Here is a 70676-nt window from a genome sequence, read left to right on the forward strand (position 1 = left end):
CCAAATATTTTGTTATTTCATGGAATATTATATTTACATTGATTTGTATAGCAGACATATTATCACACCATAAGTTTGTTGGAGATCATTTAGAATATATTAAATTCATAACAATTCACATACCGTGGAACCAAAACTTTTGTACTCCGCTTCAGCGCTAGATCTCAAAATAGCTACTTGCTTTTTTTACTCAGAATTATGTAAGAAAAATTCTATTTACAGCACAATTTCCTCAATCTACATGAAAAAGGCTCTAAATACAGGATATTATTGAAAGAATAAAAAAAGTCTATATATGATAAGACTGCCCAGTGAACAATGTTTGGCTTAATCATTATTCATTAATAAAGTTTACATTATATATCAAATCAGTAAATTTCAGATATATAAGACATTCAACTAACCGTTTATATTTCACAGGATCTTTCAACAACTTATACATTTTTTTAAGTTTAAAACCTTTAATCATAGAGTCTTTTTTGTTTTAGAACACATCAATTTTGTTTCTTTTTAATTAAAAACATATTTCTTTTGATTCCCTCTATCAGTTCTAACAATCTCAAGACCAGAGAAAAATATGTTTCTTTAAATCTTTAATTAAAATTTTATTATCAATAAAGTTTTAACATTTTCAATATCATTTAACTCATTTCCACGTATTAATATATCATCTACTTACACTAATAAGACAATCATTTCTTTAATCAGTTTGTACATTCCAAATTTTATTGTCTTGAAACTTCAAGTCATACAAACTCTTAACAAATTTATAAATATTTTTTTTCTAATGATTTATAATCATCTGGAGGGTTCATATATGTGTCAATTAAGAAAAAAAAAACATTATTGAAATGTCAATTATTTATTACTGCTAAAGCTAGTATAAGTCTAAATATTATTGTTTTAACTGGTGCAAACACATATGAATCCTCTTATTTTGACTAAACCTCTTAACAACAAATCTAGCTTAATTTGTTAAGTGAATCATTCTAATTGAGTTTAGTTTAATAAACTTATTTTGATTCAATTGTTTTTTTCTTTTGGAAGATCAACGATCACTAAAGTTTAATTTTTATCAAGTGCTTTCAATTAATCATTCATTTCAGTTTGTAAAACATGTTGTTTGCTAACTTCTACATAAGATTTAGGCTCATTAATACATATTATGTTCATAAAAATAAATCTTTTTTATTTATTTTGTATAAATGATTAATAAATAAATGGGAAAGTATCAGGAGAATAATTAAACATAAAAATATGCTTCATTTTGATTTTGTCTTAACTCTCTCACTTTTTCTAACTAAATTAAGTTCTTTAACTCTCTCACTTTTTCTAACTAAATTAAGTTCTTTATTTTTTAAATTGTCAGTAGAACTTTATGTATTAAAATCACTTCCTAAATTTGAATATTTAATTTCAGAAAAATAATTCTCAATATCATTTGTATTATGAGATATTGAGTTTCATTTTTTTATCATTGTTTTGTTTTTTAAAATTTGACAGTCTTGTTTCTTTTTGTTTTTTTTAACTCTATCATACTTTCATTTTTATGAAAATAAAACTGTGAATTATTATAAAAAGGCTTATAATTCAAATTTTAAAGTTGATTTCTATCTATTAGAAAAGAAAAACATTTTTCATAAAAAAACATCTCTTGAAACAAAAATTTTATCTTTTTCTAGATCACAAACCCTATATCTTTCTGATCATTCGGATAAGCTAAGAAAATGCATTTTATACCTCTAACATCAAACTTATATTTGTTTAGTTGATTATTTAAGCATTAACATATACATCCAAAAGTTTTAACATTATTAAGATTTGGTTTTTCACCATTAAGAATTTCTAAATGACATTTCCATTTAAGAATTATTGTGAGCAACCTGTAGGTGAGTTGCCATAAGAATGACAAGAGAAGACACACCTGAAACATAAGAAACATAAGAGACCTAGTAATTTCAAAAAGATGCCTATATTTTATCTCTACTATCCTATTTTATTGGATTGTATAGACATGTGTCTTATGAAGAATATCTAAAGATTTAAATAGTGATATTATAATAATTTTTGACCGGTCCACATAAGTCTTAAAATGTTGAATATACAAATTTTTTATTTTTTAAAAGAAATGCCCAAGTAAATCTACTAAAATTATCAACCAAAGTCTTTGTATGGACCACATACATCAGCATAAACTAATTCAAAAATAAATTTACTTTTTGTATTAGTATTGTCAACAAATAAATGATGCATCTTAGATTTATTGTAAACATCGCACGGTTTAGAATAAAGAACAATTTCAGGAAAAATATGTTTTATTACTTAATTAGATGGATGTCCCATTTTTACATTAATTATTTAGAATTACAAGTTAAATTATCAATAAAATTGTTTTTATCATCAATGATATTGTCAATTTCTAAGAAGTACAAATTGTTATGTAAAATTCACTTTCTTAGATTTTATCACATACAAGGCCATGTAACAAAGTACATTTGTTATTAAAAACATATTTTATTCTTTTTGATTTCAAAACTTGTGAAACAAAAATCAAATTATAGTTGAAGTAAGTAACATAGAAAACATTAAAAAAAAAAAAAATGTTTTCTTTTTGTTAATTCAACTACTCCAATATAATTTATCAAAATGTTTGTACCATTTGGTAAATATAAAGAAATTGATTTAACCATTTTAGTTAATCTGAAAATAAGAGTTTTATCACAATAAATATGATTGTTAACTTCTATATCAATAATTTAAAAATAGTTTTTGATTCTGTTTTGATTTAAGTTTAAAATGGTGTGATTTTCACAATTAATTTTTGTAATATAATAGGTTAAAAATAAATTTGTACTATATTGGTTAGAAAAAAAAAATTTGTACTATATTGGTTAGAAAAAGTTTCAGCTTTTGAAGATTTAATATCATTAGTTTTCTGAAATTATTTCATCAAATTAGTCAATGTTTCCACGTTCTTTGCAATTAATCAATATTCTTTAATCTCCTTGTTCTTGATTTCCTTTTTCTTTTTCTTCAAAATCAAAATGTTGTTATATTACTGAACTTTTTTTCATTTCTGATCTCCCCTGTTCCCTTTTCACCAATTAGGGAATTCAACCATTTGAAATCAACAATCTTTTAAGTGTCTATTTATTACATAGTGGGTACATTGTAGTGTGTTCTTAAATGTATGTCTTTTACTTTCCTTGAAATCATTCAATGTCTTATTTCTTGTAAAAAGACATTAGTGTCAAATATTTATTTGATTCATGATTAACATCACTCTCTGTCTTTGAACGAATAAGGTTGAATAAACTCAATTAATATAAGGTGCAAAATCAGAAACAAGAATTTGATTCCGAATATTTTTCATAGGATTCATTTAAGCCCGTAAGAAATTAAGTGAGTCTTCCTTTTGTGTTCTCCTCCTCAATTTGATCAGAAACTTGGCAACATTTGTTAACAATGATTTTACGGTCGCATATTGAAAAATGATTAATACGACCATACTCATTCCACCATCTATTCATAGTAGAAAATTATTTTTTAAGAAGAGAATCACCTTGATTTAGTGAGTTTATGTCTTTCTGTAATTGAAATGAATTTTGTTCATTCTTGAATTTTAAATTTCTCCCATAGCTCCATGGTGGTCTCAGTATGAACAAAATCTTCTTTAATGTCTGCACGTAGTGAGTTTAGAATCCAAGAGTGAACAAGTGAATGTGCTTTGTTCCATTTGTATCGATCGTTATAATTATTTGGACAAAAATCTAGTCATTAATAAACCCTTGTTTGGGCTTAGTAGTAAACGCAATTTCAACACTTCTGCTTCAACTAAAATAATTTTTCCCTGTAAAAAGTACAGTCACAATTGCCATACTTGGTTCATCGTTTTTTTAGTACGCTAGGTTCTACTTCTCTTATGGAGTGCGACTAATCCCCGTAGGTTAAGCACACAACCCGTAAACACACTTAATCATTTAACCAAACGCCGAATTTTCCGCTTAACGGGCTCGAACCAGGATCTCAGAAAGGTGGAGACATTCACCTCTTATTATCGCTAGATTAGAAGAGGGGATTACATGGTTGATCGTTGTTTCCCACGTACATAAATTATTCTTCAGCTTTTTGGCTCGATTTCTTTTATTTAGTTTTATCTCTTTAGTTTTGTTTTTTCTTTGAATCACATTTCTTTTTTTTATCGCATTTCTTTGTTATCTTCCTCTGTCTTGCCTTACAGCTTTTCTTTTGGATCTTGACTTTTGCCCGGTTGTAGTTGTTGAATGACTTCTTCTTCCGAATTCATCGTAGTATTTAAATAATTAAGAGAAGACCTTTTCAAAGAATTAGAAGAAGAAACTTCATCAAGGTCTGATACCTTTTTAATTTTCATAATCAAGTGGAGAATTTTGTAATTTAGTAATATTTTTGAATGTGAGAACAAGAATTAAAAAAACATAATTAATCATACGGGATCATCTCCTTATTAATGGATAAAATAAGATAGCTTGATAGATCTTACAAAATAATTAAATTATTGATATCATGACATAAATAAAAGTAACTTTATAATTAAAACTAGTTTACATTATATTCTTATATAAACATTTTCATATGTACAGACCCATTCAAAACATATTTATATTTATTTTAATAAATAATTCAGCTTAATTAGTTTATTTGAAAAAAAATAAGAAAAAAAAGTAAGATGTGATAAATGATCATGTCAAATCTCCGCCTCGTAGTCTCTCTCACGAGAATAAGGATGGATATATCATTTTAGATAATTTATATAATAATATTATTTACTTTTAATCCAATTAATTATAAATAAAAATTGGGTTACTACTTTATTGTTTGTTATTCAACCTCTTTGATTTAGACTTATATATTAAATAATTTTATTTGATGGTGATTAAAAGTTAAGTTCTTAGAATTCTTTTATTAAATAAGGAGGAAAAAGATATAATTATAATATTTTAATATAATATATATTTTTTAAAATTAGTTACTAAACATTATAAAATTAACTATTTGATGGATTTATTTGATAAAGTAGATTTTAGGATAAAACTAGTTTTTATTCCAGAATTAAAATATCTTATCAACAATCTAATCATCCATTTAATCATCAATTTTATCCATTTAATACCACAATTATATTATCTTTCTAAGTCACTTTATCATTTCTCTCTTTAATCCACAATTCTCTCGCGTGCTCTCAACTCAATGATAAATTTATCTTAAAATTTTAAAAATTATTTTTTTCAAAAACAAATTAAAACCCCAAAACTAATTTCCTCAAAAACAAGCCAATTGAAAAATAAGTTGTATATTTAATATATATATAAATGATGAGTGATTAGTCAAAAATGGCAGCTTGAGGCTTGAGATGGTTCTAGAAGAAGAGAAAGCTTTCATGTCTCTTCTCTCTCTACAAGTCTGGTCTTTGAAGATACGAACGCGTTCATCTCGATTGAAATGCGTTCTTGAGCCAATTACCTTCTTCTTTCATCATCTCTTTTCTTGAGCCTATTCAATTACCTCCTGATTCTCTATCTACGCTCGCTCGATTCTTTCTTCCTTCCCAAATTCCTGCTATACTATACATGTTGCTCTTAGCCGCTGAAGCTCAAGGAAGAAGAGATGATCTCATCTACTACGCGCTATCTCCAACGAAATTCGAACTGAAAGATTTCTAGGTATTCAACTTTTTTTTTAAGGTTTTTAGTGTTGTTGAAGGTATAAAGCTCAATCTATTATCGCGAATTTACGATAGTCGATTGAATCAACAAACAACAGATCATATTGTTCAATTTAGGATTTTGATTATTCGATCAATAAGTTGGTATTTTGGTGGTGGAACAGAAGAATTGATCATTTCTGCTTTCAGATTAATCTCTGATAGTTGGAATTCTGTTTGATACACGATCTAGAATCATAATCGTGGATATGAGATTCATCTTCATCTAATCATTGGTGAACATTACAATTGATTTGGACTTTCTTTTGGAGGAAAGGCATATCTTGTGCTCATATTTATGCATTGGATTTTGCCATGGATGCATCACAGACTTGTTCGAATTTACCAGCTCCTTTCCTCATAAAGACGTATGAGATGATTGAAGATTCATTAACTGACTCCATTGTTTCATGGAGTCCAAATGGACTTAGCTTCATTGTTTGGAACCCTCCAGATTTCGCTAGAGATCTACTTCCCCTGTATTTCAAGCACAATAACTTCTCCAGTTTCATAAGACAGCTCAATACATATGTACGATGTTTCCATCTTGTTCTCAATCTCTATCTCACTTTCAGTTTCCTTTGATTTTCTAAACTCAGCTGGTTTGTTCTTATTGTTTAGGGTTTTAGAAAGATTGATCCAGAACAATGGGAGTTTGCAAACGAGGAATTCATCAGAGGACATAAACATCTCCTAAAGAACATTCACAGACGGAAGCCAATCCATAGTCATTCGGGTCAAGCATCACTTCCATTCACTGATTCCGAAAGACAAGAGTTTGTAGAAGAAATCGACAAGTTGAAGCACGAGAAACTCGTGCTTGGATTGGAGTTACAGAAACTACTAGATGATAAAGAGGGACTTGAAGTTCTAGTTCAAACACTTGGACAACGGTTGAATTCCATTGAGAACAGACAAAGGCAAATGATAAACCAATTAACACAACAAGTACCCTCTTCCTCCACCGAAAAAGCCAGCAACAAGAAGAGACGGTTGTTGATCTCGAGTCTTCTATCCTTCAGGGAGGATGAGGAGGAATTGAGCATATCTCCAAGTAATAACGCATGTTTATCTGTCGACAAGTTAGACAAGCTAGAATCGTCCCTAGATTTTTGGGAGAATTTCCTGCATGATTCAAATAAAGAAAGGCATTTATCATCAACAACTGATTCAAGTGATATTCATTCATCTCCACCACCAATGGAATTCGATGTGTCTTCTAAAGATGGTGAAAAGAGCCCTGCTTTGACATTTATGCATCTCAGCATCGACTCAGAACCTAAATCTTCAGGAATTGATGTAAATGTGGAACCTGTTGGTGTTATTAGTAATGAACAACGAGGTGATGATGTGAATCCTCCACCTTTGTTAGTTGCGGGGGAAAACGATGTGTTTTGGGAACAGTTCCTGACAGAGACTCCCGGGTCTGAGACGCAGGAAGTTCAGTCTGCGAGGAGAGATGTTAACTTAACTCAGAAGGAGGGTAAGCAGCAGCAACAAGTTGATAATCAACATCGTCCATATTGGTGGAACCAACATAGTAATAATAATAATGTAAATAACATTACGGAACAAATGGGTCATCTCACTCCCACCGAAAAAACATGATTTATGTTTGAACTTTGAATAGGGTTTGATGTTAAGGTTAATGTAAACTTGGTAAACATTTTACATATATTGATTTGAGCATTTGGTTACCAACCTATCTGTTGTGAAATCGCTTGTCTTTAGCATGTAAAGTAGTTGTGGGTTTGTTTTCAAGTGTCAATTCGTCAATACCTTGGTGCTTTTATGGAGTTTAGGGTGCATAAACATGTTCTTTCTCATTGATCGCATTGATGATCATTAAAAATTATTATTATGAAGATAAAGTGAGCGTAATTGTATGTTTTAATCTGAGGGCTTAGCAGACTGTAAACATAAATTTACTTGGACTAGGATATTGAGATTCTGGACTCTTCTAGCACTATTGCCACAGACTCAATCACCTGTTGCCTCCTTACGTTATAATCAACTTTTTCGACTATTGGCAATGTCTTTTTAGAGACAGTATTGCCCAATTCAAGCCATTCTTCAATCTCTATCTCAAATCTCAAAATAATTTCAGATGTTTTTTCGCTTTAACATGTTTTTGGCACAGGTATAATAAGACTTTTGCGAGATCATCTGGGGAAGTTCCTGGCTCCATTGTTGATGAATACTGTCCACTTTGCAATGCAAGCCATATTACCTTAGGGGCTTACATGGTTTTGTTCTCGAAGTTCCGACATATCGAACCTATGTCAGTTAGATTTCCATTTTATGTTCTAATTAGAAAATATAAAGATGTTAACTTGAGCAATTTATCCTTCGTTTTCATTTCTCTTACTTTTGCTACTATGGATAGTTATCTTCCATCACACTGCTTCATTTCTCACTTTCAAAATACTTATAGAAGATTAATTGTTGATTTTTGTTTCTTTAATTTGTTTATTCAGTGTAAATCTACTACTCCAATATTTTTATTTTATTTGCATTTGCATTTAGGTACTCTATTTGATCTGTTTTATATTTTCCTTTGCCATGTTCTTGCATTATTTATTTCAATGTCAAAGTAACTATAGCAGAAGTGAGTGATGTTTACAGAGTTCATTCTTGTGTCGGTGACAAGTGCAGTTACTGTAACTATAGCAGAAGTAGTCAAGGAATCTGTTACTATGGTGGTATGCTTGAGAATCTTTTTTTTCATCACTCAGTCAAAACTGGTTGAAACAACTATTCACCATTTATGTTGCAGTTTTTATTTTCCATGATGAATTTACATGGCTGAAGGGGTATTGGTTTACTTACATTATGATTGGTGTCGGTTTATTCAACTGGGACAAGTGTAAACCGTTTTTTGCCTATTTCAGTAAGGCTGTCATGACAATTGTCAATTTTCAGTTTCAGGTACTTGAAGCTGCAAAGGGAGGGAGGAATGGGGAAGAAAAAGATCCAAATGGTGGGTCAATACAGATAAATAGTGCTTCCAAATATGTTATTTTGGAGCAGATGGATGATCTTCATAGATAGATTCATAATCAGGTCAATTTCAAACATTATTTTTAAACAAATGCAATTCTCATGGAATTTGAACAGAATTTCATTATCCAGAGCCATCCTTGCCTGATGTTTTCATGTTAATTGTTCATGTTTTGCAATGACTATTTCTCCAATCCAGAGATTTCTTTTAGTAGAAAAAATGGAACCTTATTAGAATAAACACAGCATTAAGGAAAATATTTTTTAAGTACAAATCATTTTTCTTGTTGAGATTGTTCTTGTATATTTTGGAACCTTATTTGATTAAACACAACATTAAGAAAATTATTTTTTAAGTACAAATAATTTTTCTTGTTGAGATTGTTCTTGTATAAATTAATTGATCATATGTGCTGTACTTATCATACCAATTGTGCCAAGCTTAAATATATATATATTGGGTTCTTTTTAGTTACTTCTTTTTCATGTGATTTGATAACAATATAAAGTATTCATCTTTTTTCTATTATAAACTAATTTAGCTCAAATGAATAAAATCAAAATTACATAAATTTAAGTGAAAATCTAACTTTGAAAGGTATTAATTTCTAATAGAAAAAAGAAAAAAGGAAAACAAATGATTTCATAGGAAATAAAGCATAAAATTCAGGGGTAGATATTTTTTCTGTCAAAAGCAGTAATTAGTTCTAGAGCATTGATAGGTAAAATGGACAAACATTAAAGAAATTTGATTTGAAACAAAACAGACCTTGTGAAATCATCTATATCAACTTTAAGCTATTTCGACTCTACATTTCAGTTTGAATTTCGATTTGTAAAGAATGAATAGATGATATATTCCAAATAACTTTGGAAGGATACTACACTAGGTTAAACAATAAATATTGGGCAAAAAGAATTGGATTATTCCCTATATCATCTACACATTTGTTCTTAGTGCAGCACAATATAAAATACCTACACATCTAAACTATTTCTTCCTTATCCAAATTTCATAAAATAATGGAGATACCAAGTTGTTCTTAACAATGAAGAGATATTACTCAATATATCAAGAACAAACCAAAAGAATATGTAAAAACCTTGAATCAATCTCAAAATATAAAGATGATAATAATAATACAACCTCCAAGTCTTTCAATTTCAAAAAGCAAAAACAAAATAAAGTAACTAAATCCAGACCAAGTTAACTTAACAAAATTCAGATGGAACTAAATAACCCAATTAATTCTTCAAAAAACTTAGTTACCAACATTGTGTGCCTTATTGAGGATAACACCCTCATATTTGACTTGGAACCACTTCATTGAGTCCTCCTTTGTAACCCTGTGTTGGATTCCAACACGAGCCTTGCACCTACGGCGACGTCCAACACGGTATCCAGGACGTTCCAAAACCACATAGAAATCCATACCATAAATACCAGTAGAAGGATCATACCTAGAAAACAAACAATTATTATAAATTAGAGAAACCCATGATATATCCCCTACCCAACAGCAAGAAAATCCAATACAATTACTAAATCAAAAACATTTTAAACAAGAACATGATCACTCACTTGATTCCAAGATCAATATGTTCCTGAATACCAAATCCAAAGCAACCAGTATCACTGAAATTCCTTCTTAGAAGCTCATACTCCTTCACCTTCAATCCACTCTCCAAAAGCTGCATTGCCTTCTCACCTCTAACAGTAACATAGCATGCAATCTTCTCATTACGCCTGATCCCAAAAGAACGAACAGTGTACCTAGCTGTAAACCAGAACAAAACAAATTAGATCATACTTCTAATTAAACCATTCAAGACCCATAAACAGAGGAAAACATAATCAATCAATACAACCCTAACCCTAATTAGATAGAAACTAATTACTCATAAAAACAATAAAAGTCTAAAACTTTACCCTTGGAGAAAACTGGGGTCTGTCCGCTCAATTGCTCCAAAACCTATATACACAATAAGGCGGATTCAGATATGAAATCGAATGATATAAACTGAGAAATGGAAGCGGCATTAAGAATCATTACCTTAGCGGCTCTGGTGAGACGATCTCCGCTCTCACCGACAGAGATGTTAAGAACTAACTTTTGAACCTTGATCTCCCTCATGGGGTTTGACAACTTTTTCTCGGAAGCCTGTGTTGACATAACATATACAAAACAAGATCATTACTATCGGAAACGAAGAGCATAGGATCTAGACATTGATGAATAATAGAAATTAGAAAGAAACCATGGCTGAAAGTTGAGTTCGCTGCTGCTGCGATGAAGAGACGGGCTAAGGACGGCGGCAGCGACTATAAGCAACTCTCTGTAACCTAGATTTAGGAGTTTATATAGTAAATATTAGGGTTTTAAGAATTATAAACTTAACCTCAATATGCTTTTAGTTTACAAATTGACTACTCAACTTTATTTCTATGTATATTTTTAATTTATTTATATATAATATTTAATTAACAAATATTAATTATATGGATTCTTACAATTATTGATATACTTATTAAAATAAAAATAAAATATTTAATATTATAAGAAAAAATGGCACTCAAATATATATATATATATATATATATATATATATATATATATATATATATATATATATATATATATATATATATTATATCTACTTAATGAAATATTTTATGTTTGAACTGTGAGATAAGACAGAATAATTGAACATTATTTGACTAGACTTTATGATTATTTTTGAACCAAATAAAAGCTTAAGACCTAATAATTGATTTATTTGAAAAATGGGTTTCTATGTAATTATTTTTTAATGGGCCTGATTCAGTTGGGTTATTTCATTAAGTCAAATCCAAAAACATTATTTTATTCGCTTTTTTTTTATCACTCAATTAATGAATTAAAATATTAAAATATTTTTTAATTAATATTTTTTATTTTATCATTATATATTAATATATTTTAAATATTTTATTAAAAATATTTTATAACTTTTCAAAATTATTATCAATTATTATTTTTTAAATAGTTCAAATTATTTAAAGAATTTGAGTCTAAATAATATCAAGATCATGTGAATTGTTAGTATGACTTGTCATTATTACCCTTTTAATTCAAAGGGTTCTTAGTGGACCTCTTTAATTTAGTGAGTTTTTAAGAATCATATTTTAAATATTTGGTTTATAGTAAGATTTGAAGATTATTTTTGAAGTTTTAAGGATTAATTTGATTCAACTTATACTTGTTTATTATTTTGGATCCAATAATTGAAGTTTCAAGGACAAGTACCAGATTAAGGATATGTGAAAAGATTTATTTCGGTCTTCCCTTTTCCACAGAACATTTGGAGGAGATTATTAACCTTGGGATAGAGCTTACCAGTTTGCTTATTGCAATCTTAGATCAACTACTTGGCATTAGTAAGCTAGTTTTGGTTGCTAAGCAAGCCTGGTGAGTTTCTGTTCACTTCTTTGTTTACTTCTTAATTGATCGTCTTATTATTGGTATTGTGGTAAACAACTTCTTGCTTGGTGCATGAATTTTTTTTTTGGAAAATTATGAATGAAATCGTTGGATGAATGTTATTTTTATTTTTATTTTTTAGAATTAAAATTGAAGTAATTATTTAAATTTAAAAATTAGAAAATTATGAGGTTATTTTATATTTTAGCATAAGTTTTTATTTTATTATATTTTTTTTGTGGGCTCGAATGCACTTATTCCTAAAGTAAATTCTCTCTTGTACTAGTAATAAAAAAAAAAGTGATAAGAAAGAAAAAAAAATTATATAATAAGATTAAATGATAAATGAGGAAGGAAAAAATAAAATTACATTTAAATGTGTTTAAAAACAAAAATTGCAAACATAAATAATCTTAGCTATAAGCGGAATCAAACTAAAACTAGATTTCCCAATTTCGTTTTATCAACAATGTATAAAGAGGGTCATTCGATGAATACAATATTTCTGAGTAATATGAAGTAGCAAGAACATGGTCCAAAATCTTTGTCATCTTCTTCTTCTCTTCAGCCCCCAAGTTGAATTCACATATACAATCAAGTAATAGTGACCTAAATATGAAGTCCACAACATATAATTAAAAACTAATTCAGACATATGTCAACAATATCCAGGAAGAATATGATGTCCAGTATATGTATAAGAATTATAACAGTAGTTTGAATAGAATCACATTATATCCATATGTAAGAACCAAGGAAGAAAGAAGATTAAAATAACGGAAGCCATTAAGATGTTGCAAATGGTTCTTTGACACTTGTGATTGTTTTCTATTCCTGAAGAAAAGTTCATGTTAGCTGCTGCTGCAGTTTCCATGAAACTCATCTCTCTCAATTGCACCATATATATTCTTCTCCTCTCTTCTTCAACATTAATTACACTATTTCTTATGTTCTTCGCTATCATCCCACATATTTCACACCTTCTGCAAAAACAAGAATCTTAATTAAATAAACCACATTAACCCAATAATTTGATTCATATATGAATTATGAATGATATGTATATATACATGTTGCCTTTCTGCTTAAACCAAGTCTCTGCACATTGCATATGTGAGAATCCAAGTTCATCTTTGCATCCACAACCAAGCTGGATAAGTTGTGAATCTGAATCATCAATTGATTGATTGATATCATGAGAACCCAAATGGCAAATCCTGCAAATTGTTTTCTCAATCGTATCATCATCATCATCATCAATGGCAGTTTGTTCATTTTTAATCTCAATGATGACAGATCGTGATCCATCCTCTATATCTAGAGGCTCCATCACCACAATTCTATTAATCAGTGGTGGTGTTTTGTCTTTCCTGTTTCCTTCGATCTCATTCTCATCATCAACAGCAACAGCAGCCTTCTCTTTTACATACTCATTGCCAGAACTTGTCGTCGAACTGCTAGTATCATTTTGGGCATCATCATTTGGCGATCTATCCGTCGTACCCATCAACAGAATCCTATTACTACAAATGGGTATTGAACTGGATATACTTCAATTAGGATTAAGGATAAGTAATTGATAAAAAGTAAAACCCAGATCTGAAAACTTACCAAGATTGCGTCTTGAACGAATTCAGAGGACACGGAGAAATGGAGTTAGGCAATGGTTATCATCTGTTGTTACGTTTGATCAAGGTAAGGGCGACGACTGAGTAAATGAAAGTCTTAATAAAAAAAGTATTTAAGGATAAGCTTTGAATCAGTATTCCTTCATTGGTATCGCCGAAATGATTGGCAAAGAATAACGCAAATTCCTTCATTGGAAAGTTCCACCAAATTTTGATTCCGTTTCCGCCTTCTGTCCGACGACGACCGCCAGCTATATCGAATCTCTTCCTCGATCATTTATTATTATTATTATTATTATTTTAATTTATTAATAATTATCCTTATTTTACTAGGTATAAAAATGTCCAAGTAATCCTTATTCAAACCTAGAAGTAAGAGTTAGATTTCAGCCTGCACGACGTTATGGATTAGAATCCTTCCTGCGGCCATTCAATTTTTTATTAAGTGTATTTCCGAGCTATATGTCTTCACGAGGTTCTGGATTTGAAGCGAGTAAGTTAAGTGTATTTCCGAGCTATATAATTTAACGGCGTTCTGAATTTGAATCGGCCTCTGTATGATTTTGGGTCACGAGGTTCTGGGTTTGAAGCGACTTCTTAAGGTATTAGGTTAAGTGTATTTTCGAAATATATGATTTAATGGCGTTCTGAATTTGAATCGGCCTTTTATGATTTTGGGTTAAGTTATTTTCGGGCTGTAGGTTAGGTGTAAGTAGGTTCTGATTGAGCAGAACCAGCATTATAACAAAAATAAAAATTAAATAAATATGTTCCAAGTATAAAATAAAGGTGTGGCAGGTCAGTTGCTTCATTCTATCAAAACCCTTATTCTAAAAACTGCTTTTCTTAAGTGTTAATTTTATTTTATTTTATTGAATTACCATAGAGATGAAAAATATAATAAAATAAAATGTGAATGAAAAGACATATACATTGGGAGAATCAAGCTAAAGTGTTTTAGTTAACAAGACAAACAAACTGGCAATGGCTACATAAAATTCATGTTCCTTAGAGATAACAAATAAAAATAATAACATTTTCACTTGGGATTTCTTCTACCATCAAAATAATGTACAGTAGGAGGAGTTATTGTTTTGCTTAGATAAGGATATAATAGATCACACCAACAGAGATAAGAGAAGAGAGCCCCATATGTTACAATTTACGGTACTGAGTAAAAACCTGCATTATATTTCGATTCTAATCGGCCTGATACCAGTGAAACAATACTCTAGATATTAAGTAGGCGGAAGAGGAGGAGATGGGTGAGGTAAATTGATGCCATTTAGCCGCCTTATGTGCTCAGGTATCAGCCGGTTGATTAAATCCGATGAAGCACTACCTAACTGTAACAGGAAAGAGGGATCATCGTTAAAATAAGAACAATTAAGCAGAGAATAAGATATGGGACTTACTTCCTGTTTGAAGTTGAAAAGTGGTGGCAAAGGTCGACCATTTGGGAGCCGGACATTGGGTTCGCGAAGATCATTAAAGAACGGATGAGCACATGCTTCCAACTGAAACAATAAGGGATGCAAACCAAAATAAGATGTTTATCTATGTTTCTGCTTTTGTATTCATATACAGGAATGTACCAAAAGTGTTTTCAAATGGGGGTTCACCCCTATAAACGGAACTATATATAAGGACAGCATTCTCACCGCTGTGCAACGTAGGCTTGGTGAATATTGAAGCAACCGCGATGCGAGATCAATTGCTTCAGGAGGCATACGCTTGTGAAAAACCTTTAAAACAAAACTAGTGTTAATTTTCTAACTTCTTAGAATTGCCAAGTGATGTCAGAATTCAATGGAGTACCTTATGCCAAGGATGAGCCTTAATTTGAGGAAATCTGAAATCAGAATAGTTTGGGTTCATACATCTAATTTCCTCTCGAGTGGGAGTACCAAGGACCTGACAAAGGAAATTATGTCATAGATTTAGTTATGATGATCCTCCATACATAATAAACTGACAAAAAGGAAAAAACAGTATGTACCTTGATAATCTCTACAAGTTGATCAACTGCATTTTCTCCCGGGAACAATGGCTATGCAACAGGGTTTTGACATAAGTTAGCATGAGCATCATGATTTTGAGATTTTGAGATAACGGGATCAAGACCAATCTGAAGAAATGAGACATACCTGTCCAAGGAGAAGCTCGGCCAAAACACAGCCAGCTGACCAGATATCAATTGACGTGGTGTATTCTGTTGCACCAAAGATTAGCTCTGGGGCCCTGTAGTATCGGGAGCATATGTATGATATATTTGCCTCGCCCTTGACCTGGTTATGACAAAGTAGAGAACTAAAGATCCAGAAGTTTAAATGTTCCTTCTTAATCAAAAGGTTGGAAGATATACCAGAACTTTTGCACTTCCAAAGTCACAAAGTTTAACCTGGTGAGTTAAAGCATCAACCTACAAAGGACCGAGATTGGCCAGACAACAGGTTCGTAAGCAAAGTACAGAAAAGGAAAAAGTCTAGCTATGTTTGGTTAACTATTGAATTGGAAATGGAATTGAGGGTCCAACTCTAATTTTGTTGTTAAATTATCCATGTGTCGGTATGGTATGTTAAGGCCTCGGTCCAACATGGTAACATTTTTTTTTAAGTCGATATGACCCGTTAAAGTATTTTATTAATTTTATGAATTGCATATATTAATATTGATGAAGAATAAAAGAGAACAAAATTAAATAAATTTCTTAATTATAATTGACTTTTTCCAAAAACATAGGAATTGAGTTGTAATTAATTTCCAAAACTCTTATAGAATTGGATTTTGGATTCTAAATCCAATTCAAGTTCTAACTATCCAAACATAACAACCAAATAATATGCATGGAATAAGCAATTACATACCAGAATGTTTTGGGGTTTCACATCCCTATGAGAAACACCGGGAACAGTATGAATGTAAGCCAGTCCTCTAAAAATCTGCAATTAGAGCATTCTTGTTAAGACTTTGGAAACTACACTTAAAAAAATCAAAATATTGACAACAAATTCACACCTGATACATATAGAGTTTTACATAGATGAGTGGCATCCTCTGATTCGCATCATTATAGTGGTTTAAGACACGGAACAGTGTCTCAGGCACATATTCCATGACCAAATTTAAGAAAAGCTCATCTCTATTTGTTGTAGAGAAGAAGCAATGTTTCAGAGAAATGACATTGGGATGATCCATCAATCGCATTAATTGCAGCTCGCGGTTTTTATACCGTTTGTCCTGCAAAACCTTCTTTATTGCTACACTCTCTCCTGTTTCCAGACATTTTGCCTTGCATTGAAATTACACATTATCAGCAAGTTTGGGAACAAACAGACCAGAATGTACAAGTATCAATGTCATATAAAAAAATCGTATACCTGAAAAACAATGCCAAATGAACCAGTACCCACAATGCGCTCTGCCATGTAACTGATTGTCTGCAAATAATTACTCAAATACATTAGACCTAGGTTTGGAATTCTCCCAAGCTAATCATACATTCTTCTTTCTACCAATATGAACATGCATAATAACTAATAGCAGGAAACATAAAATCATGTATTAACCTGTTTGGGTTCACCATTTTTACCACCTATTGTTGTAGATATTATGTGACCTGTGACTTGCCCATTCCCCTCCGCTGCACCTGAGGTCATTTCCTGTAATCGAATGGATAAATAAAACAAGGGTTAGAAAGAACTTAGAACAATTAACACAGGTAAATCTAGAAATGAACCACTAACAGTCTTACTAATCATGTACCATTGCAACATTAAACATCTTAAATTCAAGTAAGCATCGCATCACTGAATAAAAGGGAGTGAGGAAGAGGGTAAACAAACCATGTCCACCAAGAAAGTAACATATGCCATGAAACTTGCATTTGAAACAATAGAAAGTCCAAAAAGGCATCCAATTCCACCAATTGCATGAAGCAAACCAATACTAAAAGGACTTCAAAGGTAAGAAAAACTGAAATGTTTGAGTGGATCACGCAACCTCAGGAAGACGTTTCATAAAAAAAAAAAGCTAGTTCTGACCATCGACCTAAATATTTTACAAATTAGAAAGATCAACCAAATATAACCTAAAAATGGACGAAAATCAGAAAGATAATACCTAAATGAGCTAAAAAAAAGGCCTCCAATATCAAATTCAGAATCTAGGAGAAGTTAAAACGACTGGGGGGAAATGATCTAAAATGAAAGAAACACACTATACACCACCATTACTTGAGGAGACTAAAGTAAGGGTCTGAACAGAAGATCAGAGCTGATTAGTAACTCATCGATGAAGAATCAGATAACATTGAGCTCCGATTGACATAGAAAGTTAAAAAAGTAGTTGGGCAAGCAGGTAGAGAGATAGATCGGTCAGTAAGTACCTTGTCGGAGTCCATATCAGACCGGCGAGGAGGGACGAGGTTGAGTGTAGCCTGGTCTGTAGGATTCTCAGGCCCCATCGGTATGGCGGCCATCTCAGAGATGGGTCTTCCTTCCTTTCCTTCCTTCCTTACTTCTCTACTGTACTGCCGATCTTCTTCTTCTTCTTCCCCTTCTCTTCTCTACTGTGACTTCTCTCTCTCTCTCTCCTACCTGATTACCTAAACCAGAAAGGCAGCCAGCAGCAACACAGTAGTCGTTCATTCCGCGAGAGAAGTAAATATAGTAAAGGAGACTTACACCTACGCGCAAACTCACACCGTCAACACCACGCTCACAAAGAAACTTCAAACTTTTTATTTATTTACAATTATTATTATCTATATTATATTGTTCATGTTCGGAAAATATTGTCGCGACACCTAAGTGAGACATATGAACAAGACAATGATAGGTTTCTAAAACATATGGGATTTGTTTATGGACATGTTATCGAAAGTAGAAAAAAAATGAATGAAGGACGACTTCTTACTTGCTAACATAGAAATTATATTAGGTAGGTGTCACAACAAAACAAAGTTAGAATTAAGGTTTTGAGAAAATTTAATTTTGAATAATGTCTCGTAATAATTTTATGATTGTTTAGAGTTGTTATTAGTGGTCTCGACTTTAGATATTTAACTAAGTTATATTTGAAAAACGAAATCATACTTGCTAGCATAGAAACTTCATTGGATGTCACATTGGGACATCAGATTGAGATAATGAACAATAGACACATAATATATGAGAAAGAAAATTCAAAAATTATAATTAGTGTTTCAAAAAAACCTAATCTTGGTAGTTGAATATCTAAAGAATATGTGTCCAAAAGATGACTTCATACTATAGCATATAAACTCTAATAGATGCCACAACGGAACATCATATCGAGATAACGTTAGTAGACACAATCGAATAAGCCAACATATATCTTTGAAAGAAAAATCAAAGATGTCGATGATAGTTAAGGTTCTGAAAAATCTAATATTGTGAATAATATCTTTGATATTTCATGGCTATTTAGAGTTATTTATCCTTATCCGGAAAAACGTGTCAATTTTGAAAATAAATATATATATTATGTGTGCAATGAATTAAAAGGTATCACATTTTTGCAATATTATAACAAAATTTGTAAGTAAATGAAGAAATGATAATTTCTTCCTGAAATTATGTATACGGTAAATCCGTTATGATAAGCTTTTAAAAAAAGAAAAGAAATCATTGTTATTTAGTGTTGAGAAAGTTGGTTGAACCTAGTCACAATGGAATTTAAAGTAACACATTTAATCGAAGAAACTCTATTTGGGCAATTTCTTTATTAAGCCCATCAAAAGTAACACTTTTCTTTTACTTTATATATGGCCAAAATGTGTAAACACACCACCTCTTTTATTCATCAATTACATCTACAAAACTGACTATTTATTAATCAAATTTAGATATAAAAAGCAATCTTTTTAAACTTTCTTAACAAAACAATATCCTTTGCAACCTGAATTATGTGAGAATCTACCTGATAAAAATATTGATTAATCAATATATTAATATATAAATTATAAATATAATCAATATTTCTAAGTGTTTGAATAGTTATAGTTTTTATAGTCCCCTTAAGTTCTCCATTTTATATTTAATTATATTTTGTTATCTTATTAATTTCCACCGTATTGATTAAATAATAATATATTATTATTTATTATAATTAATTAAATATTATTAAAATTAAAGGATAATGCCTAAATTTAAAAGAATAAATTTTATCTTTAATATTAAATTAATTATATATATATATAATAATAATAATAATATGTGATACATTGGTTACTCAAATGTCAAAGTTATTTGTCATGTATTATTTAATTAAATATTCTGCTATTTGGACCATGAATCCATAATAATTATATTATAGTAGTTTAGTTATTAAATATATATTGACTTAATCATATATAAAATCTCAAGTAATCCCTCAATTTTGTTAGATATACAGAACTAGATCTGAGTTTTGAAAAAAATATTTAATTTGCTTAAAATTATTATATTTATATATTTTAGTAGAATATTAATTTTGATAACAGGCCCTATGTAATATATTTCTAAAATTTTTAAACGGATTGATTTTTTTTTAGAACTTTATGTTTTTTTTCTTCTTCCAAAATGCGATTAATTCTCGTGGATTAAGTATATAACCCGCAAACATACTTAACCATTTAACTAGACGAGCGTATGAATAACTCAACATAATACCTTAGAAAAGTATCCACCTCATATTTTAAAACACATCTATTGTTAATAAGTATCAAAATAGAAAATACAACAAAAGTAAAAGAAGCGTCTAAAAATGGCGTATATCTGATATTCGTAGGTACCCGATGATTGAGTTCGAGTATTTTAAATCAGAATCGAACATGGTGAGGGAAAAAAGTACCCGATTGGGTTCAGGAATACATAAGGTACGTACGAAACTCAAACTCGATACCTAATATTTGACTATATTAGTATTAAAATTAATACCTAATATTTGACTATATTAGTATTAAAATTAATATTTTTTTAAAGTTTAATGAACCTTTCAAATACTCATCATGACAAATATTATCATAAATACATTATTTATTTTGTTTTTATCACATTCAAATCCAAATTTCTTTTTTAATATTCTGAAAAAATTATTTATTTATTTTTTTAATATTCTTCGTCTTAAAAAAATAGTAATAAAATGTTATTTCTCTCCCCTTTTTATTTTTGTCTACAATTAACTTTTTTCCCTAAAGGTTATCACATTCTTTAACATTTATGTGGAGTAGATTTTCGACATGTATGAGTTTGCTTAAACTCTAGAACGAGGCTTATCACTAAAGAATTTGTGTTAATCAAAGCGAGATACAATGATTTTTACTCAAACGTCCTCAAATGCTTCTTTGCCACAATCATTTATCAAATCAGGAAGAAGGAAATCCAACCATCGATCAAGTCTTGAGGGATAGATCAATGATAGTAACTCACTCATTTATTTGTGGAAGTGAATCCCGTTACTCAATAAAATTAGACCATTTGTTAAAATTAAAATATTCAATATTATAAAGTCACAAAAACAATTATATTTAAATCCCGCTAATTCAATTTTGTTTATTTATTTATTTTGTGTCAATTTCATTTTAGTCAATAATTGGTTGAAGGTTATTTTTATTCATTTTATTTTGATATAAGTTTTATTTTATTTGTCTAAAGATGTGGTTAGCTTATTATGATTTTTTTAATTATAAATTTAATTAGATCTTATTAGATTGGTTTATATTATATATAATATATATTGGAACAAATTGTATCAAATATTTGGTCCATTTTACAATTCTTTTTAATATCAACTATTTACATTAAATAATTCATATTCAATAAGTTTATTAAATAACTTTAAAATTATTATTTTAAAATAATCAAATTACAAATAAAATAAAGTTCAAAATTAATGATTTATGTAACAAAATCAAAATAAAGTATATAAATACTTATTTATATGTTTAACTAATATTATACATTTTTGGTCTTTTAAGTTGATTATTTTCACCTAACTACTCCGGAGTCGGTTGGGGTGTCATACTAATTCTATTTAAATTTAAAAAAAATAATATCTAACAAATAAAAAAATTCATGGAAAAAGTCCTACTAACTCTTTCTATAAAAAAAAATTCATACATTTATCTTACCTTAATTTCGGTATATCTTAAATTCAGTATACCTTAATTTCGGTACAATATCAATATTATACATTTCATATATAAAAACATAATAATTTAACAAAAAAAACTAATTTAATATAGTTATTACATAAAACGTTACACAAAATTTAAAATATTTATTATAAAATAAAATATTATTCTTGAAATTCAATATTTTTAAAAACTAACCAATATTAAAAATTAAATTTACAAAAATTTAAATTATTAAAATTAAACATAAGTATAATTTTTAAGTTAGACTAAAGTAAATACGAGAGAAATTCAAAACGATCTTCAATACTATTTGTATATAAATTGATAATACAATTCATTAGAAAATAATAATAATAAATATTAGTTAATTTAGATTTGAATAATAAATTTTTCTCTCTTTCTAATTGAACAATTCAAATTTATCATATGTATGATTTTTTTTCTAAGTGAAATTTATCTCTTTTTAGTTAATTATTTGTGCACACTAATACTTTCACCATTTTAAGACTCAAACTATTCCTAAAAAGATTAATTATTATTTTACTTAAGCTAAAAATAGATTTATTAGCAATCGTTGAGGATGACATTTCAAAATTATTATTGACAATAATTTTGAAAGAATTTGGTACTTAGTTTACTCATTTCCACCACTTTAAGAGATTGAAAGTTTGATTAGATTTTTTTTTAATTTTATCGTCTAGTCTAGACATAGTCTAGACATATATTGAATAATATTACAGTATAATTATATTTTATTTTGATTTTAAAAAAATATATGTTTTTATAATTAAATTAATATTAAATTTATTTATTTCCTTATAAATTATATATATATATATATATATATTAATTTATAAATACTATTTCGATATTTCGGTATACCAAAAATTTGAATATCTCATATCTTTACCGTATAAATAATTTCGGTATCAGTACCATACCTTAAATTTTTTTCGATATATCCTAAAAATCGATATTTTCGATATATTGCGGTACAGTATTTTCGATATATCTATAATATCAGTAATTTTTCTCACCCTTATTAATAATATAACTAAAATTTACGTACTTCATTAGCTTTAAGTTAATTTATATATGTAATTTATTTGTTAATTCTAAAATTAATATATTTAAGATGCAATTAATTTTTAGTATAAACTAGGGTAATAACGATTGATTATTTGTCTAGGGTCTCTAAGTTGTTGATAAAATGATTTCCAGTTTAAAAATGGGCCTCTAGGCCACACTTAATTTGTTCAATGTATGATATTACAACATATAAAATATATACATTTTCATTTGAAATAAGTGTGATTGTATGATATTGTAGTGATATAAGTATAATTCAGATAGTCACAAATAAAATTATTGTTGAAAATTCTTCAAGCTAACATTAATTATTGTCTAATGATTAGATAATAAGTGATTAAATATATAAGTTGAGACTTTAATATTAAATTTGAAAAGCTGCATACTTAATTTGTTATTATTCTTTCCTCTTAATATTATAAGCAAACCTAAATAGGAAGGAATTCCTTAGATTCTTGCTTGCACTTAAATTCTAATATCTCAAGATTAATTAAATTTCTAAGAGAAAACATAAATAAAATTTATTAATATATGATTGTTTAAATTGTATTTTAAATTATTATTTAATTTAAATATAAAAATATGATAAAAAAATGTTAATAAAAAATTTGATTGTTTTATGATCCAAAATTACAACCAGCTTTTAATAAGTTTTTAAATATTCATAGTTACTTACATATTTTTTTTTTATTATTACATATGAAGAATTGATTTTAAATGTCTTATTTTATATAAATATTTGAATTTTTTGAGATATAAGTCTAACGATTTCTATGTAAATTCTCAATTTTAATTGTCTTATTTTATATAAATAATGGGAAAAAAAACATTCGATTACATCTGAAAGCGTTTTGAGTTTAAGTAGGTTCACGACTGTGGATGTCAAATGAAAAAACATGTTATATAAGAATATTTGAATAGTAAAAACATTAAATAAATTATACATTATACAAGAAATAGATTTATTTTATTTTATTGTTATATTAAAGTAATATAATTCATGGGTAGCAATGAATTGTTAATTTATTAGTGAATTATTTGTAGACACTCTCACATAAGTCACATGTCTTGTCTTGGTGGGCCTTTGCAATTTGGCTGTTACTATATTGAGCCCACGGGTATAGAGACAACCCCATAATAATTCATGATGCTATTGTTTATTAGCATTTTATTATTATTATTAAAATATATATAAATTAATAGTTGTTTTTTTAATATACATAAATAATGCCTTATATTTAACATTGAACAAAAAAAAAATTAACAAGCCTGTCTATATATTAATTTCAAATACAATCTTTTTAAATTAAGAAGGAATCATTACAATAACTTACCTAAATGCATCTCTTTATAAGTTAATATTAATAATTAATTATCTCTTCTCCAAATTAAGTTATTCTTCTTCTTATGACAATTCCATATACAATCTAAGAAAAATATTTGTCAATTAGCTCTCAGATTTTTAATAAAATATGATTTAAAAACAAGTTTGAATTAAATTTTAAAATTTTACAATTTTAAATAAAGATAACGACTTAAATTGTTATAACTTCATACACTAAATATAATTTTACAATTTTAAATTTATTAAGATTTATACTATTTACAAATAAATTTTTATTTATAAATTTAAAAACAAGTTATTACATATATATATTTATGTAATTAGTTTTATAACTATTATTTCATTTTAATGTAATATATTTTTTAAATTAATTAATTATATATATTAATGTTATATTCTTTTAAATAAACTCAAATTTATTGAGAAAACAATTTATTTGACACACAAGAAACATTGAAACTGGAAGGATAAAAAACTTACAAAATCTAGAAGTAATTACCATAAAAGCCTTCAAGGTATAGATTAATTAAACCTAAACCACCCCCCACAAAATTAAACCATATTAATAACACACACTTATAGTTATCGATTAATCAATTAATGACCCTACAATTCTTCCTGATCTCTCCATTAGTTCCTGTAAGAGGGCTTATATTCCCCATTCTCACCATTGCACCCGCAAAGTCTATAAAAAACAGAAGCTGGTTCACACTATAGAGCCGGACCAGGGCGTCCTGTGAGCCACCGTTGAACAATTCTTGGTCCGAATGGAGCAAACCACGTTGAGTGACCAAGTTTTGGTAATAGTCGTTTCCGAATCGCTGTGGTGACTGGATGTCGAGAGGAGCCAGATTTGAGTTGCCCCCGTTTACGGGACAAGTGGATTGACGTAGGGTGGCGAAGTTCGGGTTGATGTTGGTGTCGTTGTATATACGCGGCCTGAAAGTGAAACATTGGGCTAGTCCTATGGTGTGGCTACCCGAGAGAGCCGTCATGTCGCGGGGAGAAAGTCCTTTATTTGAAAACGAGGTTATGAGTGATGACAAGTTGGCAAAAGGGGAAGGAAGATCGGTGTTGGCCGTGTTAAGGCTAGCTGTTCTAGCGTCTCTACGACCTAATGGAACCACCCATGTAGGACCTCCCAACTATAGACCAAAGAAAACAATATAATAATCATGTGCTGTGCATAATCTTGTAATGTATATTAACTACTAGTTAACTCACCAAAACAGTTCCTGCACGGGCTGCTAGCGCGAGGATATCAGCGCAAGAAACTGTTCCGTTACAAGCTGCTTCTACCCGAGTCTTAATGGTGTCGATGACTTCGAATCCCCTGACCGAGTTCTGGTTGGGGAGGGCGTTTTTCTCTCCGGTGAAAGTTGGAGTGTCATCAAGAAGTATTGACCCGTCACAACCCTGTACATATATATAACTAATTAGAAACAACATTCTATGTACATGTATGTGTATTAATGTATGTATGTGTAGTTACATTGACGAAGCAGTCGTGGAAGAAGAGGCGGAGGATGGAGGCGCCGAGGCGGGGCTCTCGTTGAACAGCTTCTCTCATGGCATTGAAGACAATGGTTTGGAGATTGGGGCAAGATTGTAAATAGAATGTGGCACGAAGTTGGGCGTTCACGTTACTTATATTGGAGCTAGCCAAAAGGGAGAGGATAATGAAAACTAGGGTTAATATTTTGGCCATGATGCTTTTCTTTTCTTTCTTCTTTTGTATTATTGAAGAGAATTTATAAGCTTTTGGCTTTTGCATGTATTCTTAGTCTTTATTTATAGAGATCAAATGGTTAGGTGCATGACACACTCCAAAGAGAGAAATACAAACTAATAATAATATATATTGAAAATGCAAAAAGGAGTATAATTAATTAATTAATTTAATTAATAGATAAACATGATTAAAGAAGTTAATTAGATTTGACATGGGAACTACTAGATGTGAGTGTGTGATTTGTCAAAGAAAACTGCCAAGACGCGGTGGCCGGAGAATGGGGACACTTATAAATCTAATAATAATATATATCCATTTGTACATTGGCTCCCACTTTTTTGATATATTTTTTTTCATTTTAATTTTGTATAAATAAAATGGATTAGACTACGTTTGTCTTGTAACGGGTGGTGTTCACACGGCACGGTAACGTTTGTCCCGTGATGTCAATGTAAACGGGTTGATTTGTAAGTTGACTGGTTATCTCGAAATATAGAACATTACAAAAATTTTGTTTTTTGTGATATACTTTTTTTTTTATTCAAATTTATTTTCTCTGTGATTATATAAAGATCTACATTTATTACCTTTTTAATTGAGAGTGTTTATTTTTTTTAAGATTTTTATTCAAATAAGTATAACCGAATCAAAGAAATTGCATTGGATTTTGAACATGACCCTAGAAAGAATGATATTCAAAGTGATCAATGATTTCTTGATCAATATGATAAAGATTAATTAAATAAAGACAATATTTTTAGCCCTTAAAAAAAGGAAATCAAGTGATACACAATTGTCAATAGAGTAAAGAAAGAGTGATACAATATGATGCCCAAATCATAATAAAACATTTGTATTAATTAGTAGTATTGACCGAGTCTAATAATAAATAAATAAATTAATATAGAAAGCAAAAAGGTATACATCCATGATCCAGCCAAAACTTGGACTTTCTTCATCACATGATTGCCATTTTTTTAGCTTGCTTTATCTTTTTTATTCATCTAAATATGATATTGACCTTTGCAAATTGCAATAATTTTTTAAATGAATGCATTTTTTTTATTATTATTTTTGGAGTTTTCGTGTGAATTTGTATGACAATTAGCTGTCTATTGAAACAAGATTAAACATTTTAAATTAAGATTTGACCGTTTTCTATGAATACCAATTGTTTTGTATTATTCTTATGATTATCTTAAATCATCATAAAACCTTATGATAAATATCATCTATATATGTTGAGTTAAGTAGATGTTGGAATTTGATTTGATGGATGAATTAGTAAGTGGGTTATATATATCATTACGATGGATGTCAATGTTACAATAGTTACATTTTATTAACTTTGAAAAGAAAATAAACTTAAAAGTCAAATATCTATAAATGTCCCCCAAATAATTAAACTTATCTATTCATTATTAAATAGTTTAACCAATAAAAGAGGCGTGGAATGCTTTGACTATCTTATCACAAACTAACAAGTATGTCTGCTCCATTATTAATTATTAATGTAAAAATATTTATAGTAATTAATAATTATGACTTTAATTGTCACAACTTACAACTACTATTTCATATTTGTTTGTCATAAAAACAAATTATAATGATTTATGTGTTTAGTGACCCTACAGTCACGGGCTCAAACTCTTATAGGGCGTTGAATTAATTATTACTAATATTATTATTCAACTTTCCTATTTTTCACACTTTATGTTTACTTTGTTGGACTCTTTTTTGTCATTCTAGATGTTTCAATTCTTATTAAATTTATTAATATATATATATAATATTATTTTATTTAAATTAATATTTAGATGAGATATTAGAGAAAAAAATTAAAATAAATTTATAATGTTTTTGTTTGTTTGTTATTTCATATCCAAATTTAGTTGTTTTTATTTTTTTTATAAAATATTAACAAAATTAAAAAAAAAAATGATTGAGAGAAGAAATTTAGGAGAGAAAATGAGAATGGAATGATTTGTCACCACATCACTTATTGAAAAAATGATAAAGTATGAAAGGGGAGTGAAAAGAGAAAAAATTGTTATTTTTTCAACGAATCAGATTGTGCCACGTCATTTCCTCTCCCAAATTACCGCCTCAATCACTTCTCAATAAAAATGACTCAATAGTTATTTGAAGTTTATATTTATGTCGTTTTTTTTCTTCAAATGAACTCGAATTTTAAATTGTGTCACTTAAATATCATTATTTTAGTCATTTTGAAAGACAAGACAAGACGTACATTGTTATTCTAACTTAATTTTTTTCATTTTTTTTTAATTAGTTTGTCACGTTTATAATTTTTTTTTTTTGATATATACATATGTTTTGAGATCTATGTATTCAATATTTTGAATAAGATTTGAGTGACTAAAAAAAGTGTGATTTAAGAAAAGATTAGATAGATTTATTATTTATTTTTTATACAATTTCGAAACGACATAACGATGTGTACGATTTACCAATTTGAGCGTATTTTATTAAATATACAAGTTTTAAATTATCGAATCCAATTTGAATATCTTAAAAAAATGTATAATATGTGAAAATATTTTAAAAAATTAAAAAATAAGAGATTTATAATTTCTTAGTTTAAATATAATAAATCAATTAAAAAATACTATAATAAATGAGAAGATGGAAGAAAATTCGAAAAAATCTCAAATAATTCAAATTGTTATATGAAAAAAAAAAATAAAAAAAAAATAAAAAATAAATAAAAAAATCCAAGTCCATATAATAAAACGCTCCAAAGTCAACTGGGTCAAATAAAATGGAAGTGCATAGAAGAAAACAATATCATATAAATAATTTTAAAATAAAATTATAGAGAATAATATTTTCATATAAATAATTTTAAAATGACAGAGAATCTAATATCGAAATCTTGTGGCCCTCATAGGTTGTGTACATTATTGAGTTATTGTAGAGAACTGATTTTTTTTTTTTTCATTTTAATTTAGATTGAATGATGAACTTCTCTAGAAAAATATATAGGTTAAAAATGTATGAATTTAGAAGAAAGCTTATAATTCGAAAAAGAATAGCCTTTATGATATTCTAACACTATTTATTTTTCTTTAATTTATGTACAAAACATAAAATCACAAAACTTCAAGTGATAATATTGAGATATTCAAACAAGCAGATTTTTTTCCCAATTATAGTACTAAGGGTTATTAAAATAAATAGAAAAAAGCAAGATAAATACAGATAATTGTAATCCAAAGAACATAGGGGAAACAAACAAAGGCTTACTACTATTCTCCTCCTAAAGTCTAAAACCTTACTATTCAGTATTTCATGTTAATTCTTTCCATCTGTAAATTTAAAACAAAACAAAAAGTAGAATATATGTAGATTCAAAGGTAGCTGGAGTCACCCAAAAGTAGATCATACATGTCATTAGGATTCAGAAGTGTTGTTCCTCCCAGGATCAATTCTATGTCAGGTCTGCCACTCGCGGCTAATGCCTCCTGAGCTTCCCGCGCCTGTCAATGTCATTTATTCAATCGTAAATCATGTTTGACACTTAGTTTCGAAACACAATAGGACCCCGTTTCCATATACTAAAACATTTGGGTAATTCTAATATTATACTAAACACTCATGGTCAACTATATTTTGAATAAGGAATGAATGGCAGTAGAAAAGAAGGAGACCACAAAGTGGTTGGTGATGGCTTACCTCAACACCATTGATGCCACCAATGAAGAAAACCAATATGATATTCTGGTCGGCTAGACTTGGTTTCGCCTGTGAGGTAGAAGAAATTCAGCAATTCACTTATTAAAATAAAGCAAATATTATTTTTTTTTGAACAATGGAAGAAATTGGACCTGCACAAGACCGAATCTTCCAAAACCACTCTTAAAGAGTCTACCCACAGTTGAAGAATGATACTCTAAACCAGGAACATCTTGCTTTCCCAGAATCCTAATCAGAAGTCTATATAAAAGTCCTTTGCTCGAGTAAGGATCATTGTTAAAGCTACCATCCAAATCCAATGCACCTTCCTTTGCTAGAAAATTCCACTTCTTTAATTTCGATAACTTATGGAAGACTTTGAAAAGGTTATCTACTCTATCACGTAACTCTAACTTCAACTGCATGTTTCCATATGACTGATCTTCATTTTCAGACTGATCAGCATCGTCATCGCCCCAGCTCTCCCACTGGTCATCATCAACGTCATCGTTTTTCAATTGGCTCTTAGACTCTTCCTTCTTGCTTAGATTTTCTATAAGATCTTTTGTTATGCTGTCGAGCAACTTCATCTTCAGTTCTCCTGGGTTTTCAAGAATAGCATCCACAACTGCTTCCTTCAAGAAGTGCTCCTCCTGCCAAGAAAACGGGCTGCCAGACCCAGACGTTGGGAAATTCTGACCAGCCAATATGTATCCCGAAACTGTAAGCAGCAAAGCATCTTTCAGAGAAAGGAGCCTTTGTGATGATCCCGATAAAGCAACACTCTTATTGACAAGATCACTAATTTGAGCAGCAAGGTTCTGACTAGTATCTCCTCCTGCGCTCGCATTCAACGTTCTCTCAGCACTATTAAATGCATCCCATTTCGTACAAAACAACTCATCCAAGGCATGAAGTGCGGCGGCAGTTAGATGGATAATTCCTTTGTTTCTCATCCACGAATCCTGGGTTCTAGCGAGTGCTTTTACCATGGATTGCAAATCAGACTTTGTTGCAGTGCCTGGACGGATTCTTATGTTTAAGTTAATGTTTTCCTGACGTAGGGTTTCTTGAAGCCACTTTCTTACTAACATAAGCCCATCTTTTGTGCCTCTGTCCAATAAGGCTTCCAGGTATGGCGTTCCACGAAAACCTTCATTTGATACAAAGGCTCCATTGAGTATCTCAGTTTCAGTATGAACTGGTTTCTCAACACTTAGCCTGGCATTGAGATTAAGCAACTGTTCAGACGGAGAATCCAAACCATTCGCGTTCCATCCATATAGAAACGATTCAATGTTTTCGATTAGCCGATGATTCTTTGACACAGAATCTGCTTCACTGAGAAATTTTGTAAGTGGTATCTGAACATCAAGAGGAGCACGTTGCACATTGACAGGACCAGATTTGAGTTGACTTTGTGAGCCTTTGACCGAGGCATTATCTGTTCGATCCCTACGAGGCAAAGCTGTGAAGACTCGATCCACAAGTGAATCCCCATGAGAGCATGGGGTCAGAAGATCAAGAGTACGATCAATGATTAATAATCCTGCTGATCGTTTGCGTCGTCCTACATCATATAGACTCGACATGTCTGTAATTAGCTTGCCAACAGTCTTGGAGAAATCACCAAGGGAGTATATTTCCAATTTTAGATCCATCTGCATGTCTCATACCAGTTAGGGTTCATAAGGTGAATAAATAAACTGTACTGATCAGTGATCGTGAACTCTATGCAAGAATGGAAATGTGAGCATGCAAATAATTTCATAATGAAGCCGCTTATTTTGAAAAGCAAAGACAGGAGCATGACCCATCCCTTCCCTGTTCGCAGTGAGGAACAAACAATTCGGTTCAACAAATATATTAATCTGAAGATATTTTAAGCAGTAATAAATCAAATATACGTCATGCTAGAATATAGAAATATGTTCAACTTAGGAGAAAGTTGGCAGTACCTTTGCTGCAAGATAATAAAGAAAATGTGCAGTTTGAGTAGCACCAGGAGGAATATCTTCACCATCGTGTGGCAAACCATTACTTATTGCAGGTAAACCGGGACTAAGAGAATTTTCATTCCTATTAGATAGGGATGCTTCAGAAAGCAATCCTTCAGAGGGTAAGACAAATACTCTGGGTGAAAGAGGGCACAAGACCAATGGGAAATGATGCACAAAGACAATTAATTTCCGTTTTATATTTTCTGAATAGTCTGCTGGATCATGATATAATTTTTTTCCATGCGAGCTTGCTCCAGATGGAGATGAAATGTCTTCATCACTCAATTGTGACCATCCTTCATCTTCAGACATATTTGCTTTGGACTTTCTGTCACCAGATTGTGTAGTTTTGAACTCAGATCTTCCAACAAACTCCTCATAATCTTGAATGAGCAGAGTTTCATATTCATGAAAAGCATCAGGTCCCAGAGGTGAATCCGGGTAAGCTGAGTGAGCTGTCTGCAATTTACTGAGAGCAATAAGACTTTTAACACAACTTTCCAAACTAGCTAGTAAGGACGTAGAGAGATTGTTAATATTAGATGCTTCCAAATAAATTATATTCATGCATGATGCAACTCACAGATGAATAAGCATCTTAACACAATATAATCAGATTAAACAAGATAGTTACACATGTCTATTCCAGAAAGAAACTTAACAGGCATTTGAAACCATTTGCCATGTCAGATGGTCAATATGAGCCAACTAGGAGTAAACTGTGTGATTTTGATCCCTTCTGCCAAGTTTTATGACCAAATCAAGTTTTATTCCTTTCAACAAATTGTACCTCAGAGATGGAAGTGAATATAATGCATTGGCAAGCATTTTGATGTCTTCCCAAGCAGCGCAAGACATATCTGTGTGCATCACTTAGAAGTCGTGAAGTGAAAACTACAACTTTCTGTGAAATACCTGAACCGGAGTTCCAGTCAATCACCTAAAAGAAAAGGCATTACAAGACTGTCAGCGCGAGTTGTTTGAACCAAGTAGTAAGCACATAAACTACTATCACGTAATTTAATCTACACAACCTTCTCATTCAAGTTATATATCAATATAAAAAACACAGGCTACACAGAAAAATGTTCTTGTCGATTGAACAAGGTAGACAAAAACCTTTTTTAATACTTTTCTTCCTATTTTTTATGAGGGGATTGTAAGTGTTGTCTTCAAAATCTAATGCAACATTTTCTAAAGTTTTCCATTTTTGGAGAGCATTGCAATAACCTTCTCTTTCTAAAAGTTAATAATTTTCATTCTTTATACTCCATAACAGTTTGATAGAAACTTTTGAGTGCATCTTGTATGTGGACTCATACAAATCCACCCTCTATTTTTCCTCTCCAAGTTTCCAATGGAAAAATTTTGCATGTAATTCGAATGAAATAAAAATTGGAGTATAACTAAGTCTGCTCCATTTGCTGCTCTGATTTCTCCCACCTTCTTCTCTTCCTTATTATCGTCTACCAAGAAGCACCAATGGACATATTGATAATCACTTAGTTGATATCTTTAACGGATATCTAAATTAAATGAAACATGCAATATGTGTATATATCATATCATATGATGATCTGATTATGAAAAAAAGAAGGATTCTAGAGATGGTAACATTAGAACTAATTTATCAATTACTTAGAGAGGATATCCAAAGTCATTCTCACCACATCCAGGGGAGACAAGTTCTCCAGGCTACAAACAGCATGTGCTCCAAGCTCCAGAAAAAGAGAGTAGGCCCCAATAAACTGAAAACTTTCAGTACAACCTGCATCTAAGTAGACAACAGCCCCATGGATATCCTCTGATTTCTGAACACAACAAACGGAGAATCTTTACAAGTGGTATCATTACGTAATCATGTAACATAAATGCAACTGAAAAAAGCAGAGTACACAAAGTAACCAGAGAAGAGTTCAAAGTTCAGTAAGGATATAGCTGTCAAGACATCCAATCTACTGCTTTGATCACTAACTTAACAGGTTCTTTTTAATTTTTGTCACATCTAGACATGCGTCTACTATTCTAAGGTGCAAACATGTATTCTTTATGCAAATGGAATCCACTGTATGCACTATTCTCACAATACCATTTCAGTAATTGATTGTCATTATTATTAAGCAGTTCCTATAATGAAAAAGTGCTTACTTCTATAATTGAATCAAGAGAAGACTTGATTACATCCACTGAAGCCATCCTCCAGCAACTGCCTGTCTCTTCAGGATGTTGTACCAGTTTTAGTCGCTCGTGAAACAGAGAAGATAAAGATTTGAAATTGAGGAATCTACAATTGAAAATGATTCAAAATATCAAACTCCATAACCAAGAGCAGTTCTACCTTTTTCAAATCATGAACTAGACAATTAGTGCCAGAGAAGTAAAAAACAATATAGAATCAACACCAATGCAGATAGTAGATCAAACAACTTACATTACAGAGTACTATTAATCATGAAAAGTCACATCCAAAGCTCATAGTAGAAAGAGATTTAGTATGTGATTTTCATCTTCAAAATATAAACACGCAGACGGAAATTCAGTTGAATTTTCAAGCATAACATTATCAACCTAGAACATCAAATTAGAAGGATACAGGGAAAGAGTAATCTACAGCAAATGTATCTAGACAACTTCTTCTCCTAGGAATTTCACCTTCAAAATTACTCAAATGACCTATCATTTTGAGAATTGAGCTTCTGATCTAGATATAGAATAACAAAGAAATCCATACCTATAATAATTATTCTTCGATCGCTTCGCCTGAGATTATTGCCCTAGTTTTAGCAGCTATACTGTAGCGATCATCAGAAAGATTGGAAGTTTTCGTCTCACCGGAGAAGACTCGACAGACGATCTTACTTTAGAGAAAATATATAAATATATCCCTTATCTTTTACAATATTTTATTATATACTCTTAATATTTATTTCAATTTGAAAATACACACAAACTTATAAAGATTAAACAAACCACTCCTAAATTTGATATCTTGAGTCTTCAGGGGAATCTCATAATAATAACTTCAGCTTTTCAAATCTGTGTGCTGTTAGCTTCGTCTTCGTCTTTTCAAAGGTACTGTACCGCTCAACTACCCTTATCTCGTCTCAATGACATTTTCATTCAACATTCAACAATGATACTAGTTTCTTTGAGATTTGGTTAATTGGATCAAAAGTTCATCTAATTTGATGTTCTTAATTTCTGTTTTATTATCAGGGGGATAAGCAGACGAATCTAGTTGTGAATCAAAGGATTGATTTTGTTTGGATTGCGGATTTAGCACACATTCGAGCGTTTCTTATTCGTAGTGAATCACTTGATCTTGGTTTAGTTATTGAAGGGTCTTCTGTAACCAGGAAGGCCCTTCTTTTCTTAATTTGGTATCTAAGCAGCGTCTTCCTCAGGATCATTAGATAATTTTTTTATAGTTTCTGATTATGCCGGCTATACAGAAGCTTTATAATGCTTGTAAGGTCTCACTTTCTCAAGATGGACCTGTTTCAGAGGAAGGTCTTGTAAAGATTCGTGGCCTTTTAGGTACTAAGATTCTCTTTCATGTCTCTATCAAGTTCCCTGTCTTGTTGTTTTATATGAAATTGCAGCATGGATTTGAATTTCTGTTTATAGTTAAAGTCATGTTAACAATTGTAAGCTGGTTATGCCATTGTTAGAGAGTATTAATCTGTCAATGCCGTAGAATTTAGGACTTGAGTTTGCAAGCAATCTGATATGAATACGAGACTAGGGTTCCGAAGGATACATTATAGTATTAGCTATCTATTGGTTGTGATTATCCTGTTATATATAGGAGACCTATTTTGTTGGATTTTTTGAAACCTAGAGTTTGAACTCTATCACAATCCTTGTTTCCTTTTTACTTGATTTGGACATATCCAGAGTTTAATGTCATTGAACACCATGTTTGGAAACATGAATAGCATCAGCCTTCATATATTTCCATGGAACTGATACAGAATTCCAGGTAGGAAATGAAGCAGTTATTTTTCCTTGAACAATAAAAATCGAAATATTGTTTGAAAATAAGTAGCTGATTCTCCTTATTTAGGCATTCGCTAATAAATTTGGGTGTAATGATGTATACTTGCAAGAGGCTTCGGTTGGTGTCTTCAAGTTTATTCAATAGGATGAGCAAGATGTTTAATGTTTATATTCTAATCTATTTCTTTACCAAATTGGATTCATAAACCAATGAACTAGGTATACGTAAAGCTGACCAATATTTTATTTTGTGAATCAAATTGACTGAAAGGCTTAGAACATAGACGAATACTGCTACACAGGGGAATGCATATATGATTGGTGGGTTTAGGGTTTGATCTTCAATTAGATGATTTTATTGCAGATAAAATCAAGCCATCTGATGTTGGTCTGGAGCAAGAAGCCCAATTGGTGCGAACATGGACTGACCCTACGAATGGTCGAAATGGGACTCATAGGTCAACTCCACCTATTAAATATTTGCGCTTAAGTGAATGTGAAAGCTTCACTGTGAGTTTAGTTCTTTCCCATGGCCTCTTTTTGTATGCATGAAATCTGATCAACAGATTTATGAGATTACTTGTTATCTATCTATCTTCTTACAGATGGGAATATTCTGCATGCCACCTTCCTCTATAATACCCCTTCATAACCATCCCAACATGACAGTTCTGAGCAAGCTTCTATTTGGTACCTTACACGTAACATCTTACGATTGGATAAGTACACTAGACTCTTCTCAAGACATAAAAAGTAGACCTGCGAAACTTGTTAAAGATTGTGACATGATAGCACCTTGTGGGACTACTGTCCTTTATCCCACAAGTGGAGGCAACATACATTGTTTCAGAGCGGTGACTCCATGTGCAATCTTTGACATTCTATCCCCTCCTTACTCGTCTGAGGATGGACGACATTGTACTTACTTTCGTAGTTCTCAGGCTCCAGGTAAATTTAATAGTATCGATTTTGTAGATTCCCATTAATTAAGACATTATAAGTAGGTTTGTTTACTTATTCTTGTCGTTTTCTTTTCACATAGAAGGTTTTCTTCAATTGGACGGTGTGGCCTCTGAAGTGAGTTGGTTAGAAGAATTCCAACCTCCTGAGGATTTCGTGATACATGGTGGGGTGTACAAAGGCCGTGTTATAAAACCTTAATATATATATTTCTGTTTGGAGGTGGTATGAGAATGATTTGTTGCTTGGTGATTGGATTATTGATTGATAGATAGCATTGAATACTAGAGTGGACTCCGAAAATTGCACTATTGAATCTTAATTATTGATAGAGTTGTTTATTAACCTATTTTTGTTTATTGAAATCATTTTGGAAAAAATTAGATTTCTCATTTAGATGTGTATTAATTCATTAGAAATAATATTTATTTCCAATTGTGGCATATTAAAAGGGCATAGGGTTGACCTAGTTTGCAATTTTTGTATTTAAAAAAATGATAAACTGTTATATGCAATCTATTGATGTTTGATCAGTCTAATGACACATTCATTCTTAAACTTATAACTTTGGTGTGGTTCATTTCTTTTCATCATATTATTTACATAGTTTAACTTCATAAACTGTTTATATAATTTTCAAAATGGATGAATAGTCTAATTGAGATTTTGGACGTCGTTTTTTAAATTTCACAATTTAGATCTTTATTGTTAAAATTATATAAAAACGAGATTTTGTATTAATGAATTTAAACATTGTTAACTTATTATTTGCATGGTCCAAATATCAATTTCGCTGCGGGAAGTTAGATTTCAAATATTGATTCCTTTGGCGGAACTGGTATTTTCTCGATCATTTTGACGATCTTACCTCTTGTTTTTTGGCAATGGATCATATCATATAACCTAGTTGATTCGTTTATTCCAAACACTAATATTTAGCCACATTGTCTATACATGAATTGACCATCATTTTCAGAATCCAAGTCTCTTCTTCAAATGAACCTAGATTTTGTATGTTTTAACCATTCATTCGTGTCATCAGGAAAGTCATTTCAAATATTTGGAAGCCATAATTATTGGTCACTTTTCGAAGAAGAAAATGGTAGGTAGTTCATTGATTATCCTATTTTTCCATTAAAATTTCTGGGTAGAACCAAATCAACTGCCAAACTGTGAGGAAATCCTAGATCAGCCAGTGCTTTCAATAATGTTGTGTTTGAAGTTGTAAACTAAAATTCCCCAAAATTGAAAGACAAAGTATGGGAGATTTGGATAGAAATTAGAGAGGAAAGCAAAAATGCTAAAGATTTTATACCAGGATCAAATCAAACAAGACAGTATTTGTCACATATCCTAAACTGCTCTCTTATTCTGTCCAAAATCTTGTAAAATTTCCTACTGAGAATGGTATAGCTAATATTGTGCCTGTAATTCAGTTCAGTCAGAAATGTGGCGACGATTCAGAGCATCCTCAAAACGCCTCCAGGAATCTACTCTCATTTCTGTGCTCATTTCGTCGGCTGGTGCTGGATAATAATCTTCCCTGAGCTGCACATCCCTCAAATTTGGAATACTTAATAAGAACATCAAGAAGTGTTCATGTGCAGTTCCATGGATGAAAAGCTTCCTGAGTGTAGAGCATTCTGCAAGCAACCCAGCTGCAGGAAGTGACAGACTCCTCTGGTTAACATCCCTGTCCTGTGGTGGCCAATAGTCAAGTTCTTCTAAGCTCAAGTTTTTAATCCCAAACAGGTAAAATCTCTCCCATAAACTAAGATCCATCTGTCCTGATGGAGCTGTATGAGCATACCCGATTACGTCCCCACAATCTAAATGCATCTTCTTTAGCTCTGGATAACGTACTAGAGAACTCAATCCGAACGCACGCTCTGATAACCTCGACCATTCTCTGCAATCTCCTTCGATCTTGATCTTCATCTCTTCTAGTCTAGGGCATTCATCTAAACCCACAATTGATAGAGGAGATAATAGCTCTCCTACCCCTATCCAAAGGGAAAGATACTTAAGCTTGTTCCAAGTCTTCATCCTAAAACCATTACCATTGCCATTGCCATCACCATTGATATGGACATTGTCAATCATGTTTAGATCATAAGAATATTTGCACTTCTTTTTTGTTCTGGCTATGTCATCATAATCCGAGGAGAATTCTCCAAAACTCGAATTCCCCCCTCCTCCTCCTCCTCCAATATCTTGTGCCTTGTTGAGATCGAAATTGAATTCGATCCCATCAAGATCCTCAAACTGTTCCACGCTATCCCAGACACAATCGATATGGATACGCTCTATACGGCTCTGAATCGGCTCCAGAGCCTTCAAAGACGATGCAGCTCCAAGGTTCTTGCAGCAAGAAATCTTAACCTCGACCAGTGTCCGATGGAGCAGACTTGCCAGCGTTCTCATTCCTCTAACAGTTATCTTCTTACACCCTTCAACCTCAAACCTGACCAACTTAGAACAACCCCTTCCGATCGCTATGAGTCCCATATCTGTCAAATCAGCCGAACTCGTGATCGACAATGATTCCAGCCCATGACAAAGCGCAACCCCGTCAAGCTTAGATTCAACCGCAGCGCAAATTCCATGAAACTGACCCAACTTCAATGATTTCAGCTTAGGGCACTTCAAATTCAGCATTTCCAGTGCAGGCCCACTTCCGGAGACGTTTTTACGAACATCCAGGACTAGCTCCTCCAGCAATGGAAGACCTGAGAAAAACTCAATCAAAGATGGGGCATTTATACCTGCGTCCTCATTACTGAAACCCTCGTCATCCGGATCGCCTCTGGTGCTAAACGGAGCTGAGGTGTCAGCGAGGTGAAGAAGTTTAAGCTTGGGACAGTTAGTCGAGATGGCTAATAAAGCATCATCTGCTACGAAACCAATGTATCTAGGATCAAACATACAAGCTATAAGGATCTGATTCAAATTAGGACAAGCGGAAGTAATAGCCTTGATCTCGTTTGATTTAAATCCTTCAGCAAATGAAGGGTTTAACAGATCAAGCTTAGTAAGGATTGCAGCTCTATCGGGATGTAATTCAAGTGCAGGAGCAATATCATCAGTCCAGCAATAAAAGGAAGATAAATCAAGTGAGGTGATGTTATAACAATTCTCAAACAACGGAAGTAAGTCAGCACCGTGGGGGAGTTGAGGGCGTTGGTGCCATCTAAGGAGCTTGACTTCTTTCAAGTTAGGCCATTGAGGTGCTAACATCTGAAGAATGGGTGGATTACGAGCGTAGAGTGTGAGGGAGATGACAGATGGGAAAGCTTGACGGAGGAAATGGGCGAGGAGGGAAGGATCGGAGGAAGATGAGAGAGATAAGAAGGGATGACCCCATGGAGATACGAGGGAGAGGTCGAGGTGGGTTACGGATCGGAAACAGGTTGGGAGCATGAATAGATCGCGGAGAAGGTTTCCTCTTAGAGATAGAGTTGTGCGGGAAGATCTCTCTAAAAGACACCATTTTCGGCAGGTTAGAGCGATGGCGTTGCGGCTGCGGGTGTCGGAGACGGCTGCGATTATGTTGGTGAGGATGGGTTCTGGGAGGTCGTTTATTACTGTTTTGGATGATGCTGTCATCGCCATTTGTGACAGAGGTGGTCACAAACAAGATGGAGAAGAGAGAGAGAGAGAGAAAGAAAGAAACTCAATGGGGGTGGATTCTTATAAAATGGAGATTGGAGCTGTGCACGTGACGTGACTCGCTGAAGACTGTCATGCGGTTTGGACTTGCTTTTATTTGGTTACTTACAATACATCTCCACTTGGGGGCGCGTGGTAGTTACGACTTTGCTATTAATAGATTTCTTTGATGTGTTTTATTCAATTCGTATTAATTATAAATAGTAAATAATCTAGATAACAAGTTGACTTGTAAGAATGACAAATTTTAAAAAATCTGAAAATAAATTTTGATAACTTTTGAAGAAAAAAAAATTAGAAACCTTTGGGATAAAAATGTTTTTGAAAGTATTCATTTTTTTTTTATAAAAACGTCTCGAAAGTTTTCAATTTTTAAAAATAGAAACTTTCGAAACAAAAACGTGAAAGTTTTCATTTGTGGGAGAAAATGCCCAAAATATGAAACTTTCAAAATATTTTTGTCTTGAAAATGTGCATTATCAGGATGTTATTTTCAAAGCCCTAATCACTAAACCCTAATTGCAAAACCCGATAAAGCTGGAGAAGGAGAATGAAAAAGACGTCAAAGTCGCACAAGCTGAAAGAAAGAAATCGCCAAATCATGAAAGTGACAGACAAATACACAAGAACAAGCTGAAAGAAAGAAATCGCCAAATCATGAAGGTGGCAGAGAAATACACAAGAACGAAAAATAAAAGAAAATTCATATATATATATATATTAAATGTTGACGACCACTTATTTTCGTGCATTTTTTATAATTTTATCATTAATTAAAAAAATATATATTTTTGTTAGTTTTTTTTAAATGTAATAAGTACTCTATTATTCAACTTTATTAGTTTTATTGAACAAATGAACTCTATTAATAATTAGAGTTTGGACTATATTATTCTAAGCTCAACATTCTATTAAGATAGGAAGATAATATCCTCTATTTTTTTTATACGTTGGTTTAATCTATGAATGACTAGTATACTAGCTATATATATATATATATAATTAATTTTTAAAATATTTAATTTTATTAATTATTATTGATGTAATATATAGAGAAGAGATTGTGATGAGTCCCCACCCAGAACTAGGTAAGGAAAAAAAATGAACTATTCCTATACTTGGAGTTTTGTTACCTTTCATGTGTTGTCATCATTGTCTTATATATATGATGTAGTGTTATATATTTATTACAACTATTCAGATTCTTATCAAGATTATCTGGTACCATATTCAATTTGTTTTCGACTTTTAATAATATTAAAATGGACACCTCATCCATTGAGATGGATTGATATTTTGACAAGATTAATTTGTTTTAAATTGTTTTTGTCATAATTTATATAATAATAAAAAAATAAAAAAGAGTTGTGTTGAAATAAAAGATTAGAGATAGTAGATGACAGCAAGGTCCCAGTTGGCCTTCTTTCAAGATATCTTCTGAGTCGTGCTATTATAACATCATGTGCTGCCCACGTGATTCGTACCTTCTTCCCCGTCAAATGTGCTTACATAATATTATAATTTATTTTATTTTCTTTTCTTTTCTTCCTCTCATTAATTAAATCATTCACTCTTAATTTAGTCATGTTTAAAAAAAAAACAATTATACTTTCATTTTCATTGTCATACTGATAATTCTTATTTTTATATGAATTTGTTTAAATGTTTATTTTAATATTATTAATTTAAGTGAGTTGATTAAATATTTTTGTTTTCACAGCAACACTATTAAAGTTTTTATTTTAATTGAAAACTTAATTAGCATAATAAAAGAACATTTTACTTTGTTAAAATTATTTTCAAATAAACTAAATAATAATATGGAGAGGAGGGAATACATATATTTATTCAGCAGCATGCATGGTAATGGGGCGAGTCATCTTATCCTATAAAAACACACCACTTGGACAAATGAATAATAATAAATAAAATGAAACACTTACAATCAAAATTTTGATACATCTTTTAATATTTAGATAATTTAAAATAATTGGGATGCTTAGTAAGTATTTTTGATTTTTGTATATAGGAATAGAGAAAGGGAATAAAAAAATAATAATTGGTTGATGGGTTCATTTTATAATATTGATTTGATTTTTGGATATTAAATCATTAATTTCTCAAGTTGGAAGGAATTAATCTCATTCTTTAAATTATTTATAATTAAAATAATAATATATTTTTTAATTTATTTATTAAAATAAATTATTTCAGTTATTTAAATAATATTAAGAAATTATTTTTATATAATAAATTTTAAATATTATATATTAATAATGAAATTATAATAAATTATTTAAAATATAAAAAACTTAAAAATAAAATAACAATTTTATATAAAATAAAAATTAAAAAATATTAAAAAAAGTTAAATATGAAAATGTTATTAAAATATTTATGCAATGTTATAGTATATATATTATTAAATAAAATATTATATTTAATTTGATTAATTATTAATATATAATATTATAAAGACTTTATCTATAGATAATTTTATTTATAAATAAAAAAATTAAATCATTCAACTATTTTTTTTATCTATTTTTTTTATAAATATTTAATATATATATATATATAATTAATATAATAAAATATTAACATCTAATATTTTATTAAATTAAGACACTACTCACTATTTTATATATTTTAAACAATTATAATATAAAAATAATAATAATTTATATTTTTTAATTAAATAAAATATAATAATAAAAATAAAAATATTAATCTAATTTCAATTACAAAATAATATTAATAATTTCTCTTTAATAATTTTAAATAATATAATGAAAAGGTTATTAATGAAATTATGAATAATTAATACTCTTAATTAAACACTAAATTTCTATCCATCATAAACATTTTTATTCTCTTAAAATTATTAAATATGTGTCAAAGAATTACATAAGTTAGGTATAATATACAAATATATTATATTATATTTTATAAATTTCACACATCTATCGATTCTATTTCTATTAATTATACTCAATCGCTCCCTGAAAGACTTCACACTAAAAATAATGTATAAGACTTTTATAGAATCGGTTCTCTCTCTTAGTTTCAAATGATCTATATTATATTAAATAGGTTTTTAATTAAAATAAATAATTTGAAAAAATAAAAATAATTTGTAATACTGTAGTTTAATAAGTAATTAATATTTTCTTATGGGTGAGTGGTGGGTCCGAGTTACTGTGGTCGGCAAGTTAGGAATGGTTGGTTGGACCCGTTGTTGACGTGGCAGTGAGAATGAACAAATTGATTAGACTTGAGATTAACTAAACACCAACCAATAACCCTTTTTTTTCCATACTTATGTTTGTATTCTTAATATCATATTTCTATTTTTATATCATTACGTATTCTGAATACATAAATAAAGTTTTTTCACACTTCTTCATTTTTTTTACTTTTTAGATACATTTATTCTCTAGTGATTCATGCAATTTTTACTTTTTATGAAATTGAACTATTTTAAAAATTATTAAAATATTAAAATGAGTTTGATTATAATACACTTAACAAAAACAAAAACTCACAACTTTTATTATTATTATTATTATTATTATTATCTTAAAGATAAATATCAGGAGTTTAATTTTCATTTAAAACATTTTAAATGAAAATAAAAGTATTTATATAAGTTATCTTCTTACATTTAAAATAAATTATTATTATTTTTATTATTTAAATATAACTTATTTGTTAAATTCAATTCTTAGAATATAAGTTAATATATTATATTATTATCTATTCAATTTATAAATAAAGTTTTTCTCACATTCTGCCTCTCTTTTCTTTTTTTTAATATACATTTACCAATATAATTTTATTTCACTCTCATTCATTAAATCACTCAAATTCTTTAATTAAAATATTAAAATATTTTATATTTTAAATTATTATTATTTTATTATTATATATTAATATTATTTAATTTTTTTATAAGAATAATTATATATCTCTTCAAAATCATTATACATTATTATTTTTCAAATAAAAAAATTATTTAAATAATTTATAAAAACATTCAACTGAGTTGATTCAAATAAACCACCTAACAACAAACAAAATAATATCCATTGCCACAAGAAAAGTAGGTCAAATGTTATGAATAGTTCATAAAAGACAAATCACCAATTCCACGACTATACTTAAAAACGCCTTAATGAAAGTAAAAATCGTGGTGGTTGCCAGGGTGTTCATGCTATTTTTTATATTAAAAATTATTGTTATTATTTTTCCTAACTTAATTATTTGTTAAATTCAATCTCTTTTTGCTAATATTTTACACTTTAATGGTGTATTTAGAATATATTCTTTAGAAAAATAAGTTAACAAAAATTTGATTCTCTTTATTCATTTTAATCGATTTAATCAAAACAAATTTTCTTAATTTAAGACTTATTATTTCATATATATATATATATATATATATATATATATATATAATTAAAATTTTGTTTAAGCACACAACAATACAAATTTAACAGTACAAATTGAATATATTAGAATAATTAATTGACTTAAAATATTTAAAAAGAGCAATAAGATCTCCACATAAATCCATATGTCATAGGGATAGAGACTCATCTTCTAAGTCTCGCATTTTTAGTCTCCCCAATCCATGTATCCCAATAACCACTAATAGTTTCGACATAACCCATTGTATTCTAGGAAAATTCCACAAAAGACTCTATATACTTGCAACAACGTGACAATGTAAAAGTAAATGAGAAATTGTCTCAACCTCTTTGTAACACACACGACAACGACTCATAATAATCATGTATTTTTTTCATACATCTATCGTCAGTGAGAATTTCGTCGTGAATAACACTCCAACCAAAAAAGAAGATCTTGATAGGAATCTTATACTCCCATAATTTTTTTCAACAAAGATCAATCGGGTTAACTTTATTGAACAAAGTGTAATAATATTTCACATGAAAGTTATTCACATCACGCCATCACATAAAATACCGAGAAGACTGGTTTAACCCCTTATTTCTAACCATGAATAGAAGTATATTATTGGACATGTTTTTCTTCATTGTTCAATCTTCTTCTATACCTGATATGATCTACAAATCAACTAGATCGAATGTCAAACATATTTTTGACCGATGCATCTTTACAAATATAAATAAAAGCAAGTTTGGGAAAAACCTTCGCCAAATATTTATCTTTAATTTTCATTTTGATTTGTTATGTGATTCTTGATAAAATAAAGAGAAACTCTAACATGAATAAACTGAATGTAATGAAAGAGTTTATATAATTAATGATTACAATAGACTAAATACTCTTAAGTGTTAATAAACTAAAATACTCTTGAGTACTAATTATAAGATAATAAAAATAATATATATCTAAAAACCTCTATAAAACTTACGACGCAACACTAATAAGCATCAAGAGTTTGTCAGTCAGAAAACGAAACTTACGATGCAACACTAATAAACTCTAGCGAAGTCGAGTGTACTTTTTTAAATATATCAGCAATCCATATCAATAAGTAATCAACGTACCAAACCATTTCAATGACAATAGTAAGAACAACAAGAAAGTACTCACCATTCTTAATCTTCTTCTCTTCTTCCCAATATGTTGAGCATCCACCTAGAAAACAACTATTCTTCGATTAAGACCAACCAAAATCAACCACCTATAAAAATCATCAAGCTATCGAAATCCCAATCCAATTAGGTTGTATTTTTTCCTGCGATTTAATTAGAATGAGTTTTTTTGGGTGGTCTTAAACAACTTATCTGGGGTCAATAGTTAGGAAGATATACGCAGCATCAATGGCTTTCGCAATCTCTTTTCCTTCGTCATAATTGCTCTGATTTTAGTCTTCCTTCTTTACAATCGCATCAAATTCTACTTCTCCCCCAGAAACACAAATACGTACAATAGCACAAATATGGTACGATGCGACACGACACGATAAGATAAAAATCTTTAAACAAAAATCAACTAGAGCAACAACTAATCAAAATGAAGCGAAAACGAAAAATATCATTGACGAATGTAGACTCCGACACTAAATTTAGATCGAAAACTATATATTGAAAAAGTTTTAGATTGAACAAAGAGAATTCATAATTGGAGGATCAAATACCATAATAAGATAAAAGAGAAAATTTAGAGTTTCATATTATCAAACATTAATAAAGTGAATATAATAAAGAGTTTATATAATTAGTGATTACAATAAACTAATATTTTAAATATTAATAGACTAAAATACTCTAAATTGTTAATTAAAATAATAAAAGAAATATATCTAACCATTCTAACTCATTTAGAATATTAGAAAAGGTGACGTAATCAGATATTTAAATTAATTAACATAATATATTAAGTTAGATTCTTATTAAAAATACATTTAAACTTATGATATTGCTAATTTATTATGTTCATTTTTTAACAATAATTAATATGAGGTTCCTGTAATTTGGTTATGGCAACCAGATTATATCAAAATAATAATAATAATTTTATTTGTAATTTTCAACTACATCATCATTATAATTATTATTAATACTAACATTGTTATTGATTTGATTATGAAAACATTATCTGAAAAAGGAAAAAAAAAATGGAGGGACATCACGACATGTCAATGTGAAGTTGTGTGGATGTTGACTAACATTGCACTTGCTATATTTTCCACCTATTGTTTGGTATATTTAGATTAAATCTATATAAATTATTATTTTATTCATCATTATATTTTTTTTATTAAATATTACTTTATTTTGGAAAAAAGCATATAAAAAATCCTAATAATTTTTAGGCCTTGTTCATATTAGAATTTTTGAAAAAACTTAGAGAGAAAAAAATAATAATTAGTGATGATTTTAAGGAGATGATGATTATTTTTGGTAAAAAGACTTAAAAGGTATTAATATATGTGAATAAATTAAAAAATAATAATTTAAAATATGGGGTATTTTAATATTTTGATTAATGAAATTAGTAATGTGATTGATTGAAAAGTTGATTTTGGATGGGTTTTTACAAAATACCTAAAGTGAACAAGGTCACCAAACAATAAATAAATAAATATATATATATATATAATTAACGTGAAAGGTGTACTCACAGAAAATAAGTTTTTCGCGTGGACTTCTGATAAAATTAAAACGATAAGATTAGCATAGTTTCTGCGTAAGGATGACACGCACAAATCGAGATTACGCGTATATGACCGTAGTTTTGTAGAAACATGTAGTGAACGACCGAATTTTATAGCACCATTTTAATAAAAATGTTAAAAATGCACCCTATCACTTCCGCGTATGTGACCAAAATTACGTGTAGAAAATTAGAATTTTAGGGCGTTACAATCATTTATAATATATTAATATTATTACATTTTTTTTTAATCTATGAACTAGATAATTTTTTAAACAGTATTTTTTTGTAATTATTTAATGTTTGTGACTTTTTTTTATTCTCTTGTACCACACTTGTCATTTTTCTTTAATCATTTAAAAAAAAACATTTAAAAAAGATAAGAAATATTATTATTATTAGAGAGCTGACAAGTGGAATGTGGAAAACATCAAAGTTGTTGACTACAGTCATATTTTATCCTTACAATAATTGAGTTTATTTTAAAGAAAAAAAAATGCTTATTAGAACTAATGTAACTTTCTGTCTTTTTTTGTGATTTAAAGAAGAAAGAAGAGATCAAATATTAATTTTGTTCTAAAAAAATACAATTTCACCTAACCCATCTAATGCAGATTATGCATTAATTTTACTATAAAATGTTGTTAAATATATAAAGTGAATCCATTCCACTTTAAGTAAAATTTTAAGTTATTTGTAAACAATATCCTTGATTCTTGAAAACAATAATTAATAAAAAGAAAGAAGAAGAAGAAAAAGCTTCTCACCTTATCCAAATGACCAACCAAGGGATTCTTTTTGGATATTATTAGGTTGTGTTTGGGTCCCACATAAATTGTCTATTTGATGTTGATTTTTATCACATTTTTAGTCACTTGAAATTATGGCCTACCAATTGACAAGTTTATAACAATAAGAATAAGGATTTGTGATTCCCCAATGACCAATTCTACATTGAAAGATAAAATGAAACTAAGCCCTCCACAAACTCATTGTTCTTCATGTACATACACTTCCATTTTTGTTTTGTTAGCATTGATAGAATAAAAAACGATCAATGTTATGAAATAACGAAATGTTACGAACTCAATCTCGTTTAACACGAGAATTCGAACTTTTAATATTGATAGAAGAGTTTTTTTTAGTGGAAGAGAAATGATATTTGATTATGATGGACGATTAGAGTGTTATCCGATGAGGCTATTGATTGAAGGGAAAAAATAAAGCAATGATACAAAGTATAAGGGCTAACATTCCTAATTAGGGAAAAGTAAAAGTACAAGAAGTTTGTGGAAAATTGGCAGGTTATAAATTTGAGTGAGACTCATATCATATGTCCTTATCCATTGGACCACATTATCCTAATTTCACACATTGTCCTTTCAAAAGACATTAAACGTCCCCAATGTTCCTTTTATGTGCCCCTTCTAGTAGGACATATTGTATATTTGTAAATGCATCCCTTTTTATAAAATAAAAATCACCTCATCTCTTACTATGTGGGTAATTTTACCTTGTTAAGGTCCTTTGTGGATATGCTGAGCAATAATTTTGTTTTCCTTATTGTAATCAAGTGTTTAAATGGTCATAATATTAATTAGAGGGGACAAATAAGTCTGGTCTAGATAAGATGACCGATAGAGAGTTCGTATTAACTTCTTTTAGAGAATAAACTTTTATTTAAAAAAAAATAAATTACTTGTTTGTTGAATTTAGATTAAAATTTTAAATTTGTGTGATATTAAATTAATTTTTGAGATGTAATTATTATTTAATCACATATTTCCATGAATTTACACAGCCTAATGAAATCAAATCAAATAATTTTCAATTATAATTGGACTGTGGTCAATGTGAGCTTGAGAGTTAAGAATCAAAATGGGCCAAAGTCCAAGAAGATAAAATATATGAGAGATTCAGTACTTAAAATGGACCAAAAAGTCCAAGAAGATAAAATATATGAGAGATTCAGTACTTTAAATGGGCCGAAGCTTTGTTAATAAGAACAGATGATTGACTTTTTTGATTTAATTTATTTAGTTTTTAATTATGTTAGTAAATACTTTTGTATTTTTGTTCTCATTATATTGATTGTATTTTAAGATTATATATATATATATATATTTTATAATAATAATAAATAAATATATTTTTATAAGAAATTAATTTTAATTATTTAAATAAGTGATTAAGAAAATTAATTTATAAATTATAAAAATAACAAGTCATAATAAACCAGAATCTAAATGTTAAACAATATGAGAAGTTTGTAAAATTAAAATTTTGAATTGAAAAGATTCAATAACTTCTAACTCTAGTAAATTAATTTCAAAAGCAGACTTGTTTCAGCAGTTCCTTAACAATGAGTAATGGAGTAGAACAAGTTGAACCAATCAATTGAGCAAAATTGAAAAAATATAAAAAAAATGATAAGCTAATGGTTGACAAGCAAGTTATGAATTATTTTTGTCAAATAATAATTTATAATCCTATTTATATGATCAAAATAATAAAAATTGCATACAAAGAACGAGAATATACACCTATTACTTAAAAGTGGGTCTACAAATCAAGGATAAAATTCAAATTGGACAAAAGAAAAATAATTTTAACTTGTTCACCATAATCTCATATTTGGTTAAAAAAACAATAAATAAAAATAAAATTTATCAACACAATTGAATGATAAGAATAACAAATTATCCACCAACTCATAAAAATATAATTTGAACTATAATTCGAAATGACAAATATTATTTGACTAAGTATAATGAGAAACAAAACACACAAATTAAAATTAGAATTATATATATATAAAAACAAATATCTTCCCAATTTAAAAAATAAATTTTAAATCATTAAAAAAAGCAAAAGGAAATAAATTGTATTTTTCATCAACTTTTTTTTAAGAAAAAAAAAAGTATATGAGATAAAATTTTCAATAAATATGTAATTCTTAACAATTTATATATATATATTATATTATATTGTTTGATTATATGTATTTTTTTATTTGGTTTTCCTTTTGAGCGGTTTTAAAGATGATAATATAGGTAAACACTCTTATTTTTAACTAAATTTATCTTTTATAATATTTTTCTAATGATTAAAAATAAAATAGTAATAAATAAATAAAATTAAATGTATAGTAGAGTTTTTCTTTCGTTATTGAAAACGAATAAAAAGATTAAATAAATTGATCATTTTAATTTTTTTAATTAAAAAAATAAAAAACAATTTGAGTTTTAATTATATATATATATATATTTTTTCTATCTGTATTTATTTATTAATTACAGAACCAGTTGATCCTCGTCGGCGCGCTCACGAACGAACCAACGAAGCTACAAAACGCCGTCGTCGGTCCCTGACCGCATTCATATCTCGTCTCCGCGATCTCTCTCTCTCTCTCTCTCTCTCTCAAATCCCGCGTTCTCGTTTCCTTCCTCCATTCGCATTCCTTCTTCTTCTTCTTCTACCTCAAACCGCCGCTTCAACGCAAACCTCGCCGCCGTCTCGACTTCCGATAACCGGATGGATGAAGGTGACGGAGACACAGGAGCTTCTTCTCTAGCCACCGCAATCAGGGTTCCACCGCCTTCTCACACGCCGCCGATGCCGATACGCGAAGACTGTTGGTCGGAGGAGGCTACATACACCCTCGTCGAGGCATGGGGAGAGAGATTTCTTGAACTCAATCGCGGTAATCTCCGACAGAAGCACTGGCAGGAAGTAGCCGATGCCGTCAACGCTGACCACGGCCACACCAAGAAGGCTCGCCGGACCGACGTCCAGTGTAAGAACCGGATCGATACTTTAAAAAAGAAGTACAAGATCGAGAAGGCTAGGGTTTCTGAATCTGCTGGTAGTTATCTTAGTCCTTGGACCTTTTACGCTAGGTTGGATGAGTTAATCGGTTCTTCATACAAACCGTCTCCATCGTCGGCGCCGGTGCCGTCTCGCCGGAAGTCTTCCCCGGCCACAATTGTCCTCCCTCCTCTCGCTACATTCCCTGTTGGACCCCGATCGAAGCGTCCTGTGCCGACTATATTGCCGGCGGTGGTCGATAACTTTCGTCGGAATTTCTCTGCAATAGCAGCGGCTGCCGCCGCTACTGATGCTGGTGAAGATTCGGATACGTCGAGATCAAGGTCGAGTGCTGCTAGTCGAAAGCGGAAGGGAGATGGAGATGGGTTGGAGGGGCTGCTACCGTTGGCAAGGGCTATTGAAAAGTTTGGACAAATATATGAAAGAGTTGAGGATTCAAAGCAGAGGCAGCTGATAGAGTTGGAGAAGCAGAGAATGCAGTTCGCTAAGGACTTAGAGATTCAAAGGATGAAGCTTTACATGGACTCACAGATTCATCTTGAGAAGATGAAGCGGGCAAAGCGAACTCCTGAAGCTGGTTAGACTTTCCCTAAACATATATATTCTATTGCTGTTCCTTCTTCCAAAGTTTAATTAAGAGACATTAGTTTGTTTATTGCTTGGTTTACTGTGCTAAAAGATATTTAAACTTCAACCCCAATTCAGCATTGGTAGACCCTTTTGTTTCATGTTGTTGGTCCTTTTTATTATTCCAACATTAGTTTTGTCTGATTTTGTTTCTTGGTTTGAAAGAATAGTTCAATTTAGTCAATTCTCAGGCTTATGTTATGGAAATCGTCATGTTGTCAAGTTACAAGGGATGATGCCACGTTTTACTTGGCATATGCAATTAAGCTTAATTGCTCGAGCAGCTATATAAGATTTCTTCTGTAGATTATTTCATGCATAGCAAGAGATGAATTGCATTTCTGATGTAAATGCCACCATGGTGATTCTTAAGGGGAAAACAACTTGTTTCAACAGTATGATTCATTTTTTTATTTGAGTTTTGAAATCCTAACAATGAATTATTGTTAGGAAAGAACTAATATTGACAAATGTATTTGCTTGATGTTTCTCAAATGGAGAAGCTACATGTGTTCATCAATTGTTCATATTATCTATGGAGGGTTTTGTATGATTGCAATTTCCTTTCCTTTTATTTTATTTTCCAATAAAGCATGTTGCAGATTATGAAACTAAATTTGCTATAGTTACCCAACAATGTTTACGATCAAGAGGCATATTCGAATGAAAGAGACATTGGCTGCTGCCTGTTGATATTAGTTTTCAGATAAATAGGGTATTTGATCCAAACTGGTATACTAATAATAGGTTCTTGTTCTCTCTGGTATGATATTTGTTTAGTGCAATGAAGTTATAGGTCCTTTTATTAGTATATCACTCTTATTATTCACCATAGTTATTGACTGCAAGTCTGCTCTCTGGCACCATTTTCTTTTGGGGGAAAACTGTTTAATGTCACCAAGTTAGTATTGCTGGTTATTGAATAAGTGGGAAACCATCTAAGATGACCGAGTTTGATGGGAAACTGCGCATTTGAATGAATGGATAATGTCTTTCAGTTTTTTAACATTTCTGTGGCTTTACGACTAATGTTATTTCTTCCTGCATACGAGCATCCTCGAGCTTTGTTTTGTGCTAATTCTTGCTGCTGGTGGGTATTTTACTTATATTATGCAGATGATGAAGAATATCTATAGAGAGAGGGGGGGATGGTTCTGTGCAGAATCCAGCAAAGATACATAATCTGGCAGATTGAATGAAGACAATATTTGTGATGGTTGGTGTGGGAGGGAAAAAAAGGGTTTAGACTAAATTTAGGGTTTATTTTCGGACAACAGCAGGAGTTTGTTTGTTTGTTTGTTTTTGTTTGTAAATTACTTGGGGTTTCGTTTTTCTTAAACTTAGAGGAGGAGGAGGCAGTGAAGGCAATAGCAGCAGCCATACTGTTAAAAGGTAATATGTCTTTTGTTGTGCTGTCTGTTGTCTTGTTAGAGATGATTTTCTGTTATAAGTTATCAATCAGATCTCTCCCTGTTTTTTAAGTCCATACACATTTTAGCTTACAATGATTGATGCTCTAAAGTAGTAGTAGTAGTCTAAGAGCTTGCTTACATTGGCTCCATCTTTTCACCAAATCTGCATACCTTCATTCCTAATAAATTGGTCTATATTCAGATTCATGTTGTAACTCTGCCTGTTGTCAACATCTAGGGTTTCTCCTCTCAAACTTATTTGTGTTTGAAGAATCTATATATATATAGTCTTTAGATCGACGTTCCATTTACCCATCTCCTCCCATGTATATTTTTTTCCCAGAAGTTCCAGGTCAATAAACTCACATCTTCTAATGTAGTAAGGTCAATAAGCTCACCTCATTCTTGTTAGCCTAGTGTTTTATCTCGTCACATGGGAATAAAATTATTGAACTCTCCACCGACTTGCTTGATCTAGACATTTTGGTTTAGGTTCGCCTTGTTGCGTCTTCTCTTTTTACCGAACAATATTGTCAAGATCTTCTGTCATATCTGCATTTTAGAGCCATCAAACATTTCTCTAGTTTGTTTAATGATCATTTTTATATTATAACAATTCGTCTGAGAAAAAAAGAAGAATTTAACATATAAAATGATAAATTAGAGATGAAACAAACATTAGAACAAACACTGCATGGGGCTGATGTCTGAATCTCTGTTTTTATTTAATAAAAAATGTCATTTCCGTTAAGTTGGTTTATTTGATGCTTGGTCGGGTTTTAAACAGTAAGAATTTAAATGGGTCCAATCCGATTTAAAATAATTAAGGAGTTAAAATGTTATACTGGTAATAAAAAATTAATTTTAAGTTGTTTTGTTAACAATATTTATTGACAGTGTATTGTACTAATTAAAAAAATACATACCCTCGCAAATAACACTTGTCAGTTTTTTTAATTAGACCCTTACAAGAAACCTTTATCCAGTTATAAGTTACATAATTTATAATCCTTTTAAAATAAAATAAAACAGTTACATAATTTATATTACTTTTTTAAAACTAATAAACAAATATTAAATATAAAGACATTAACGATGGTATTTGTATAATATATAATTGTTTTTCCAAATATTTTAAAAACCTTCTGGTAATCAACTTGGACTTTTTGGCGAATTCTAGTCCGAATCGATTTGTCTCATTTTTTTATATCTATTAAGTCTGATTCTAAAAAAATAAAAAATCATGAGGTTTATCCACTTATTACATATATGATTGAGTGAAAATGACAACACAAAATAAAATATTTATTTTAATCGATCTAATACATTTTTCCCTCCCTACTTGTTTAGAGCTGTTATTATCTATTATTAATATTTTTCATCTTTCTCTTAATTCTTTTTTCACACTGACTCATCACTTATGGATTCTAGTGTTGGCCACCCTATATGGATGGAACCATCCTTGGGGAGAACGGCCGTCCTGTTTGAACCAACTGGGTCGGAGCTGCAAACGGCCAGTCATCGGGGAGAAAAAGAAAAATGGATCATATAAGAAATAACCTTTCGAATCGGAAAGAATTTTCAGTCGAACCGTCCGATCAGACTATTTTGAGTGATTAATAAGATAACTGTATTGAAACTAGAAGCCGGACCGTTCACCTATCCGGCTGTCTTCTCTATATATTGTCTAACCCTAAAAATATGATGTAAATTAAAAGGGGTAAGACCCATTAAGACTACAAGTCCATACAGTGTGGGCAAAGCCCGCTGACCCAACAAGAATTCGGGCCACAAACTCTAACAATCTCCACCTTGAAACGAATTCCAATCTTTGATAGCATAACCACAAAATCAAACCTCTTCCACCAAAGCCCCTAAGGGCATAGCTCAGCAATGAAGACCAACCAAGTTCAAGCAATGCTCAAACTTGGTAATAGAAAGTGACTTGGTCATCATATCTACAGGATTATTGTGTGTACTCACCTTGCTCACAACAATATCACCACGAGCAATCACATCACGCACAAAATGATACCGTACATCAATGTGCTTAGTCCTCTCGTGAAACATCTGATCCTTTGTCGGAAAAATAGCACTCTGGCTATCACAAAAGATTATAGAAATCTATAAATCATCACTAAGTTCGCCAACAAGCCTTTCATCCAAATTGCTTCTTTGCAAGCTTCTGTAATCGCCATGTACTCTGCCTCTGTAGTAGACAAAGCAACTGTAGCCTGCAACCAAGCCTTCCAATTAATAGCGTAACCACCAACACAAAAAATGTAACCAGACAATGATCTTCTCTTATCAAGATCTCCAGCGTAATCTGAATCAACGTAACCGACAACTCCATCTCTACTTTTCCCAAACTGTAAACAAACATCAGTAGAACCACATAAGTATCTGAGAATCCACTGAACTGCTTTCCAATGTTCCTTACCAGGGTTTTCCATATATCTACTAATAACACTAACTGCATATGCTAAGTCAGGTCGTGAACAAACCATAACATACATAAGGGAGCCAACGACACTAGAGTATGGCACTCGCGACATATAATCATCATCACTATCTGACTATGGTGACAAAGAAGACGAAAGTCTAAAATGAGCAGCTAGTGGAGTACTTACCGGCTTGGCACTTTGCATGTTAAACCTACTAAGGACTTTCTCGATGTACCTCTTTTGACTTATGTACAATTTACCAGCCGGTCGATCTCTAAGAATCTCAATTTCAAGCATCTTCTTTGCTGCACCTAAATCTTTCATCTCAAACTCGCTACTCAACCGTGCTTTCATCTTTCTGACCTCTCTTTGATCTTTAGCGGCAATTAGCATATCGTCAACATACAACAACAGGTAAACGAACGACCCATCATCACATACTTTAAAGTAGACACAACTAACGTAACTGCTCCTCCTGAAATCACGAGTGGTCATAAATGTATCGAATCTCTTATACCACTGTCTTGGTGACTGTTTCAAACCATAAAGAGATTTTTTCAGTTGACATACGTAGTCCTCCTTTCCTAAGGCTACGAATCCCTCCGGTTGCTGCATGTAGATAAATGTCTTCCTCAAGTTCTCCGTGTAAGAATGCAATTTTTACATCTAACTGCTCAAGCTCAAGATCGTGGAATGCCACAATACCTAGTAAAGCCCGAATAGAACTGTGCTTCACAACTGGAGAAAATACTTCAGTAAAATCAACACCTGGAGTTTGACTATATCCTTTTGCAACAAGTCTGGCTTTATACCTGGCTTCTTCAACTCCCATCGTACCTTCCTTTCTCTTATACACCCATTTGCAACGAACAACCTTCTTTCTCTTTGGTAGCTTCACCAGATCCCATGTAGCATTTTTGTGAAGCGATTCCATCTCTTCCTACATAGCGATCATCCACATGCCAAAGTTTTCACATGTAACCGCTTCTGAATACGTCGCGGGTTCTTCTTCTGAATCAATCTCTTTAGCCACATTTAATGCATACGCAACTAAATCAGCCTCTACATATCTCTGAAGGCGTCTAATTTCTCCACGAGGCCTATTTTTAGCAATTGAATGTTGTGGAGGTGCTTCTGAGGAGCTAGCATCATCCATAGAAACTGGAATAGGCTCTGGAGTTTGCTCTGGTGTAGGTTTCAATCCAATCTCAAGCTCCACCTCAATACTTGAATTCTGTTGATTTCCCTCGGAGGGAGTTGAAGATGGAGACCCCTAAAGCATGCTAGTCTCATCAAAAACAACATCTCTATTGATGACGACTTTACTAGTCTTAGGACACCACAACTTGTATCCTTTCACATCTTGCTTGAACCCTATGAACACACACTTCACCGAACGAGGCTTTAACTTGCCATTATCCACATGAGCATACGCAGGACATCCAACAAATTTTAAATCAGAATAACTAGAAGGAGAACCAGTCCATACCTCTTGTGGAGTTTTCTTATAAATAGCAGTCGAAGGAGAGCGATTAATGAGATGACATGCATACGCAGCAGTCTCAGCCCAAAACGACATTGGTAGCCCAGCATTAAGGCGCATACAACGCACCTTCTCCATCAAAGTCCTATTCATCCTCTCTACAACTCCATTCTGTTGAGGATTATGTCGAACTATATGATGTCTCACAATACCTTCAGTTCTACATAAAGTATTAAACTCATTAGAACAAAACTCCAAACCGTTATTAGTTCAGAGATGCTTCACTTGCCTCCCTGTCTGCTTCTCAATCATTAACTTCCACTATTTAAAGGTAGAAAACACGTCACTCTTTTGTTTAAAAAAGAATGTCCAAACTTTCTTGGAGAAATCATCTATAATAGTCAACATATAGAACGCACCACCTTTAGATGGTACTCTAGAAGGCCCCCACAAATCAAAATGAATGTAGTCTAGTGTCCCCTTCGTATTATGAATACCAGCCGAGAACCTAACTCTTTTCTGCTTACCAAAAACGCAGTGTTCACAAAACTCCAGCTTTGTAATACCCTGCACATCAAGAAGCCATCTCTTGTTCAATTCGACCATGCCATTCTCACTCATGTAACCTAGACGCATGTGCCATAATCTTGTAGCATCAGAATCAGACATAGACGAACTAGCAACAACAACATCACCTGTAATCGTAGAGCCTTGCAGAATATATAAATTGGCAGTTTTCTTGAGTCCCTTCATCACAACAAGAGACCCCTTGCTGACCTTCACAACTCCACCTTCACCGGTGTATTTGTACCCTTTAGAATCAATAATACTCAATGAGATCAGACTTCTATTCATGTCAGAAACGTGCCTTACATCACCAAGTGTTCGAATAGTGCCATCAAACATCTTAACTCTAATCGTACCAATACCAGCAATTCTGCAAGATGCATTATTTCCCATCACAACGGTACCTCTAGAGACCACTTCATATGTAGAGAACTAGTCTCGATTAGGGCATATATGAAACATGCATCCAGAATCAAGAATCCATTCGTCGCTCTATTTCGAATCAATATCAGACGTAACGAGAAGTTCTCCATCATTGTACTTTTCAGCAACATCAGCTTCGCCATATTTCTCTGGTTGATTGTTCTTCTGATCCTCACCAACCCTCTTATTCTTATTTTGTAACTTATAACACTCAACAACAATATGACCTTTCTTCTTGCAGTACCTACACGTCTTATCCCTGTTCTTGGATTTTGACCTACCACGGTTATTGCTGCTAGAATATCTCTCATGTTGTCTACCTCGTGCAACAAGGCCTTCAGCCATGTTATCTGAACCAACGAGCTTATGCATCTTCTCTTTCGAGAAGAGTGCATCATAAACCTTATCCAAAGTCAAAGTCTCACGACTATAGAGAATGGTATCTCTAAAATTAGCATACGAAGGAGGTAGTGAACACAATAATATCAGTCCTAAATCTTCTTCATCGTACTTAACCTCCATAGATTCCAAATCAGAGACTATTTCTTTAAAAACAGTTAAGTGAATTTCTAAAGACGTACCGTCAGACATGCGTTGGGAATACAAGCGTTGCTTCAAGTGTAGCTTGTTAGTCAGCGTTTTCGTCATACATAATTGCTCCAATCTTAGCCAGAGAGCAGCAACTGTTTTTTCCTTCAAACAGTCTTGAAGAATCTGATTCGATAGATGAAGATAAATCTGCGATAGAGCCTTACGATCCGCTCGTTGTTTTTCTTCATCAGTCCACGAAGACGGCATCTTGTCAGCGCCATATAGCGCATCTTCCAGATCCATCTGTGCCAAAATAGCTCGCATCTTCACTTGCCATAACGAAAATCTGGTGTTACGATCCAACAGCGGAATATCGTATTTCATCGTGGTCATGACTAAAAATAAAACAAACAAATTTGGCTCTGATACCAATTTGTTAGAATCTAAACCACAATAAACGAGGATAAAAGCGATAAAGAAGAACGAACACCAAGATTACGTGGAAAACCCTTTACGGGTGAAAAACCACGGGCAGAAGAGAAGATTTCACTATAACGAAGATTGTACAGATTTTTGGTAGACAACGTAAAACTGTATTAGAGAAAAGACGACTGTCTTTTCTATATATTGTCTAACCCTAAAAATATGATGTAAATTAAAAGGGGTCAGACCCATTAAGACTACAAGTCCATACAGTGCGGGCAAATTACGCTGACCCAACAAGAATTCGGGCCACAAACTCTAACAGTTAATGCCAATGGTATAAAATAAAAATAATAAAAAAATCATTCTGCACCAATTTAATAAGTTAAATTAAATTGTGTAGGGTAGAAAACTAGCATGACCATAACTTTCATTTTTAATGAAAATTGAATTATTTTTTAGGCAGACTCTTAATACTTAAGTTACCTTATTATGTAACTTAACTAATGAATTATAATATGTTTTTTTTGTCATTATAATTGAAATATATAATTAAGAAAAAAAATTCCAAATGAGTTCAATAATAATAGTGTAGGACTGTCTGAAGCAGTAAAGTTTGAAGAAAATGACAAAAAAGAAGGAATAAACTTGACCCACAAAATCTTTTGGAGGCAACAAGCAATCTATAAAAGGGCAAAGAAAGGACACCCATAAAGAGAAAGTGTCCTTTACCTTCATCTCATCAAATGCTCTCACTTAAGAAGCACACATATATATATATATATATATACCTGGCCAGTAAAATTGTGATAAATTATAAGAAAATTGAAATATATTTAATAGGAATCGAAACAATGATAGTGTTTTAAATTTGAAAGCAGCCTAAAGAAGTGAGTTTAATTAGTGTTCTAATCTATTATTTTGTTACTTTTTACCCAATTTTGTTATTTCAGATTATGTTCTATTGTAATTATACTATTTTTTTTCTTTTAATTTCGACATATATATGCATTACTTTCGAAAGGAAATTTGGTGTTATTTCGTACTTTTTGCAATAATTGATTTATTCATGATTATTAAAATTAAAATTAATGTATATAAAAGGAAGGTTACGTTATAAAGACATGCATTCATAGTGAATCTAGTTGAAATTGAACTTGTGTATTAAACCGATTTTTACTATTAAACTATTTTGCTAGGTTACGCCATCGGTTGAATCCTCCAAACCAATGAATAGTTCAGTTTATTGAATGAATTAATATATCATAAATAATTATTTAGTATATATCTTAGCAATTGTTTTGGATTAAATACAATTCTATCATATTCATGACTAGCCAACAACCCACATTAATCAATTAATTGGACTAGTTACTATTCTGTTTTCATCTCTTTACATATTATTGCACTTTCATTACTTTGATTTTTCCTTGTGTTTCTTTTGATCCTTTTTGTTACTTGGCTCAGATCTTGGTTTCTTGTGGTGATTTGTACTTGTTTTTTTATGGAGTCTATCCGTCACAACTATTGTCTCGAGATGTCATCAATATTGTCTCAAGAATGCTACTAGGTTTGGAGCAACCTTATTCTCCCCGTGATCTCTTTAGGTTAGGTTGGTATTGCATAACTAATGCTACGTACTATTGTCAAAACTATATTATTGCATAAATTAAGTGGTGGTTTCATAAAATAGATGTGTTTTTGTGTAAAACAGAGAATAATCATACTCTATATTGGCTTATGTTTGTCAAAGAGGTCTTTCATTTGAGACCACATAAGATGTGCATATCGAGTTGGGTGCATCACATCACATGCTTTGGGAAGGGATAGTACTTGAGCTTTTGACTATGAGGACTTTGATTTCGAACTTTTTTGCAGAACGAATTATGAGAATGAGATTGGTCGAGTGACAAAAAACAAGAAAAATTCGTAAATGATATTTTGATGGAATGCAGAGAAAATACACTGAAGAACAATAAAATAAAAGTTTAAAAGAGGGACACATAAACTCTATAGTGAAGTGAACTACGATGTGAGAAAGCGAGTCAAATTATAATAATGCATGTGCTAAGATAGTAGAGTAGTTACAAGCTTACCTCAACTCTTTAGAGTTTTAAATTTATTTTGAGTCTATCCATTTTGTATGTTTCTTATTCACTTTGTTATTTATTGACCAACTCGAATCAACTAATGGCTAGAATTTTGAATGCTTTTGAAATTTGGTCACAATTAATGCAAGTTTTGAATCTATAAAATGAAAAGATTTTCATTCTTTAAAAATGTTGCTAAAGACTTAACTAAATTTTCAATTATGTAGGATCAACATTTTTTTAAAAAAAATAAAAAAAAATTCTTAGATTCATAATCAAGAACCAACTATTATCAGCACGTTAAATCTCTTTAAATATTGTTCATTATTAACATATCCATTTAATTGAAACTGTAAATTTAGAAATGGAAAGAACATGTTCATCTCTTTAGAGCACGATTAATGATTAGATGAATAGAAGTTCATCATCATAGATATTGTGTTGAGTCGAACCAATACAAGTATATATTAAACAAGAAAAGAAAGAGCCAAAAGACAATTACATGGACACAAATAAAAGCATGAACTAATGTGAATGACTTATAACTAATTAATCTTCGTAATTCTTCTTTAATTCTGCACAAAATCGCAAACAAAAACATGAAAATTTCAAGTAGGAAACTAGTAAATATATAATGTTGTTAATCACTTAACATTTTTGTAATGAGTGTTTTCCCCATTTACCAGTTTTTTTTATTGAACAGAAAATCTGTTTTTATTTATAAGAGATTACATAATGCAGATCCACATAAATTAAATCATGTCCACAAATATGTCATTTGATGTCACCGAATTTTAAAAAAAAAAATCCATAAAAATTGTAATTAAATATGTCATGACAAATATATTCTGATCTGATGTCAGGGAATATATATAGTGTCATTTTAATTCCTTAGGATTTCTTATCTTTCATTTATTTAAAGAAAAAAAAAAGATGAATCCCAATTGCGATTTGTATAATTAATCAGATCTCAACCAGCTTAGGATTACTTAGTAAGAATGAAACATGTTATTTAACGATGGATATCAAAACCTAGCTAGCTAGCTTGAGAATTTTATAACTACCATTTTATTAAATAAGAAGAAACTTAGTATGGTTTGGATTTGTTACCATGCATTTTTAATGGCGGATCTAACTAGGGCTTCCAACTTTCTTCTTCGACTTCATCTTTTTCTTATAAGGGATCCCTCTGGCTTTGGCTTGTTTCTCTTTCACTTCCCTTAGATAAACCCTAATGACAGATCCGGCTAATGGGTTTGACTCCTGGGTGCCTCCGTTTTCCTCGTAGGCTGCCCGGAGCCGACCAACAAGGGCATCCAGACTTCCCCATGCCTGTCTCAATGGACAGGAACATGGTCCGAGAGGCTCAGGATGCCCATAGAACACGCATCCTAGTGCGTGAACCTTAGTTTTCCCGAACTGGTCGAGATATCTAAGAAAGTTCAAGACATGTACACCGGTGCAACTTGAGAGAGGCACCGGTGGACGCTGGTTTTTGAGGAACTGGACGAAGGTGTTCCAATCACGCCGCTTTTGAGACTCATATCGGCTTGGCGTGTGTTGTGATGATGGATCCTCGCCCATGGAAGGCTGCGTCGAGGTTTGAGACTCCATAGGAATTTTGCCTCTTTCGATTGACATCATGGGTGGGTAGAGAAGGTGAGAGGAGAGGAGAAGAGTTGTGAGAGTAATTGGAAGACTAAAAATTAACCCAAGATAGGCCAATGAGGTGACATGCAATGGGCCATTCTTTCTTTTTCTTTCTGTCCTTAGTAGGTTATATAGTATACACTTAATTTAATTAATACTCTTTGTTTTGTATTATATATGTATTTATTTAAATTATATATATGGTACATATAGAAGAAATACTTGTATTATATAAAATTATAATCTAGCTAGATAACATATATAAATATATATAAATATATATATATATATATATATGGTACAATAAAAACATAATCATATCAATTATCACCACAAGAATGTCATCTTGTGTAGATCTTGTGTAGTGTTGGTGAGATGTCACAACACTAATATATGAGATTCGCTCCGAATTTTGAAAATTATCGTTTTTAGGGGGAGGAAAATCGATGGATACTCATATATTTACTTTGATAAGGTTTTCTAACTTTGTGTTCTAACATTTGTTGTAAAGTCTAAATATGAAAAATTTAATTTATATAATAAGGTTCAAGATAAACATATTGTAAAGTCTAAATATGAAAAATTTAATTTATATAATAAGGTTCAAGATAATAGATGTTGTTTACTATGTTAAAAGTATTGCTAAATAACAATATTTTTTTAGTGTTTATAGTATTGTGATTTTTGTGTATGTACCTTTCTTTCTATTTCTCATTTGATTGAGATAATAACTTATGTTATATTTGTAACAAACTTGATTACTATTATATATATATATATATATATATATATATATATATATATATATATATATATATATATATATATTAAAGTGAGACAAACTTAGTTTTTTGTTTTAATGTAAATAAGATTTAAGTCTTAGTGATCTATCAATGAAAATTCGGTGTCTTTCCAAATACTTTTTTTCAATGGTTCGATTTACAAAGGAAATTTGTGATTGCGTTCACTCAGCTCATCTACATTATAACAGCTAACTTGTATGATCGGAGTAATCTATCTAAGATTGTTCACGCTCAATATCAATTATTGTCTTCATTCTAATGGTCACATGCATGTTCCCTTGGAGGTTCATTTTGGGTAATTTATCTTTACATTTAGCACTTTAAATATTAATTTTAGAAAATTAATTTATGCTTAAAGAGACGTCGAATGAAATCTTTACTTGATGGTTTTTCGAATGTTGTTAAAGCTGTCAAGTTAAAAATCAAATATTGTAATTGTGTCTCTAATATAATAAATAAATGTCATTTAATAAAGCTGAAATATATTAGGACAAAAAGACTATATTTTAATTAATTGTTGATAGAATTGAGTATGGGTTGGTATATCTATTTGTTAATTGTTATGAATTAAGTAAAAGGTGAATGCCATTTTAAAAATAATTGAAGGGCACATGTATTATTTTCTTAAGATAAGATAGAAGGGACACATTATGCAGTGAAACAACTGTATATTTACCTAGTAGTTTGCAATAATTGTCCATTATAATTTATAAGGTACAAGTAATATTATTTTTACTAATCTAGCTCTTAACAGTGCCAATCATTCAATTGGAAGTCCTAGTAGGCAACAGCAGACCCTAGCTACTTCAATTTTATTTATTATTATTTAAATTTTCAATAGAGTCATAAAATTAATTCACGGGGAGGGCCTAACTCCTAAGAGTCCATCCGGACGACGAGAGGTTTCATGTCACGGGGACCACTCAAGATTCTTCGGTAAACCAATAAACGATATCGATCTCGTTTAAAACTCGTTTAAAACGCCTAAACTTAGAATCAGGTCTAGGTTATAACTATATTTTTAATTTGTTATTTTTTTTAACTAGTTTATTTTAATATTGATTTAAATAAAATAATATTATGAAATATATTTTAATTATATATAAAAACAAATTTAATAAAGTTTTTTCGTTCAAACTCGATTCTCCTTCAATTTTAAAATGTTCGAATATATCATCAATTGGATGGATTAGAAATTATTTATACAGTATAATAGTTAAGAGTTACCCTGAACTCTCAATGATTTGATTTTCATATTTGCATGACTACAAGTGATTCAAATATTATTGATTTTTTTTTATTAATAGTCCATCCTTGCCTTTGTTAATTAGAATCTTGACTAATGTACCAAAATTCAATTCTCTCACACTTCAATTATTTTTTTTGTAAAGTAAATTCATGCTAATTTCTTAAATTAAAAAAAAAAATGGCTTACTTTTTTTTCATCATTACATTTAAATGATCACTTTCATTTCCGTTTAAAAACTAAAAAAAAATAAAAAATCATACTTTAAGAATATATATATGATTAAGTTGAAGTTTTATCCTATAATATATTATTTTAACAAAATACATTTCCTTCAACCTTATAGTATATATGTATATATACTATATATTTTGAGTTGGGTTTGGAGGATTTTTTTTTTAATTTATTTAAAAATTATATATTTTTATAATATTGGGTTTTGAGGATTTTTTTTAAAATTTATTTTAAAATTATATATTTTTACAATATTTTATTAGATTTTTATTTTGATAAAATAATATTTTAAAATATATTTTAATGATGTATATATTAATATTTATTTGTTTCAAATGTTTTCAAACATGATCAATTTAGTGATACATCGCTAGCTAACTGATGTTAGAAAAGAAAAAGAACAAATAATATAGGGAAACAACAGTCGGACATTAGGTGTAACACTGGTTTTTAATTTTAAAAATGAATTAATAAAAAATAAAAAAATGATTAACTTTATAAACAGTGTATTAGAAAAGATGGCAGACATAACCGATAAGATAAGAGCTAGTACATACCAAGAGAAAACATGTATGTTCCTCTTGGTGAAACACATATAATGTCGACTGATAATTATATACTTTTCTTTTTTTTTAATTTTCTAAATTCAAAATATATGAAGAACAGTAAAATTTGAGTGTTTGTTTTTGGATGATATTTAAATTACACACCTTTTTAACAACTAGCTATATATACGTTTAATTTGTATATATGATGAGAGAATTAATTACTTTTACAAGCCGGATGGGTGAAATGAAAATGATTTAACAAGTAATAAAAGTAGGTAATAAAATGACAAAATAGGTTGCTTTTCATTTAAAAGTATTCGATAACGATGGTTGTGCCATCAAGAGGCAGTGGTTGGGTAATAATATATTGAATTTATAGGACAAATGATAAATCATTTTAATTTTAATGTAGTTTCATCAATTTATTTATGGGAAAAATGTCAATTTTATTTATAAAGTTGGAAGGAGGTGTCAAATTTATTTACAAAGTTGCAAAATTCTATTTATATATATAAACTTGTCAAAATGTGTCAAAATTATTTAACATAACGGAATGTCTCAAACGGTGTTAAGTTTTATCCACGTGGATATTTATTTTTTTTATATTTTTTTAACCTATTTTTTAGGTTTCAAACCAACCTTCTTTTTCTATTTAATATATAAAATTAAATAAATAAAATTTTCCTTCTTCTACCTACCATCATCTTCATCCCCTCTCTTCACTAGCAGACAGCCCACCATCATCTTCATCCCCTCTCTTTCACAGCCGCCGCAACCAATCTATTCACATTCAAGAACTCAACAAATCGAATCTCAATCTCCAGAGGATGTCGCAAGCTGTTTTTGCTATTCCTTTTTTAACTAGATCATTCATAGACTTTGATATTACTGTTAGGCCTGATAATATAGACTTGTTTTCATCGAATGGACCAGTTTCGATCAAACAATATAATATCTGTAATAAACCTTGTTTATCTGCGATTGAACTTTGTGATTGAGAATCTAACTAAATGAGTTTAAAAACCCTACCTGAAGCGATTTTGGAACTAGTTTTTCCTTCACGAAGAACAATCAGAAACAATGACAAATAAGTGACATATCACATTTAACTTATCAAAATCTCAATTTTATTTTTCAAAATTCTAAAATTTATTGTTCTAATCCCCTAGTTGCAGGCAAATTATTCAAATGAAATCCAGAATTTCTAGTTTGATGTTTCGCATTGAATATATAACCTATTACTTTGACATCAATTGAAAAGAACATAGGGTGAAATTCGGAGAGAGAAGACAAAGTGGGTCTTAGAAAGTGTGGATGAGATTTTGGAGATTAAGATTTAAATGAGAAGAATATGAATTGGGTGAAGGAGGAGAGAGAATGAAATTATTATTTATTTATTTATTAAATGTAAAGAAAAAGTCTGTTTGAAATGAAAAAAAATAAGTTAAAACAAAATATAAAATAAATATCCACGTGGATAAAAAATTAACTCCGTTTGAAACATTCCGTTATGTCAAATAATTTTGACACATTTTGACAAGTTTGTATACATAAATAGAATTTTACAACTTTGTAAATAAAATTGACACACCCCTCCAACTTTATAAATAAAATTGACATTCTTCCCATTTATTTATTTGTTTTAATGTACTAGTGTCAACTGTCAATTTCTTATTGGTTCTCCTTGGGTCTTACCTTTGGGCCAACGAGGCTTTTCATTTTAGTGAAGCCCTGATTAGGTTTAGGTTTGACGTACAATCATTCCCATGCATATGGTGCAAAGAGGTTTTTAATTTCAACGGCCAAATTGGCATATAATTATTTTGGTTCAAGAGTTGAAACTTTTCCTTCATTAGTTATTATTTAGGTTATATATAATTAAAGTAATAATAAAGAACGAAAATTTGATATCATGAATGTGTCGGGAATGATTTTAAGTCCATTCACATGTTGTCACATCATTAATTACACCAAATTCCTGCTTTTTATCATTGATATAGTTCAAATGATAAATATCGACACGCATAAGAGAAAAAAAAGACAACAAGTTTGATTTTACGTGAAACGTATTAAGTTTGGTCGTTATAGTTTTTTAAATTAAAAAATAAATAAATATAACTAGAGTGGACGTTACCCCCAATAAACATAAAAAATATCCATTACAAAAGTTTATGTCAATCCCACTAGATTGTGATCCGGTAAAAGTAATTAACTTAAGAGATTAAAATGTCACAGATTCGATTTCTAAAAAAAACGCTTTAAATCAAAACGAAGTCAAATTATTATTAGTAATTCTACTTTTGAGAAAACCAAAACCAACCACTCGACATCAACATAAGACAGACTATGATATCAATTCTCTCCATTTCTACTCAGCAATTTGTGAAAGGAATATTAAAAATATTTTAAATACCAATGACCAACTCATTAAACTTCTAACTCATAAATTTTCAAATAGAAGTTACTAGCTTAGCTCATTTAATATTTCTTTTTTATGTCATTTTATCGTTGTATTTAAATGATTTATAATATTTTTAATATACATAAATATTTAAAAAAAAAATTCAAACCCATCATATTTTAAATTATCACCCTCTTGCATCTTAAATAATTAGATTTTTTTTAAATTAAAAATATATGATTATATTTTTAATTTGTTTATTTATCATAATTTTTTATATATAAATGTAATAAACATTTTTTTTTTTAATAATTTACTAATAAAAATATTTTCAGTATATAGGTTATGTTCCGTCTTTTACTCCTCGGGTGACATGAACCTTGAATGAAAGATCATTTGTTATTTATTTTACTCTGACAATAGGGCCTTATGATGAAAAGTAATAATAATATTGATAGTTGGATTAAGGTTTGCCTCAAGACATCTCTTAAAAATGCACTACTATTAATATTATTATAATAAGATGTAGAAAAGACAAGATAATGGTTTGTTATTATTGACTGAATTACTACGTTAGTTTCAGCAAAGTTAACTGGTTGGCCACGGCCCACGTAACGCCTGGCTACAAATGGAATAACATTCTCAATCTGTCCAAAATTATCATCACATTCTTATAACTAGCATTTAGCCCGTACATTTGCACGAGTAATAATATAAAAACCGTGAAAAAAAATTACGGATAACATTTTTTATTTTAATTTTAACCGTTTTAAGTTTATGGGTGAGTCAACCCACAATCCGACACAAATATTCATTTACTCAACATCATTACATATTAGTTAGTTAAAAAGTTGAACTTATATTAATATTAAAACGTCCCGCGTTTATCAAATTTGGTGTTGAATTTAAAATATAAAGTCTTTGTAGCCTAGTTGGTTAAAGAGTTGTACTTGTTTTGTTAGGTTGCAAGTTCAAAACATACCTCTAGCATTTTTAATTTTATTTTTAACCGTTTTAAATTTAAAAACGGGTCAACCCACAATCCGACCCAAGTATCCAAATTAACCACAGCTCTCGACCCGGCAATCCGGACACTTTAAAAATTAAGCATCATTATATATATATATAGATTAGACAAACATATATATATATATATAAAAAAAAATCAATTGTATACATGTAGCTAGAAGCTTACAACAGTGCAGTCTCCCTTAATTACTTATTTTCAAACTAATAAAATAAACACTGAACACTTTCCAAGCCACGGCAAAGCAAAGATTTAATAATTTCCTAAACAAAACATATGAAACTGTCTGTTTATGATGCATTTCTATTTATAGAGCTTGCATGTAAAAGCAAAAGTATTCATTTCCTAAACAAGCAGTTTTTCTTACAACAATTCATAGTCTTTTTTCCTACAATATTCTAAGAAAGAAGCATGGATAGTTCCAAGAACATCATGAACCAGCACCAACTTCTCTGCTTGACTTTGTTTTTTATTTTGACTACACTCGCTTCTCAAGCTGCATCTCGCTCTCTTAATGGCCATTCCACAATGCTGAAGAGGCATGAAAGATGGATGACAGAGCAAGGGCGCGTTTACAAAGACGGGGCTGAAAAGGAGAAACGCTTCAGCATATTCAAAGATAACGTGGAGATGATAGAATCCTTTAACAGGGCCGCAAACAAGCCTTATAAAATGGGAATCAATCAGTTTGCAGACCTGACCAACCAAGAGTTCAAGCTAAGGAATAAGTTCAAGAGTCATGTTTGCTCTGATAATAATTCCTTGTTCAGATACCAAAACATTTCAGCTGTGCCCGCCACCATGGACTGGCGGAAGAAGGGTGCCGTCACCCCCATCAAGGACCAGGGACAATGCGGTAAGCAGTAATTATAAATGAACTAATCTTTTGTTTTCTATAAAGAAATTTGATTTTTAACTTTTGGGTCGGGATATTGCACAGGTTGTTGTTGGGCTTTTTCTGCTGTGGCTGCAACAGAAGGAATCGCTCAGATAACAACGGGAAAACTGATATCTTTGTCCGAGCAAGAGCTTGTTGATTGTGATGTAAACGGACAGGATCAAGGCTGCAACGGGGGTCTCATGGACGACGCCTTCGAATTCATCCAAAGCAATGGGGGACTGACCAGCGAATCCAACTACGGATACGATGGATCTGACGGGACTTGCAATAAGAAGAAGGAATCAAACCACGCAGCAACTATAACTGGCTACGAAGACGTGCCAGCCAACAGCGAAAGTTCACTAATGAAAGCTGTAGCCAATCAACCTGTCTCTGTAGCAATTGATGCTGGAGACTCTGATTTCCAATTCTACTCTAGCGGGGTCTT

General features: G+C 30.7%; 11 protein-coding genes and 1 pseudogene across 14 annotated transcripts in view; 5 read left to right on the top strand and 7 right to left on the bottom strand.

Annotated features, from left to right (window-relative positions):
* Window positions 1–5394: 5394 nt before the first annotated feature.
* LOC124938537 (heat stress transcription factor A-4c-like) lies at window positions 5395–7407 on the top strand. Its single transcript, XM_047478996.1, has 2 exons — window positions 5395–6274; window positions 6365–7407. The coding sequence occupies exons 1-2, from the start codon at window positions 6059–6061 to the stop codon at window positions 7349–7351; spliced, it is 1203 nt and encodes a 400-aa protein (XP_047334952.1). The 5' UTR covers window positions 5395–6058; the 3' UTR covers window positions 7352–7407.
* Window positions 7408–9815: 2408 nt separating this feature from the next.
* Window positions 9816–11106, bottom strand: LOC124938178 (60S ribosomal protein L11). The gene is made up of 5 exons (XM_047478569.1): window positions 11003–11106; window positions 10798–10905; window positions 10674–10716; window positions 10326–10521; window positions 9816–10204 (listed from the first exon to the last, which is right to left on the bottom strand). Exons 1-5 carry the CDS (start codon window positions 11003–11005, stop codon window positions 10006–10008), a joined length of 549 nt encoding a protein of 182 aa, XP_047334525.1. The 5' UTR covers window positions 11006–11106; the 3' UTR covers window positions 9816–10005.
* A 1721-nt stretch (window positions 11107–12827) lies between these two features.
* Window positions 12828–14073, bottom strand: LOC124940384. 2 transcript variants are annotated; one of them, XM_047480899.1, is made up of 3 exons: window positions 13816–14073; window positions 13275–13745; window positions 12828–13187 (listed from the first exon to the last, which is right to left on the bottom strand). In XM_047480899.1, the coding sequence occupies exons 2-3, from the start codon at window positions 13709–13711 to the stop codon at window positions 12932–12934; spliced, it is 693 nt and encodes a 230-aa protein (XP_047336855.1). In that variant the 5' UTR covers window positions 13712–13745; window positions 13816–14073; the 3' UTR covers window positions 12828–12931. The 2 variants fall into 2 exon arrangements, with proteins under 2 accessions (XP_047336855.1, XP_047336854.1); XM_047480898.1 differs by having other exon boundaries at window positions 12829–13187; window positions 13275–13727.
* Window positions 14074–14847: 774 nt separating this feature from the next.
* LOC124937977 (shaggy-related protein kinase eta-like) lies at window positions 14848–18455 on the bottom strand. The gene is made up of 12 exons (XM_047478322.1): window positions 18220–18455; window positions 17402–17494; window positions 17213–17272; window positions 16851–17123; window positions 16700–16774; window positions 16198–16254; window positions 15980–16120; window positions 15832–15882; window positions 15651–15746; window positions 15494–15577; window positions 15248–15349; window positions 14848–15178 (listed from the first exon to the last, which is right to left on the bottom strand). The coding sequence occupies exons 1-12, from the start codon at window positions 18310–18312 to the stop codon at window positions 15071–15073; spliced, it is 1233 nt and encodes a 410-aa protein (XP_047334278.1). The 5' UTR covers window positions 18313–18455; the 3' UTR covers window positions 14848–15070.
* A 6394-nt stretch (window positions 18456–24849) lies between these two features.
* On the bottom strand, window positions 24850–26153 carry LOC124938710 (peroxidase P7-like). Its single transcript, XM_047479205.1, has 3 exons — window positions 25899–26153; window positions 25631–25822; window positions 24850–25551 (listed from the first exon to the last, which is right to left on the bottom strand). The coding sequence occupies exons 1-3, from the start codon at window positions 26112–26114 to the stop codon at window positions 25000–25002; spliced, it is 960 nt and encodes a 319-aa protein (XP_047335161.1). The 5' UTR covers window positions 26115–26153; the 3' UTR covers window positions 24850–24999.
* Window positions 26154–29336: 3183 nt separating this feature from the next.
* On the bottom strand, window positions 29337–34690 carry LOC124938050 (sec1 family domain-containing protein MIP3). 2 transcript variants are annotated; one of them, XM_047478417.1, is made up of 8 exons: window positions 34566–34690; window positions 33983–34118; window positions 33502–33645; window positions 32625–32774; window positions 31793–32293; window positions 29987–31495; window positions 29835–29903; window positions 29337–29638 (listed from the first exon to the last, which is right to left on the bottom strand). In XM_047478417.1, the coding sequence occupies exons 2-8, from the start codon at window positions 34028–34030 to the stop codon at window positions 29510–29512; spliced, it is 2550 nt and encodes an 849-aa protein (XP_047334373.1). In that variant the 5' UTR covers window positions 34031–34118; window positions 34566–34690; the 3' UTR covers window positions 29337–29509. The 2 variants fall into 2 exon arrangements, with proteins under 2 accessions (XP_047334373.1, XP_047334374.1); XM_047478418.1 differs by lacking the exons at window positions 33983–34118; window positions 34566–34690 and having other exon boundaries at window positions 31793–32303; window positions 33502–33637.
* A 339-nt stretch (window positions 34691–35029) lies between these two features.
* On the top strand, window positions 35030–37176 carry LOC124940161 (plant cysteine oxidase 5-like). Of its 2 annotated transcripts, none has more exons than XM_047480645.1 (4): window positions 35030–35371; window positions 36198–36343; window positions 36439–36781; window positions 36879–37176. In XM_047480645.1, the coding sequence occupies exons 1-4, from the start codon at window positions 35272–35274 to the stop codon at window positions 36992–36994; spliced, it is 705 nt and encodes a 234-aa protein (XP_047336601.1). In that variant the 5' UTR covers window positions 35030–35271; the 3' UTR covers window positions 36995–37176. The 2 variants fall into 2 exon arrangements, with proteins under 2 accessions (XP_047336601.1, XP_047336600.1); XM_047480644.1 differs by having other exon boundaries at window positions 35031–35371; window positions 36876–37176.
* An 896-nt stretch (window positions 37177–38072) lies between these two features.
* On the bottom strand, window positions 38073–40468 carry LOC124938056 (F-box/LRR-repeat MAX2 homolog A). The gene has a single exon (XM_047478427.1). The coding sequence runs from the start codon at window positions 40403–40405 to the stop codon at window positions 38231–38233; it is 2175 nt and encodes a 724-aa protein (XP_047334383.1). The 5' UTR covers window positions 40406–40468; the 3' UTR covers window positions 38073–38230.
* A 7120-nt stretch (window positions 40469–47588) lies between these two features.
* On the top strand, window positions 47589–47682 carry LOC124940779 (annotated as a pseudogene).
* Window positions 47683–50914: 3232 nt separating this feature from the next.
* Window positions 50915–53547, top strand: LOC124938231 (trihelix transcription factor ASIL2-like). The gene is made up of 2 exons (XM_047478636.1): window positions 50915–52016; window positions 53183–53547. Exons 1-2 carry the CDS (start codon window positions 51146–51148, stop codon window positions 53200–53202), a joined length of 891 nt encoding a protein of 296 aa, XP_047334592.1. The 5' UTR covers window positions 50915–51145; the 3' UTR covers window positions 53203–53547.
* Window positions 53548–61823: 8276 nt separating this feature from the next.
* LOC124938719 (protein LIGHT-DEPENDENT SHORT HYPOCOTYLS 10) lies at window positions 61824–63246 on the bottom strand. The gene is made up of 2 exons (XM_047479216.1): window positions 62550–63246; window positions 61824–62014 (listed from the first exon to the last, which is right to left on the bottom strand). The coding sequence occupies exon 1, from the start codon at window positions 63081–63083 to the stop codon at window positions 62571–62573; it is 513 nt and encodes a 170-aa protein (XP_047335172.1). The 5' UTR covers window positions 63084–63246; the 3' UTR covers window positions 61824–62014; window positions 62550–62570.
* A 6534-nt stretch (window positions 63247–69780) lies between these two features.
* Window positions 69781–70676, top strand: part of LOC124938720 (senescence-specific cysteine protease SAG39-like) — a 1107-nt gene continuing 211 nt past the window's right edge. Inside the window, exons 1-2 of the mRNA XM_047479217.1 lie at window positions 69781–70204; window positions 70289–70676. The exon at window positions 70289–70676 is cut by the window's right edge and continues 211 nt beyond it. Of these exons, the coding sequence (XP_047335173.1) occupies window positions 69781–70204; window positions 70289–70676 (812 nt within the window). The remainder of the gene's footprint in view (window positions 70205–70288) is intronic.

The sequence above is a fragment of the Impatiens glandulifera genome, chromosome 5 (assembly GCF_907164915.1).
Source record: "Impatiens glandulifera chromosome 5, dImpGla2.1, whole genome shotgun sequence".
In the NCBI taxonomy this organism is placed as follows: Eukaryota; Viridiplantae; Streptophyta; class Magnoliopsida; order Ericales; family Balsaminaceae; genus Impatiens; species Impatiens glandulifera.

Bases quoted from the DNA above. Each gene is read 5' to 3' on its own strand.
- LOC124938231 (XM_047478636.1), top strand. From the start codon at position 51,146: ATGGATGAAGGTGACGGAGACACAGGAGCTTCTTCTCTAGCCACCGCA. The intron at 52,017-53,182 runs GTTAGACTTTCC...TATATTATGCAG, and splicing joins AAAGCGAACTCCTGAAGCTG to ATGATGAAGAATATCTATAG.
- LOC124937977 (XM_047478322.1), bottom strand. From the start codon at position 18,312: ATGGCCGCCATACCGATGGGGCCTGAGAATCCTACAGACCAGGCTACA. The intron at 17,273-17,401 runs GTTAATACATGA...AATTATTTGCAG, and splicing joins AAAATGGTGAACCCAAACAG to ACAATCAGTTACATGGCAGA. The intron at 15,179-15,247 runs GTAAGTCCCATA...TTCCTGTTACAG, and splicing joins TTTTCAACTTCAAACAGGAA to TTAGGTAGTGCTTCATCGGA.
- LOC124938537 (XM_047478996.1), top strand. From the start codon at position 6,059: ATGGATGCATCACAGACTTGTTCGAATTTACCAGCTCCTTTCCTCATA. The intron at 6,275-6,364 runs GTACGATGTTTC...CTTATTGTTTAG, and splicing joins TAAGACAGCTCAATACATAT to GGTTTTAGAAAGATTGATCC.
- LOC124938056 (XM_047478427.1), bottom strand. From the start codon at position 40,405: ATGGCGATGACAGCATCATCCAAAACAGTAATAAACGACCTCCCAGAA.
- LOC124938050 (XM_047478417.1), bottom strand. From the start codon at position 34,030: ATGGCTTCAGTGGATGTAATCAAGTCTTCTCTTGATTCAATTATAGAA. The intron at 32,775-33,501 runs GTGAGAATGACT...CTTTTCTTTTAG, and splicing joins ACTTGTCTCCCCTGGATGTG to GTGATTGACTGGAACTCCGG. The intron at 31,496-31,792 runs GTACTGCCAACT...TGAGACATGCAG, and splicing joins TTTATTATCTTGCAGCAAAG to ATGGATCTAAAATTGGAAAT.
- LOC124940161 (XM_047480644.1), top strand. From the start codon at position 35,272: ATGCCGGCTATACAGAAGCTTTATAATGCTTGTAAGGTCTCACTTTCT. The intron at 36,344-36,438 runs GTGAGTTTAGTT...ATCTTCTTACAG, and splicing joins GTGAATGTGAAAGCTTCACT to ATGGGAATATTCTGCATGCC. The intron at 36,782-36,875 runs GTAAATTTAATA...CTTTTCACATAG, and splicing joins TCGTAGTTCTCAGGCTCCAG to AAGGTTTTCTTCAATTGGAC.
- LOC124940384 (XM_047480899.1), bottom strand. From the start codon at position 13,711: ATGGGTACGACGGATAGATCGCCAAATGATGATGCCCAAAATGATACT. The intron at 13,188-13,274 runs GTATATATACAT...TTGTTTTTGCAG, and splicing joins TTTAAGCAGAAAGGCAACAT to AAGGTGTGAAATATGTGGGA.
- LOC124938719 (XM_047479216.1), bottom strand. From the start codon at position 63,083: ATGATGTCAATCGAAAGAGGCAAAATTCCTATGGAGTCTCAAACCTCG.
- LOC124938710 (XM_047479205.1), bottom strand. From the start codon at position 26,114: ATGGCCAAAATATTAACCCTAGTTTTCATTATCCTCTCCCTTTTGGCT. The intron at 25,823-25,898 runs GTAACTACACAT...ATATATGTACAG, and splicing joins TCCACGACTGCTTCGTCAAT to GGTTGTGACGGGTCAATACT. The intron at 25,552-25,630 runs GTGAGTTAACTA...TTTGGTCTATAG, and splicing joins CCCGTGCAGGAACTGTTTTG to TTGGGAGGTCCTACATGGGT.
- LOC124938178 (XM_047478569.1), bottom strand. The intron at 10,522-10,673 runs GTAAAGTTTTAG...TCTGGTTTACAG, and splicing joins GACCCCAGTTTTCTCCAAGG to CTAGGTACACTGTTCGTTCT. The intron at 10,205-10,325 runs GTGAGTGATCAT...TTTGTTTTCTAG, and splicing joins CATATTGATCTTGGAATCAA to GTATGATCCTTCTACTGGTA.